This window comes from Centroberyx affinis, unplaced genomic scaffold, assembly GCF_046629955.1.
Source record: "Centroberyx affinis isolate AG114_WGS23_722 - 3 ecotype Tasmania unplaced genomic scaffold, CSIRO-AGI_Caff_v1 ptg006358l_1, whole genome shotgun sequence".
Classification (NCBI taxonomy): domain Eukaryota; kingdom Metazoa; phylum Chordata; class Actinopteri; order Beryciformes; family Berycidae; genus Centroberyx; species Centroberyx affinis.
In genome coordinates, this window is record NW_027283229.1 from 24,336 (window position 1) to 96,424 (window position 72,089).

Here is a 72,089-nt window from a genome sequence, read left to right on the forward strand (position 1 = left end):
CAGCCATTGCGAATTGCCCAAGTTCCAAGTCCAAAAAGGATGTGAGAACACTGAGTGAAAGCAGTGTCAGCTTGCTTTTGAGAGAGTAAAACAAGCCTTTTGGGTCGGTCTCTCCTGCACTCCCCTAACTCTTTTGTCCTCCAGATTGAAGCATCAAACTTTTAATGGGCTTGAGAGGCTTTTGCCTGAGGTAAGGGGAAATGGACCATCCACTGCTGTACATTAGCCACAGCCTCTCAGCACCAAGTGTATTGGAATCAAGTGGTTATCACCTTCTGCTAATACCTCCTGGGGTGCTAGTTCACCCTCTGTTCCTCTGTCAGTTGGACAGCACCCTGGCCTAAAGGTGTGGTTACACCAATTTCCTCCAATTCACTTCCATTCTACACAGGCGAAGGGCAAATAAAACATTTGCTTCCACTGGCATGCAAGATTGCATTTTTCTCTTGCCCTAGAGTTCATGTTTGGTGAACTTTGACCGGTGAAATCTTTGTCTCAACCAATAGCAAAGAAGTGGGTGTGGCTGACCTCACTGTAGTTTTCGAACATTAAGCTAGCATTAGCTACTTGTCACGGAGGAAATCTTGATTTTAGCCGTGTCTACCCAGCCAGTCTTATACAGCACAATCTCCTCCTGCCCACTGTAACCCTTCTCCTCCTCCTCCCTCTCCTTCACCAAAGTAACCTCTATCTTTATATCTGTGTTTCAGTAGACGCTGGGAGAGAAGCCTGCGGACCAAATGCAGACAAGTCCATGCACCAGCAAGCCTCGAAAGGCTACCAGAATAAAGACTTTTTCTTCTATCCCTAAAAGAGGATATTCTCTAACCTAGTGTTTCCTAATCCAATCGTCAAGCACCCCCTGAGTAGTAGAAACAGATCTACCTGAACACAGATAGCATGACAGTGTGTAGCTCTTGATTGGATCAGGTGTACAAGAGTCTGTGGATAGACTCACCATTGTCACAGCCAAATTTCAGAATGAAGTTAAACAGAGGGACTGGGGTGAGCCATTCATTTGTTGTGGCAGCTTGAGTAAGTTAACACTCATAGCTAAAGTATTTTATAGCAAGATCCTATGGCGCAGTCCACACAGTGACTAACTCTCCGATCATGCATGTAGCCTACTGTACAAATTCCCACCATACGTATGGCAATTCAATTGTGCGATGTGATCCCTCTATGACTGCAACCCTTTCTCTGCATCCTCATAAAACAAGGAGAGATACTGTCCCATCTGCTTTGCAAAATGAAAAGGAATTTAATAATCTAAAAACTATGCTGAAGTAAAAAAAAAAAAAAAAAAAAAAGCATCAGAATCTGTAATTGAGTTATGCATCCTGAGAGGAACAGAAGACGGGGGCATCCCCAGAATCAGACCACTTACCGTCATAAACAAAATAACAACAAACGAAATACCTCAACAGAATACACAAAGCATTCGGAGAACGACAAAACACCACAGCAGTCTCAATGAGTTCACCTCTGTGTATCATTTTCCCTAATGGCACAAGTGTTAAAGGGATTCTCCAGCTTTGTCCAACATCCCAGTGGTGCGTTGGTGGATCTGGAACTCTGTTAAAGGAGTTCAGAGTTGGCCTTCACATCAAGGCCTAGGAACTGGGAGAGTACACCTGGGCCTGCTCACTCATTAACGTGTAAGTGTGTGTGTGTGTGTGTGTGTGTGTGTGTGTGTGTGTGTGTGTTTGTGTGTTTGTGTTTGTGTGTGTCTGTGCGTTTGTGTGCTTGTTTACATGTCAGCCAGTGAGTGCATGCATTTTGTGATTCTGATTTGACCTGAGTTTATTCTCAATGATTTACAGTATGTGATCTGTGTACTTAAAGGCCAAATATAAAAAGGGAACCAGTGGTTAGCATCAGCTGCGGCTGTCTCTCCAATGACCTTCTTCCCTGTCTGCTTCTCTCATCCTGTTATTGCTATTTTTATCTGCTTCAGAACATTCATTTTCATATGAATGAAACTGAAAAGTATGATAAATGCACTAATGCATTTCATCAATATAATAACATAGGTGTTAGGTTTCACTGAGGAAGTAATTTTGAGGCTTAGCCACTCAGAGTTGTTTATCCTTTATTTAATGGGAGTGAGGACGACCTCACCCTGCGACAGAAGCGCCGGCGTGTTGTGGAAGGCGACAGACTCTAAGTCCCCAGGGACCTTTGGGACGCACAGACTCCACTCTGGGTGGTCAGAAGGTTTCATAATTAAAGTGGATCCACTCCGAGAATGGCTCCTGACTCATTCTCCAACTGTGGAAACCTCACAGTAATCGCCTCTTCATTAACTTCTAATTACAAGTGGGCCAGATGTACTCAGTACCTGTTCTGCTGTCAAGGTACCCTACAAGGCTAATATTGCTGTCGTCTGGGAATTTATGAATGAGGGGAAAGAGGTTGATGAATAGGCTATTATCCGTTGAGAAAGGTGGACATTTGAAAATGAGAAAGTTCTAGAGGTTTGGTTATTTTCAGTGGGGTTATTATCCTTTGAAAATTGGCACTAATTCAAACTGCAACACTATTCTTTCCATGCATATGTGGACTGTAAGTGTGTCTACGTGAGTGTGTGTGTGTGTGTGTGTGTGTGTGTGTGTGTGTGTGGTGTGTGTGTGTGTGTGTGTGTGTGTGTGTGTATATATATATATGAAACAGAGATTGACTCTTGGATTTGGTTTATTTATAAGATTGATTCCTTTCCTGGGATCTGGTACAATCTCCCCTTGTCTTGGGCTGACATCTCCATAAAGCAGAGGAAAGGGAAAAGGTAGGAGTCAAAGTAGCAGCACAATCCTCCTCGAAGCCACGTCTCCGTATTTATCACCGTTTATCACCGGTCAGGGAGGGTGAGAGGGAGAGAGAGAGAGAGAGAGAGAGAGAGAGAGAGAGGCCTCCGTGAGTCAGCTGAGGAGAGAGCTAGGCTTCCTTCACTGGGATGCCGTTTGCCCCCTGCTCCCTACAGCGCACACCTGTCCACCTGTCTGTCGCATGCACACACACACACACACACATATACAGAGAGAGAGGCTTGAATACACACACCTGACCTACCTGTAAACTCGCACACTTTGCTGATTGTGAGAATTGCCATACAGGGAGCGATACAGAATAAATTATGTTGCTGCTAAAGCTATAATAACCTAGCAGACACAAAGTAATTCTTATTATGGGATTTGGCTTTCTGGTTTTGCCAGAGTTTTATAGTGTGTTTGGATCATTTCACTCTTTCCTCTGGTCTCCCTTTCATCTCCCTCTCCTCTCTCGGCAGCAGACTGCAGGCTTCAGTGTTAGTAGCTACTGTTGCTAATAAATACAGAGGGCCTTCCGCCGTTATCCAGACGAAGACTCTCAGGAGGACTGCACAGAACAAATGGCTTGTCTCAATGATGACAACTCACATGATGAAAAACTACAGTATACAGCCTCATACACTGATCTATTCTCCGCTGAGTGCAAATAAATTGTGTTAGGAGCCTACACAGTGTGCGCACTGGCTTTACTTTACACACTCTCAGTTGAAAGTCAGGCGGTAGAGATATGTATTGGGAGCCGCTCTTTGACAGCCTGTGAGTCCCCGTCCCGTCCTCCTCCTCTCGGGAGGATGTTGAGAGGTTGAACAGAATCACATCCAATCTGTCCAAGGACGACCTGCTGGGAAGGTCCCCGCTTAATTTGTCTTCCCGTTGTGCTGCGACTGGCCCTTTGCCATACTTTAAAGTGAATCTGAACTTTCAAAATCCCCCCCCCCCCCCATCTCTCTCTCTCTTTCTCTCTCTCTCTCTCTCTCTCCCCCCTCCCTTTCTTTCACTCTGACTCTCTTCTCTCCTTCTCTCCTCCATCTTTTTCTGCTGGTCGTTGGGGAAGGGGAAAGGTACAAAGGACCTAGTTGGTTGTCTTCAAATTTGGCAACAAGGAGATTGGCAATGACAGAGCAACCCATCATCGCATGATAGCAAAGGAAACTGAGAAAAGCTCAGAAAACGAGTTCAAAAAACATGCAGCTGCGTGTGCTTCCAATTTTATGTTAAAATATTTACTTTTGCTCAGCAATGGGAGGTCTTATAGTTTCCCGTTCTGCTCAGTTTATGTGTTCCACTGGTGAATTATATCCTCGTTTGGTGCAGCAATCTGTATTCCACGATGAGTTAAAATGACCTGCTAACTGCTTTCAGGCTCTTTAAAACACGGGTGGCAATGCATAACATATCAGACAGTGAGTACTTTAAATGTGTTATAATGAGATAATACACTCATTGGGCTTTGTAGAGAGCATGGGCTTTGCATGTTGGGTTAACAATTTGTGAATATTCACTCATTAGAAACAGGTATTCAGTACTGATGCATGAAAATCAGGCTAAACAGATAAAGGTTTAGGTCTGATACCAGGAAAAAACATATAGGCTATTATATAATGCCTTCCGGACTCAGTATTACCCTTGATGAAGATGAGCCAAATAGGCTGTAGAAAATATATTAAACTAGTGAACTACAGTCCGTTCAGAAAATCTGTAGGTTGTTTGCTATTGTTAACAGGCAACTATTTAGAAACCTAGCATATTTTAAGTGTGTATAACCTTTATTCTAAAACAGACAGTTGTCACTTAATAGTATTTTTTATATAAAAACATAAAGCCTTTACAATTAAAGCTCTTCATTGAAATACACTGTATAGGTTTAATTCCAAAATGAGATGTCCACCATTTGAAAAAATGACACCGGTGCTTACAAAACAAATGATGGCATGAAAGTAAAGCACATTACAAGTTACCATTAAAGTCATGAATTGCCTTAAGACCTTTAAATACAAGTTAGTTGTGTTTTGGGGTATATGACCAAGTGTGTTGGAATGAAACACTTCATATTGAGCTCTACACACTGGTAGTGGATGAGTCATCAGCCTCCCATGCAGTTAGTAAGCAGATCAGGCACTCAGACACCGCTAAGCGAAGCATCTAATAATAAAGTGAAGGATTATGACACCACTAAGTGCGGTTTTGTAAGTGCGCCATCATTAAGAATGTGTCATTTGCTAAAAATAATAAAAAATAAATAAATAAAAAATAAAAAAAGGTCATGGGCAGCCACAGGCTAAGGGATCAGTCTAAGGAGTGTGCTGCCATCTGCTGTTGATGTTTTTCAGCACATATAAAATATGTGTTTATCACACATTATTAGATCTCAAATTCATTAACATGAATGGAAAAGGTGATATTCTATTCTGTACTTCTGTGTAGATTGTCTGTTTCATGTGTGTCTACATGCAAAGCAAAATGTTTCGTTTGCCAAGCAGAATAGGTTTTATAACCTGCATGCCCAGACAAATGTGTTCCTCTTTACCTTAAGAACCAAGTGGGACAAACACAGCATCTATGTTATATTACTGACAAAGATGGAACGACGCTACAATTCAGCAAGGGAATGTACACCATAAAGACATATTTCATTTCAGGAGTAGACTTCTAATTTAACAAAGCTAGGAAGTTAGATTTCAGGGGAAAATATCAAAAGTACTAAACAGTTTTTTTTTCAGGTAGACAGCATTGGTAAAAAAAAAAAAAGAAAAGAAAAGAAAAAGCACATATATCAGACGGGTTGTTAATTTGTCTCATACAGAGGGAAGAAAGTTTCCCGCTCCAGGAAATGGATAAATCTTTTGAAACCTTCTGTAACGCTGCGTCTGCTGAACATAGCCCTGTAGGCAACGACGTGTTGACGTAAGACGTATGGACAACAAACAGTTGTTGGACTTCCAGCAAGCTAGCGAATGGTAACGCTAGACAAAAACAGATCAAATCTACTTCTCCTCGGACAGTGTGATATATGCGAGACCTAAGCGTCGGGATATATTTTCTCTATCTCAAAATAATAAGTACTGTTATCGGCCGGTAATTGTAGCTTCGGCACAAAACCCTAGCGCTAACGTTTAGCCACCGAAACATGCTCATTGCTCGGAGTATGACGCCTGTTTTTTTCCTCCTTGCCCCTGGTCGAGGGTTGTGATGCGAGCCGAGTTGCTGCACGACAGAGAGTGAGACGAGAGCGACAATCGGAAAATCTTTTTCTTGACACAGGAGAATGGACTTTGTTGGGGGAAAGCAGCTGGGCTTACATAAAGAAGCAGACATGCAACCACACATGGGCCTAGATGTCATTGTTGGGCAACAACTTTAGCAAGCTAGCTAGCTCGTTCAAGTTCATGCAAATGAAATGGTTTAGTCTTGGGCTAGCTCACTTTTGCTAGCGTAATGGAGGCACCCTGAGTGACTTGTTCATTTTAACTGGCTGTCCTGGTCCTCTTAAATGCTGCTGGCAATGTGCTGATGACCAGAGAGCCTTTCATCGCTTCCCATTTCCAGCGGTAGGTTTGCACACGGTTGACAAAAATATCATTAAAAGAGCTAGCTGTAGCTACCTGGCTGGGTGATAGTTGAGCAAAGTTACATAGTTTGGCAAACAAAGAATTGCTGAAACAACATCCAATTATCCCGGGTATCAAATGAATCTTGTAAAGTTTTCAATCTGACATTTGTGCAAAATTGTCCTTTAATTACGTTGCGTTTGTAAAGGATGGAACGAAGTCAGTTGTGAAATGTGTCACGTGAATACGATATTTTAGAACGCTTTGCCAAAACAAACAAATCGATCATGATATTGGTATATTGTTTCTGAATACACTTGTATATAACATTGTGGTAATCCTTGTCAATAAAGGGTCAGGACAGGTGCACAAGAAAGTGTGTTGTAGTCAGACAGAAGTTGCAGTTAGCAAGCCAGAGACTGTCTTCTCCTTGTCAGTTGATTTGTTGTTGCTGTTTATCTAATATCCAGCCTGTCTGGCACAGTTGAAGACTCAGTTGCACTGGAAATGAAAACATGAATATCGAGGAGCAACCTCTAGATTTGTGCAATGTCAAGACAAAGAGTAATGTGGACGATGATCGCAACACTACCAACAACACGGATGGGGTCATTCCCCGGATCACTGAACTGATGATGGACGGCAACACAGGTAAACAAAGCATTGTTACCACTGAGGCCTCTGAAACGTACCTGCTGCCCCAGCTCACTGACAACCTTCGGGGGGCTGAGGAGGATAACCACCAGGCACAAGAGACACTGGAAATTGACGAGGTCAATGGAAATAAAAAGAGCAGTGTACAGGACACTCCCGCAGTGGCGAGTCCCACTGACTTGATCGTTTCTAATGAGGAACAGAACAAGGGGGATATTGGGGTGGAGAATATCAAGGAAGATGCGGACACTGGACCTGCAAAGTTTGTTATGGGAGAAGGGGATGATGGCGGGGACATGGACATAGGCGTGGATCTGAGTCTCGATGAGAGTGGGGTGTTGGAAGCCGAACCGACAAATGTCAGACCTTCTTTGTCAGATAAGACATCAGACTCTGTCTGTACCAAGCCAGAGCCCACGTCCCAGGATATCATAACGGACAAAACGGCAGAGAGTCCTTCACATACAGGCCAGAAGAGCACCACAGCAGCTCCTGTCCCAGACCAGGCCCTGCTGTCCCCCGCCTTGGAGGAGGGGGACGATAAACACAAACCGGGTGGCAAGAGGGTGACGTTTCCCTCAGATGAGGATATTGTCTCTGGAGCAGTGGAGCCCAAGGACCCCTGGAGACATGGTAATACTGTGTGTGTTGTGTGTGTGTGTGTCAGCATCTCTATGTGTGAATGAGTTTCCATGCATTGTCCTTGTTTGTATATTGTGCCTGAACATGAACATGTCAATTCAACACGGTCATGCTATGTTTTATTCTCAGAGGCCTACTAACTGTTCAAATATTGTTCCCCAGCTCCAAATGAAAGGAGTCAGTCTCTCCATTCAGAATTGGATAGTTAAAATGTGCCCTGTGTTTTGTACTCCATGTGTATTCAATGAGAACCTGTGATTGGTGGACGTTGGTCGACTCTGATACATGAGAGGTGTGTTGATGTGCCAGTCTTGCAGTGGAATGTTCTTTTGTGTCACGTCTCTCCTCAAAGCCCCTCAGGCTCATCCCTGCCTGCCAAGATCTCACTACAATCTGTTTTGTCCTCAGGCAGCGCCTTTGCCCCCACCCCTTTCTCAAACAGATGTTCATTTCTTGCTTGATGTAGTTTAATCACATAATAGCTTGGTGTGTTTTTTTTAACAGCTCAAAGTCAGCCTATGTATGAACAGAGAGAAAAAAAACAGGCAACAGATTTCCTGTAGTTTCTCCTTCTATATATAGGCCCAGGCCTGTGTTGTATGCTGTACTGTGAGTAGATCCCGCCACTCCTTGAGGTGTGCCATTTTAGTACAGTAGGGTCCTGTTTGTTCAGTGTAAATGCTCCTAAAGGAAGCTTATGCAGGATATGGCACTGCCTTTGCTATATTGATGTAGGGTACCTACCTTTAACATTCATCCAATAGGTTATAACAGCTTGGTCTTGGCCGTGTATTGTGCACTGTCTGTGTTTCTGGATTATCAAAGTGAAATGCATTAGAGCTGAACAATTAATTGAAAAAAAAAATCGGAATCGCAGCATGTACTTCTGCAATTTCCAAATTGCAGAGGCAGCAATTACTTGCTGTTTTAGAGCTCCAGGTAATCTTTGGTCCATGAATCAAAATCTATTGTTTCTTAACAAAATCACCTTTCTTTAAACAATTTGAAAGTTCTAAAAAATGTAGGACAACAAAAACGAAATGCATCATATGAAGTAGACGTGGCTTGTCACTGTTTTTGCAACACCTCAAAACTGAGAGGTCAAAAAGTTGTCTTTAGGATAGCCATGGTGAAATCTCTAGCTCATAGCTTGCTTTTTGTCAGTAATGTTTTTGTTTGCGCTCTTTTGTTTTGCATATAATCTAACAGTCTCGTCTATGTGTAACCTGTGTTGTTTTAAGGGTAAGGCTAGTACTGTCCTGTTGTTTCCCGGTCTACAAAACCACAAATGTAGGCCAGTCCAAGGCAAGGGGTCACTGATGCTAGATGTTCAAGTGGGGGAGGGGTGACGGCAAGAAGCACACAAAAACAACATGGTTAATATGCATGCACAATACTGCCTCATGTTCAGTTGAATATTGTTTGGCTAACATCCCTGTAAATTTGTCACGCTGCCTCTCAGATAGAGGACACTGTTGTTTCCACCATTCAGACTATCACATTCAATCAGACTTAAGTGTAAATTATTATTTTACCCATTTCATATGATTTACATTAGGCTTTTTCTTTTGCATTTATTCCCCTGACAACATGTCTCTATCTCTGTTGCCTTTCCAAATTGTGTGATTCTGTATCAGCTCAAAACCAGAATCTTGTTAGTTTGTGTTACCTTATACAAGACATCCATGTTAAATCAATTAAGATCTTCAAATGATCATCTGATGACTCAGATAATAAATAAAAAATTTAACATCTTTCGCCAGACTGCACAGGAGCAACGTCCTTCCTAGTTAGCCAACACTGCAGGGACCTTATGGAAAAAATGGAAGTAGAGTCTGGATTATTTAAGTATGGTCCCAGAGTAGTTATCTTGTAGTTTATTTAAGTTCCAAAGGTCCAACTGATTGTGCCATGGATAAAGAGGGAGAGACAGAGGCTGTGTCTGGGAAGTCAATCACATGATGCACTGTAATGCTCTGTTTTATTTAGGCTAAGATATGACTCCCTGATATCTAGATCAGTACATTTTTTACAGTCTGGTGGGTTAGAAGAATACAATCAACCATTTAGGCTGCAAAAACATCAGACCTATTTCATTAAGAATTCATAGTACTGGTTTACTCAATTCCATAAGTATTTTGTCTGTTGGCTGTAATTGGATCAGGTTTAAGTTATGTTGTTGTTTCTTTCACATGTTTTTTTTTAATTGCACTGAATACCTACCTACCCTTTTCATTCATATCACATGATCTGACAAGGTAAAGCAGTATTCGTTGGGAGAGCTGTAAAAGTCCAGAAATGGTGCCCTACTGTTCATATTATCCTGGAAAATTAAAGGCTACACATTTTTCTTTAGCTGTCGGTGTACCCATATTTCAATACAATTACATCCAAACAATAGACAAAACTGTTGCGCTTGCGTTCAATCCTTCAATTCAATTGGCATCAGGTCTATAGGTTCCAATAAGCAGGGACTGAAGAGAGAAAGGACGAAAACTACACACCGTTAAGCCAAAAAAGGCAAAAGACATTAAGTCTTTTCATACATTTATTAATCCATGCTACTACTAACCCTAACCCTACTTATAAGAATCTTGTCAAAGATGATGCTTTTTAAAGCCGTTATTATCCTTTGAGCTGTTGCTGTGATTCTCTGTATCTGTGTCGTGCCGAGTCCACTCATTTTCGTGTTTGAACAGGTAGGCCTAAGCTACCTGGTGAAAGTTTGAGTTTGACGAGCATACCATGGTTTCAGGTGAGAGTTTGAGTTCGTTTTATGTAATAGGTACGATTTGTTTTATTGCAAATGTTACATTCAAAATACCTCACTTGTTCACAGTTGGTTTTCCTTCAGTGGTTCATGAGTGGAGACAAGGAGGGAGGTTGATAAAAGTAAAGTAGCTGCAGAATAGAAGACCAATGGCTCTCTTATAGTTTCAACTCCAGTGATTTTTAAGTATGAGCGTGCTGAAGACTCCATCTGCCACCCTTCAATCCAGCTCCAGTCTAATTGTCTAAATATGTCAAAAAATATTGATCAAACTAATCTGCAGGACTTATAGGAATATAGTGTGAGATAGACAGCTACACAGCTTGTAAATGGAGACTGGAAATAGTCATTGAGAGTTGAGAAAAGTAATGCGTGACAAATTGATGAGTGGTACTGATCACAGTTTGTGTGTAGGCTACTGTGGCAATAATATTATCTCCTCAAGGCTATTCTATAAATATCAATGCCTTGCTGGTTGAAATGCTGCACGGAAAAATCAGTCATAGACAAGTAAAATGCAAGCAGACAAACAGGCAAAAATATTAGTGATCCAGTTTGAATCATTTGATAATATTACTGTCTTTTATTATTGCAAATAATGAAGCATTTGAGTAGAAGAGTATGTTGCTCCTTTTGAGCCTATGTCAGAGTAGATTCCATTTCCAAGTTTGTCATGTTGTGATCTCTCTTATCTACTGGCTTAATGTACACACCTTTTGACAGGATGACAAGAAATTTGGGAAGACAAGAAATTTGGGAATCACATACAGCGTGACTCAGTCTCCTTTTCCAAAATTTGCTAAAATGTTCATGGTCTTCTAGTGTGTCCCTGGTGTATAGCATAAACCTCTGAGATTCACCTGGCTATCTGTTTCTCTGTCTGGCTTCAGCTGGGTAACCTGGGGATATGCTCACACATGGGACAGTCTGTCTGAGTGTGTATGTGTGTGTGTGTGTGTGTGTGTACAGTGGCTGAGACAAAATCCAGGAAATGAAATGTATCTGAATTCCCGCCCCCAAGGCTTTTCATGCTTCATTAGGAGTGAGCGCTATGCCACAATAGATCCATGCTCAGTAGACCCTTTATCTGCTGATCTAGTATCAGGTTCTCCAAGCCCCTTCCTAGTCTTGTCCGTCAGGAACAAAACAGTGAAGCGGACCTGAGACCAGGACCCGAGGCCTAGGGCTTCTGCACCTGGTTGTCCATGCACAGCATGAGTCACTGGAGAGCACACAGTGGAGAATTTGCTAGATGATATTTTCAGTGTTGGTAAAAAAAAACATATATTATCGGTTTAATGGCTGTCATGCAAAAAGCTTTTGAACAAGAGTTTACATACTCTAGACAGCTGCCACTCAAAAGGAATATACATCTAGGGGAAAGGAGGGAATAGACTGACTGGAACCGTAGTAGCCGTCTGGGGTATCTATTCAGGATTCCTAGTCCAGTAGAGACTCAGTGGCTATCAGCTAGGATAAAATGTGTAAGGCTACAAATTGCACAAAGGATGTAGGCCAGCAGCAGTTGTGTAACTACCTTTATAGCATCATACCCTAGAGTGGGCATAATGTTGTAGATTTACTCTAAATGACAAAGTGCAATTGCAAAATAAGTCAATGTAATTTTGCTCTGGGTTACATTAGGTAGAACTGTCAGTCCTACATCTCTTTTTTTTGCACTCTGTCTCTCTCTTCTCTCTCTCTCTTTCTGTTGAGACTTTAGGGGCACTTATTCTTTCCCTCCGTGCCTGGGCAAATACTACATCATATCCTGAGATTCCTGAGCTTCTCAACATGCTGCCTTGCTTCCTCTCCTCCCTCCTCTTTTCCTCCTCCTCCCTGCCTCCGGGGCTGGGCAGTTCAGTCTAGGTGTTGCGCAGGCACACATGAGCTAAGCATGTCTTTACACCATCATTGGATTATACTACAAGGCATGAGCTAGGTCATCTGCTGTCGTAGACTTATCGGTGCGCGTTAGCCTGCCAGTCAATGCAAGCACTCTGAAATGGCTCATGTTTGTTAGGTTATGATGCAAGTTAGTTGTTAGTCGGTGGTGAGTGATAGTAAGCTATACTGCAGTAAGGATAAGTACTAGACTGAGATACTACAGTTGTAGACTCTAGGGCTATACATGTGAATTCATACAAATTCCTTTTAATACAGCTTTGTGTACAAATAACTTGTAGCCTACTAGTAATGTAGAAGATATTAGATTCCTTCACGTTAATGGCTGTTTGTCCTGCAAGCAGCCAAGCTGTTTGGCCTACGTGTAGCACAGTCTCATGTCAACAGACCCAAGGCCCACTTGGCAGCAGGTCTTTAGTGGCTCAGTGACCCATGAGATGTTATGTGTTGTGGCTGTGGACCAAGTTACAAACTGATAGGCAAAGCTCTCAACGTAGAGCCTGGACAAGGGCTTTGATAGCCTACTGTATGTTCATCCACGATTCCACATATGCGTTTGTGCCTGTTTGTGCTACACATGAGCCTGCATTTTTCTCTTCTAATGTGGGAGGTGTGTGTGTGTGTGTGTGTGTGGACATGAACCCTGCCCTTTTAACTGTGTGTCTGCCTGAACTGTACAGTCATGCGACCCTAGACCTTTGCTGGCGCTCCCACCGAACAATGAGACATTTTGACCAACAGACTGGGGCGTTCATCCTGAAGATACTAAGATACTATCCTCAGGTGAAATAGATTCCTACTCATTTGATAGCTGATATGCAAGCAGAGTTTTGCATTAGAGAATGACAGCTGGCTCATTCCATTCAAAACGGTCTCCAGCATTTAGCCTTGGTCAAACTTGTCTAGCTTGTATTTGCACACCATTAAGAGTGGATGGACAACTTGAATTGCTATTTCATTTGCCTGAAGCAAGAAGTAGCCCCCAGAAATAACTTGTCTGCTGCATACAGTTGCTAGTAAATCCCCCGATTCATCAGACACTTTTTTTGCTTTATAAACCAACTTGATTTTTAAATAGAATAGGACCTCTAAATAATGGCTTGTTACTTGCTAAAATGACTGGTAGATTAGACAAACATACCAGTCTCAAAAAATTACCAGCATTTGTCTGGTGGCTGGTGATGACTTCTCATCCTGTCCCCAGTGTCTCTCTGCCTAGGACCATGTCTGTCCTTGTCAAACAGGAATTCCTTGCCCGCCCCACCCATACCCGCTCTTATCAGTTCTGAGGAGGCTGGCAGTGACGAACATTACACTCTGCACAAAATGCCCCCTCATTTATAAATAGAACATACAACTGTCGTTCGCCCATAATGTCACTCTCTCCATCTGTTTCGGAGGCATTGTCTCTCAGTCACAGGCCTGACATCATGAAGCATCCAGTTGGAAACGCCTGCTCTTATGGGTTTTTTTTTTAATCATTATCTCTGTTCATCATACCCAGACAGGCTACTATTGAGGCAAGGCCTTAATGTCTTATACCCCTGCAGTGTTGGGCTGTGGGTGCTTGTCGTCATTGGGACATATTGTGACTTGACTTTCTGTCAAGCTATATTTGCTGTGACAGGGGTAATGCTGACCATCCTAAAATATGTCTCCATTTGATGAATAGAGAAAATCAAAAATGAGCTTCTTTGTTTACAGATACACATCATTTTAATGACGGAACACTTTGTCAAAAGATTTTAAAAAAATGTGGTGCATCTTCAGAGGATAGAACAAACTTATGTATGCAGGAAAAATGCATGCAGTGTTTTTCAATCAAACAGGTCTTTGCTCAGCCATTGCAAAAGGACTGAATACTCCACACCTGTACATAAAAGAACAGGTCACCTTCTCAGATTTTGCCTCAGTCTGCCTTGAGTGCTGTCTGTTAATTATTGACTGGCACACTGCTACTTCCAAATGATCCCTGGGTTTTTGCATAATCACTTTCCACTCTTGGTCTGGATTTAAGAGTTACAAAACCCTGCCGCCTCTTGAGCCACATCATCAGAAGCCATCAAATTCACTTTGTCTAGTTTTGACCCTCTGCACCCGTTCAAACCTCTGTTTGAACAGTATGATTAAGGTTATGTAATGAGGCTTAGGTGGTAGTTTAAACCTTTTGGGACATGATCTCTTCGGAGCAGAAGGGAGCTCCCCTCTTAATATCTGGGCCTGTACTTCTTTCTGTCTACTTACCCCCTGTCTCTGTCAAGTCATCCAGGCCTTGTGGAAGAAGCAGCAGGACAGGGAGGTGCCACAGACCCTCCATTCTGCCCCACCTGCGACCAGCCATGCAGCCAGCTGTCATGTGTGAATGACGCTGCTGTCACCATCCGCAGCACAGTGGTGTGAAATGGCAGGGATGGGGACTGGAGACTAGGAGAGGGGGGCTATTTTGGACACTAACACTTAGATGCTAAGTAGGAGCCGGCCACAGTTCCTCTTGTGTTCCCTCCACACCGCCCGTACCCCCATCTCTGGAGGTTTGCCCGAAGGTCTCCCCATCCCATGTTATTTCAGATGTGCTGCTTGTAAGATTGCTAGCTGACTGATGGTGCAACCACCACCACTCTGAACTGGATGGTTTAAATCATCACGGCAACAAATCAGCTCTACGAAGGCTGCTGGAGACATAGGCCATACATCTGAAATGCACTGAATTAAACTCTCACAGCACTGCTAGTTTGACACCTGGCCTCCATGTGTTGCTAAGGACTCTGCGTCCGATCTGCTCTGTTGTTCGAGCACCTCGATGCTTTCCCATTTCCTCCTGAAGCCTGTATCCTGTCAACACTCGTTTCTTGGTTGTTACCTTTCAGTACAGTCATTTTAGCTTGATGGATGATGCATAAACAATCAATTCAAGGTGGCTTTCACGTTCACGAGACCTCAGACTTTCCATCATTGAAGCGTTTAGCTTTTCCTCCTATCAGCTAGATAATCCTTTAGGAGAGATTGGTTGTTGAAACTGCATAACAGTTTGTCCTAAGTATAAGCTAGGTCAATGCCTTTTAAGTCAGTCAACAAGTGGGTTACCTCTCTCGCTGCACTTTGCCTATCAGAGCCCTCTCTCTCTCTTAGTGTCTTGTTATGTAACTAAACCTCATTCTCTGCTGAAGCCCCAGCCATCCACGCAGTTCCCAGATGTGTGCAGACTGCGGCTACTGCAGGTCAGGTGTTTTCTGTAGCAGCTTGACTGAGACTGGTACACATCTCACCACATTCCCAGTCCCAGCAAAAGTTCTCCCTTAGAGTGAGCTCTCAAGATACTGAGTTTGCAAGAGCACACTGAAATTAACCAGTGAAATTAGTCTGCGTCGGCTGGACAAACAGAAGAATTTCAAGAGATTATGTGAGCTGTAAGCGTAATAGGTTCAATGGAATCCTCTCCTTCTGCCAGGTCTCTCCGTCTCTGTTTCTCTTTGTTTTTCTTTCTGTCTGTCTGTCTGTGCCTGTCTCTCCGTCATTCTCTGCCAAGTGTGTCGCCTCTCCCTCTCCACACATGCAAACACTCGTCCTTGCTCGTTTCCTGCTTGTTGGATTGAGGTGAGAAAGCGCAGTGTTTGCACTTTGTTCCCTGTCATCTAGACAAAGAAAGGGCATGAGAGGTGAAGATACGAAGATAGGGAGGCTGAGGAGGAGGAACAGAGACGTTGACGTTTACAGATATCGGGTCTGCACTGGGACGCGTTTTAAAGAATACAGCTAGCTTTACTTAATACTTTTATTATTTTGGCTGTGTGCAGTAAACAGCCTCTCTGAAATGATCATCTGTTGTACAAATCTGGAGCTAGGAGTTGGCATAGGATGATCATTTTGTTCCTTCTAAATGAAATATTTCTACATTCTCTCAGCACCTTCATATGACACCATCTTACAGATAGGTGAGGTGCTATTTCAGCACCTTGGAAGATGAGAATTGTGTGTGTTTAGAGGCCATACAGGTTTGGCATCAATGCCAGCGTTCTTTTTAAGAGCTTCGTAAGAAAACGGTTCCTGAGAGCAAACATGTAGACTGGAGCAACCAATCAAAATTCCTGACTTTATAGGTCATATAGGGCCTGTCGTAATGATGATAGCAGTTTAGGAAGCATGCATATACCAGCTTGTTCCTCTGTCCCACCCCACCCAGACCAGCACCAGCAAACTGAGTGTGGTACTAAAGCCCACGCACACACTGTGGGCAACGTGGTTGATGGGTCGCTCTATTCTGACCTTTTGTGGGCGGTGGTAGAGGCTCTGACTTCATCTTTGTTTTGATGTTGTGCAGCTTCAAAGTTTTGAACAGGCAAATCCTCTATTCTTTGCTGCTTTGGTATTGCCTTTCATAACGTTACATTGTTTTGATGCGTTGATGTAGCTAGGCAAGAGCTCATTAGGTAGCATTAATTGAAAATAAACATAAAGAAATCATAATTACTACAGAGTTTACTATCAATCCCAAAGATGGACGCAACAGTTCTCCAAGCATCATTTTCAAGTAAAAGCTAAATTCAATTTGGAAGCTTTGATTGGCTGTAATCAACCTCTCATCCATTTTGCACTTGCCAGGCAGAACTATTGTTCATGAAACAAAATCACAATGGTAGGGAAGCAAGGAAGCACAGAAATCCGATTGGCTGTTGATAGACCATGTCCGCAAAATGTTCAGCCATGACCAACTGTTCTCAGCCGACAAGCTTGTTGAGTTTCCCTCGTCGCTCAGCTCTAAAGGAAATGCATGGACTTCCAGTTTCTTGTTGGTCGTGTTGCTTGCGGTGTGAATCCGGGGCAAGGCCTCTGGACTCAGCAGGTTCGGCCTGTTCCACCAGGGCTCACTGTAATAGCCTCTGATTGTCCAAGTGCTCTTCACAAATGTACAAGATTAACCTAACGTAAAGCTGGGCTTCCATGTCAGTCTTCCTGTATTTGTCACTTTGTCACTTTTGTTTGTGTGTGTGATTTTGTCTTTACACGCTGTCATTTCGTTGTGCGTTAGTAGAGCGCTGACTCACAGCTCATGCCGACTGTTATACTTACATCTGACTATCGAGGCTACATTTCATGCTGCCTCTCCATTCAGTTGTTGGCACAGACACACCACAGCTCAAAAGGAGCACAGATGTTGCTGCCTCATAGGTGCAATGAATTATGGTCACTGAAGTTCAACACACTTTTGGCGCTTGGCAGCATTAGGCTAAATCTTGATTGTTTGTTTGAAAACTACATCAGCGAGAATCGCCAGTTTCATGTATTACAGCACCTGAAATAAATCCCCAAAATTACTTGGCGGGCTGCTAATTTACCTGGGCGGGCCGCCCAAATATCAACATTGTAAGGGACACGCTGCACAGGGCAGCATAGGGGGGTTCAGGAGTGGGAGGTGAAGGAGGTGTTCGAAGTCTGTGGTTGCTGGTTTGTGTAGCAACTGAGGCTTTACTGCATACACAAACACACACACACACACAGGAGCAGTCCCTCTGCAATATCAGGCCTGCCTGAGTCACAAAGTATACCCTACCACTGAAATTAACTCTAAACTCAGGTGTGTGGTTTGAATTTCCTACTGTAATATCTGCCTGCATTTGTAAAAGTAAGATGATGTGTTAATTTTTCACTGGGAACCTTGACCTCCTCATTGTGCTTTATCACTCTGCTACAGTTGCTGTGGGAGCTGTGGGATTGAAGTGGTAGCGGTTCAGGCTTTACTGAATATCTGCTTGCACTTGTTGCATAAGTTGAAACATTGTGGTTTCTTTGGAAAGCTCTACCTTAACTGTGCCTTTCTCGTAATCTTTCTCAAATGTGCCTGTACTTGTTAGACGCCTGCCAGTTGTTCATCTTAATTCATTGATTCTTTTCATGATACCAATCCAACTGGCTATGTAGCACAGATGCAACAGGGCCATTTTTTGTTACCTGTGGCTGTATGCCACACCTGGGTGTGTTGCCCCATTTTTCCCCTCCCATCTTTATTTCCTCCTTTACTAATCCACACTTGTTGTAACAGTGTGTCTGTGTGTGTCCATGTGCGTAATTTTGCATTGCTTGAGCTAGAAGCAGTTTGCACCCATGCCAATTTTCTCTGGCCTTGTAGCCCAGTGGGAAGGAGACATAAGTAGGTTAATCAATGCAGGGTAGAGTTGACACAGACAAGACCCAATGAAGAAATCAATGAAGACCTAGGCTAAATCCCATTCTAGACAGGCTTCCTCCTACATTCTAATCATGCATGCTATAGCAGAATGAGCGTTAGAGAGGTATACCCCAACAAGCTAGATAACTGCAAATTGATTGATTTTCCAGATCTTCTGTCATGCCAGTATCACCTAGATATTATTGCATGTATTTCTCTATTGAATGCGTTCACTTTTATCTAAATCGTGAAGTATAGATGGGTAAGAAATTAGGGGGGTTGTTGTGTGATTATGATCAGTTTAATTTACTTGGCAGCACGTAAACAACATGTTTTAATGATTTCAATATAAACTCATCCCTTGCTAATCAGTTAGCATGAGCAGCGGTCGACTTAGGTGCTGGTTGTTTTGACCAGTGAGTTAAGCTAAGGCCAGACTAACGCTGATTCAAAATACATAAATGTAAATGTAAACTGTGGCTCCATTGAGTAAGAAACAATAGAACTGTTATTTTGTTGTTATAATTGCAGTGAACTCTTCTGGACGAATGGATAAATGTTTTCGAATGACAGAATCAGGTAGTGTGTGATCTCGTGTCTTCATCCCATCTTTTCTCCCGTCAGGTAGTCTGAACAGTTTTTCTGACCAGACGGCAGACTTTTAGTCCGGAACAATCTTCTAGTCTGTCCAAGCCTGACGATACCTTGCTGAGCTCCAGCCTGCTGTTGGCCACATCCTTCCAAATGTTTGCTCCACTAAAGCCTGAATCTGTATACTTCTCTACCAGCAGGATACTAGTCTAACAGCTCTTCATCATCCATAGCCATTAAAGGCCGCAACACTTAATTTACCTCTATTGATCTGAGTCAGCAAGCTAGGTTCTGTTGTAGCAATCGCCCCTTTTATTGAGCTCGCAAGCTCAGCTATGGCAGCGGCACTTGATTTAACGTGTGTGTGTGTGTGTTACTGTGTTGTTGCTCAGTGGAGGCTGGCCAACAACAATAACAAGGAGAAAAGGGGCGTGCTGCTGGTGTGTCATTTAGCAGATTCACTGAGTCAGAGCAGCGATGAACAAGTTCACTCCGCTCTTTTGTTCTCTCCTCTCCTCTCCTTTCCTCTCCTCTCCTCTCCTCTCCTATCCTCTCCTCTCCTCTCCTCTCCTCTCCTCTCCTCTCCTCTCTATACCTGAAATCTTAAACCAGGGTGTGTTAGAGCCATCTGTCATGCTCTGTTTCCTCTCCTCAATATATTATGAAGGCCTGTCATACAGGTTCTGTGTATCGATGAGACGGTCATGCAGTTTTAGGATGGTGCAGTGCAGCACATGCTTTGTGTGCAACATTGCAAATTTGGTGTCCGACTGCTTGACCTGGATTGATGAAATAATATTTGACAAGTTGTTGCGTTAGGAATCGCCGCTGAATTCTGACTTTGCTGGACTGTCTTCTCAATTCGTGGGTGTGCGTTTGGGTGTGTGTAACTGGAGCCAGAGCCTCCTAAACAGGTTGGCAGTGATAATCTCATTGATCAGTGGTTTGTCACAGGAGCTAATTGTCTCATATTTAAGGAGGAAGGGGTAAAATTCCTAAAATGCTTTGCTAAAAATGCGTCTTTGCACAGTTGGCGTGATCTGCCCATTTGGCACTGAATATCATGTCCTCTCTACTTCTCTTAACTCTGTTTTAGAGGTGTTGTTTGCGACAGTCATACCCCCTCCCATCTTTTTCCCCTCCCTCTCCATCCTGCTGCCTGCCTCCTCATCTCCGCTCCCTTCATACATGCATGCAGCAGTACTGGATGGAGTGCAATAAAACTCAGACAGAGCAAGCAGAAAAGCAGGCAGCAGCTGTAGCTCAGCTCTTTATGGTCCTGCAGGGCTGCAGCGCGCGTCTCTGACTTCTATTTAACACCTAGCTTAACCAGGGGAGTGCAGGGTACACTGTGTGCTTCTGGCTACTGAGTAGCACTCTGTTTCTTGTTTTCTCCCTCTCTCTCTTTTTTCTCTCTCTCTCCCTCTCTCTTTTTTCTCTCTCTCTTCTCTCTCTCTCTCTCTCTCTCCTCTCTCTCTCTCTCTCTCTCTCTCTCTCTCTCTCTCTCTCTCTCTCTCTCTCTCTCTCTCTCTTCTCTCTCTCTCTCTCTCTCTCTCTCTCTCTCTCTCTCTCACTCACTCACTCACTCACTCACTCACTCACTCACTCACTCACACACACACGCACATAAATGCATACATACACACACACACACTAGTTTATTATTGCTGAGGTGTGCAACCCAAGCTCTCTTACACAGCTCTTTGTTGCTGAGCACATTGGTGATAAATTATTATTCATTAAATCAAATAGACCCATGTTTCTCCCTCACTCTTTGTTTGTCAGTCCCCCCCCCCCCCCCCACACACACACACACACATACACACACACACAGTGATTAATATACTGTGTGTGTTAATACTGTGTAGTAGGCAAGGGACTTTCTCCTCAGAACAGACTGTGGGAATGTGCTTCTGGCCTTTCCGGGCGTCCCCTCCACCCCCCCACCCCACCCCAACCCTCGGGAAGTGTGTACACACACACTCGCTCCACAGCAGAGTAACGCTTTTCCAAGGACATAGTGTACAGTGGAACACACACACTACCCAAATGTACATGCATGCACACGTACGCTCTGGTCACAGAGGCACACACTGGGGCACTAAACACACATGGTTGCTAAACACTGGTTCACTAGGGCACTTGTAGGTTAAGAAGCACAGGTATGTTGTTGACAGGAACAGACACGTACCTGGTGCTGTCCCCCCTCCAGAAAACAGCACGGCTTCAATTGAAATATTAGTTTCACAGTTTACACATGTCAAATTCTGGGCTTCTTCACCCTTTTGGGGGGAATTTTATGTCAGCTAGGGTAATTTTTGAAGAATTTTGGAATCTCTGTGAATTTTTACTAGGGATAGGCACAAATATTTCAGTATTTGAGTCAGTCCCTGAAATGGAGATGGAATCTAGATTTTTACATCCATATATCCTCTCTGGTTAACATACAATAATGACTATTTATTAACTTCGGTCAAATAAAAAGTCCTGCCTACAATACACTGGGTAACGGCCCCTTTTTGAAATAATTATGGCTGACAATTTTGATCAGTGGAGTGGGTGGTGGTCAGGGGTGTAAAAACTGATTATCAAACCATGATGAAATACTGAAATACAGTATTTGATGAAATACTGGAAGCTGGCATGAATGATGGGGAGCCTTACCTTGAAGGCACGACAGCGATTTATTAACGCTCTTTTTGGGGGCGCTACTGCACTATGGATTCGGAGCAAAATGAGACAGAACTTTACATAAACAAGTCATGTATCCCATCCAACCAAAATCTGTTCCAATCGTGAAAAAGCAGACTTTGATTTGTGAAAAAAATTCATCCATTTATAGTTTATACTGTTTACACAATACGAGTGGGGAAAAATATATTTTTTTACCACAGTATACAGTAAAAGCGAGTTTTACGATTGGCGTTAATGCGAAGTCTCCTCACGTAATGCCTTCCCCATTCTTTCCGGTCACATCCTTCCCCTATGCAAGTGGCTTTATACTGAACCTGTACTTTTTTGTTTGTTTTTTTGTTGAAATGCTTTATAGAAGAATCTCAAAAAAAACTTTTAATTTTGTTGCAAAGTAGTTTGCCAGCTTATTTTTTTCTTTTTCAACAATTGCCACTAGTATCACACATTTTTAAATAAGGATTTCTCAGACAAAGCAGCCCAGCTTTCCTCCCACCCTACACTCAGAAAAGGTCAATAGGATAAATAACATTAAAATACTGTTGACAAAACTGTCTGCATTAGTAAACATGTTGGCCGATTCTTTCTAGTAACCATCCTCTTAGCTTTGCAAGCTCTGATTCTCTGTCGGGGTCAGGCGTCATGGCTGCTGTATCTGCAGGCATTTGTAACAACTTGCTGATTTCACTAATTACTTCTCATGGTTGAACATGCAAGATAACTGGAGAAATCAGGCATAGGTGAGTTTCATTTTTGCAAACCTACCAAGGTTTCTGGTAAGAGTTTGGACATTTTATTTTATTCAATTTAGTCAAGTCCTTTTTTGTTTTCCCAAATTCCCGAAATAGCCCTGAAGCCTGTTATCAAATCAAGTTTGGGTAGCTAAGACTTAAGACTGTGATGATAGCATCACTGAGTTGCAGCTGCAATTCAGTCACAGACATTTACAAGAAGAATGTAACAAATTGTCTTCTGGACTCAGTCTCCATTCACTCCCTTCAGAAATACCCTGTTTTGACGGCTGCTGCTTCCTCTTCATGTCTGAGCCAGCCTGTCCACATCTGACCTACTGTGGTCCTTACTGTGTGTGTGTGTGTGTGTGTGTGTGTGTGACAGACCCAGGGCCTGCTGCTGGATCAAAGACCCAGACTGTTTTCCGTTTCGGTTGATGTTTGGTCTAGATCTAAAACAAGTGAAAGATGTGTCGTAGCCATTCTCATTGTATTCATGTCACGCTCCTAATCACCACTCTTTCTCTCCCTTTTCTTTCTCTCCCATACACACACACAAACACACTCTCCATTAACCTCAGACACACAACAATATTGTTCTCTAGCAGTGGCTTATAGCCGTGATCTGAAGTTACGTTTTATTTAGACTGTGAACAGCACAGTTGGTCAGACATACGCGCCTGCTTGACACGGTTAACCTTTGTCCTGAATATAGCCTCTGTGCTTCTCTGTCCCACCAGCGGGTCATTCATTCTGACATGCGCGAACACACACACACACACACACACACACACACACACACACACACACACACACACACAGACAGATAGATTCAGCCTTCAAAATTGACATGCTGACATCTGCTACAGGCCAACAACATCCAGTGGTTCATGTTATTTGCTTATCACTTGACTGACTATATAAGAATAACTGGGAAACATCTTGCATTTAGTTTTCTTAGAGGCTGTGCTGAGCATGAAGTCACAAGTTTACTTTGCATGGTAATGCTGAAGCTTGTCTGGCTCCACCAAGTGTACAAAAGGATGGTGGTTGTTTTATATGTTGCTGAAATGTGAGTGTGTTTTTTTAAACAATTTAATGATATTGATTCTCCTCAATCCAATCTGTTCAGTCACTACACTACACTGCACAGATGGGGGGGTGTTGGGAGAGGTAAGGGGGGGAGGGGACACACTGAGGGAGATGAAGGGGAAAGGAGACAAAGAGGAATGAAAAGTGAAGCGGACACACACTCACCTTGGCAAGAGCGATCAAAATGCTGACAGCAGCACAAAGTCAGATTCCCGTCTGGTGGGCATGCAGTACACACACACATATACACACACACACTCACATACACACCAGCCCCATCTTATTACCTAGGAATCTATTCTACAGTGGATGCCTAGTTTGCTCCGTCTCTATCTGTCGGTCTAGCTCTCTTTCTCTCTACATGTATCTCTCTCCATACACAGACCAAAATTAACACAAACCAAGCAGCAAATGCCGGTAAAATTTGTCTTGGTGTCACCCGCCACACTGGCCGGTAACTTATTGAATCAATGGCATTTGAGTGCCTCAGGTTAAATACAATCTTTGGCCTTTGATTGTTCCTAAACTTTGTCCTTGCCCAAGCAACGTACACTGTCTCTGACCGTGAGCAAATCAAATGAAATCAAACCGATGGCTCTGTGTCAGACAGGCTCCTGATTGGCTACCTGTTGTGCTGCTCGATACAAAGCAGTAATGTCTAAGCTTCTGCAAACTTTTCCTCCTGTTTCCCTGCTACCTGGATGGTTAACTAGCTAAAAGTTAACTAGAGGACTAATATCAAAGTGGGAAATATTCTGTGCACACTAAGGATGTAACACTACATTCAGATAACAGTTCGATTCGAGACACAATACTAGTTTGACATTATAGTGATGTTTTGAGCAAAATCTGAATGAAGACAATTTTGACTGGCAAAAATCTATTTATAGTTCTGAGGGAAAACAAAAACAAAACTGCAAGGCTCCCTTACAACACTTGCAAACAGCTTTGTCTTGTCAGCTGTCTTGTTGCAGTTTTCTTCCTTAATTGGAAACCCAAAACGCTGCCAGACAGCAGACTTAAAACTTGACTGACCATCCTCAGTTTCAGTTTCGCCTGAGTTCATCTTCTCTCCTGCTGCATCTAAACAGCAGTGACTTCAGCAGGGCTCACCGGAAGTGTGATGACCGAAGCTAAAACTTGCGGGCCTTGCTCTCTCTAGTGTTCAAACAATCAAACGGAGAAAAACCATTCTGAAATTCATGAGAATTTTATTAGGTCTTGGATATTAGACTGCAGCTCCATGATGCATATCGTCAGATATCTGTGTCGCTAAATTTTGTGTCACAGACTTTCGTTACATCCCTAGTGCACACAAATACACAAGTGCCACTCCTCAACTCTCTGCATGCCTGCATACATATTCTCTCTCTCCCTCTCTCTGTCTCTGTCTCTGTCTCTCTCTCCCTCCCTCCCTCTCTCTCTCTCCCTCTGTCTCTATCTATTCTAGTGCCACTCCAACTCTCAGCAGAGTCTCTCAGATCTAGAACAATGGGTCTGAATGTAGCTCAGTCATCTGACTGGAGTTAGCCCGACCACGGTCTGGGGCGGCTGACCCACACACAGACTGAGAACAATACTTTCTTTTTTTCAAACTTAAGTAGGTGGCGACTTTTTAGGGGTTAAAATCTCTGATCCTGTCTGTTGTGACAAGAGAGCGCTCCTCCAAGGCAGACACACCACAACACAAACAAGCCATTTAAAAAGAAACCATTCCCTAACCTGACATCATTATGCTAATAGATTACAAGTGTCATGTCGCTGATTCCACTGTGTGTGTGTGTGTGTGGGTGCACGTGTCCTCTTAAAGAGAGACAGAGATACACTGAGATTTTGCAAAAAAAAGCAGTCCTAACCTTGTTCTCTGTGTTTTGCAGCCCAGAATGTGACAGTGGAGGAGATTCTCTCTGCCTATCGACAGGCCTGTCAGAAGCTCAACTGCAAACCCATCCCCAAAGTGCTCAAACAGATACAGGTGAGGCTCGACTAAACACAAACACAAACTAACAACTACAGAAGAGCCAGATCAAAAAACACATTCACACACACAGTTGTACACACACACACATACAGCATTGTAGTCAGCCTGACACTGACCCACTCACAACTAGCCTTGACACCTAGTCTCTCTTGATTGATATTGTTTGTTTTGTTATGGTTTTTAAAGGTTTTTATTTCACCCAATGGAAGATGCCATTGGGTGTAACATTTCTAGTTGTGATTTGTCCATTTTTGTATAGCCCACAGGTTTATTTCTATACCTTTTTTTTATCCTTTTTTTTTTTTGGAGCCTGTGCCGCTGCGATAAGGACTTGGCCTGAATGGTACAACATGCTCTACTGGTTGAGCCACCGAAGCGCCCGATTCTTGATATTGGATGCAGTGTATAGATTTATGGATGTTGCTAATCTTTTTTGAGTGTCGATTAACCTTTTGACTGTCATACCCTGTCACCTGGATGGTCTTTTTACCTCACAAGGTACTGATTTACCTTCGACCTATGATTGGACCATCTTATTTCCTGTTCCCCTATATACACAGGCCCCATTATAATGTTTATTCAGATACCTGAGGAACGTCACTTGACTGAAACATTGTGTCTTGAAATAGTGAAGACAGTGTGTGGGAGTCTACAGATTTTGATTTCACCCAGTGGGAAATGCAGATTTTTAAAAACAATGTCAGTTAAATGTTGATGAATGAGGGCAGTTGAATTTGAAATTATACTATTGGCTGCCTCTAGGGGAACCTTCATAATCCCTTGTCAAATCCCCTGGCAGAGTTGCAAGCCATCACAGCCCTAACTTGCTGAACTGCTGTGGATCAGTCCAGTAGCACCCAGTAGAGAGGCGGTTCTTTTCCCAGCAAGGGTGGTTGTTACTCCAGCAGGCAGAAGGGCGTTTCATGTTATTCATTTTCTGGCCTTTTTTGTGGCTGTTCTGGGTTAGTCAGCACGGTCATGTGTGCCGTAATCCCTCTGTATAAGCAGTTCTTAAAATCCAGTAGGGAAAGCCTTAGGGCTGTTTGTTTTTATATTGGTGCCTACCTCGTGTCTGTGTACGTGCGTTTGTGCAAACGCATGCAAGCACACTTGATGTGTGCGGGGATTGTGGACACGTTCAAGTGTTTCCTCCTATGTGGCCATTGTTTCTGCTAAAATCCCACTGCATTTGAGACTTTGCTTTGTTTTGGTCACAGAGAACAGAGAGGAGGCGAAACAATGAATGAATGGGCAAAGAAACCCACAAGGCTTTTTTTGACCTCAAATGACTCCCCCTGTGGCTAACATGGAAAAGAGGGAGGATTGACTGTACTGGCGATTGGCCTGTTGCTCTAATGCTATCAAATGCTCCAGTGATTACCAAGTCTTAATGATGCTCAAAGCATGATATTAGATAATGGTTTTTGAGCCAGGAGAGAGGCACAGAAACATGGAGAAAAAGTAAAGAATGTTTGGGTTAACGAAGGTCTAGGTGATGTGAGTACTGGGAGAACAGATCAAAGAATATAGATGATGAGATTACATGGCATCTAGGCTAGTATTTACTCAAGTGCTAAACCCTCAAGACGGCCCACCCCTCACCAAACAGACACACACCTTAAGCACATGCAGACAGCACACTGACTTACAAACCTCCATTCTTACCTTCGCAAACAGTCAAACAAAATACTAAATTTACCTTCCCTATTGTTTAAATGTATGACAGTTACAGGGAGTAACCCTACAGAGTAATGAGGCCTTCCTGCAGAGTGTCCATGAAAGGATGGAAGCAGGTTTCAGGTTTCTTGGTCCTTTGTGACCTGAGGAGGCAAGTGGTCTTGGTCCTGCATCTAGACGATGAATCCAACCACAGCATTTTCTGTTATCAGTCTAGACGGAGATAAAGATGGTACTTTCAAGTATGTGTAGGTGAAACACAGGTATTAACCATAAAACTTCCAATAAAGACCAAGTGTCAAATAGTGGCCGGATCTAACAATAGCCGGGGAGTGTTGTATGTGTGCATAGATAAAGGGTTAAATATAAAATAATAAAAAAATATAGCAGAATTTCCAGAGATGAGTCTATATTCATACAATATTTATAGCCTAAAATATCTTTAAAATTACTCAAATAACTCAAAATATGTTACAAAAATTATGTTGAATGTAGTGGAACACGCTGACATGTTTATCTCACTGCCATAGATGCAGGCAGCGTTGCGAAAGCCTTAAAATTAATTACGCAAACATAACTCTGCTGCTTGGATCGTCATTCAGCATTGCTCCTTTGTTTGCTCCTACGTTTGTTAGTCAAAAATACGTGACAGAGAACTTTTTTGTATTTACTCTTGTGGCTTTGGCAGTTTTTGTTTGATTGCCCTTTGATTGATGCTTTATTTGCAAGACTGATGACCGGTATGTTCTGGTAGCCAACTGGTATGTTACCATGAATAAATCACATTTTTTGATGAAGTAGTAAATTGTTTTTCTTAAATATATCAACCACATATTCAGCAGTAGTAGAAGCAGTTGTAGTAGTAGTATCTGGTATCAGTTGCCTATAGCAGTATTATTTTTAGGCCTAAAAAGGCAATGGTATCAATTTGAGCAGCAATTCTTTACAGAATACCAGTAAATGCAGTCACTTATAGGCATACCGGGTACTGTGGACCTGCCAAAAGAAATAATGGGCTGTTTCTAATAATAGCCTGTCTATAATAAAGGCTTGGTGCTCTCTTTTGTCGAGGTAAATAAAGGCCCCAGCCATTATTGGAAGTTTTACGGTAGATCAGATAACATTGCCTTTTGAACTGGGGGTATGCAAGCGTATGTGTATCTGCTTGTGTCTTAGTGTGTGTGTGTGTGTGTGTGTCTGTGAGAATGTCTTGTCACCAGACTGAGTCTCCCCTAGTGAGAGTGGCAGGACAGAGGCGTTGGCAGAGCTTGCCTTCGCAGCAGGGACACATTAGCACTGTCTCCTGTTTGTTCTGTTGCACACTACTGCACCCAACACACACTCCATGACCCTTCACTGGGCCCCTCCGGCGGAGCTTCGCACACACACACGCACACACACGCACCTGCATGTGTGTGTCTGTTTGAGAGCGATGATGTTGATACAAGGCAAACCTCAAATGGCATCACATCTGTGATGTGAGAGACTCGGCAAAGAAATCCCTCCCGACCTTCTCCCCGCACGCTAGATCAGCTGAGAGAGAGAAGTTGGTCTGACATCACGGCTACTTGTGGAAAGACACACCAATGTGCTAAGCTGCTGCTCTGCTCTGTGCTGCTGTGGGCCTCGTTTAGACCTATGATCTGGGTAAATTTCCACTGGGAGTCGACTGGCTGGGGAGTCATCATCATCACTGGCGTCTCTCTCCCTCTCTCTCCCCCCTTCCCTCCATCACCCTCTGCTTTCCCTCTTCATGACTCTACATCGTTTCTTTTCTACATCTTTTTATCTTGTCTTTTTTCATATGTGCACTGTCTGGCCTCTCCCCCTCTCCCTTCCTCCCTCCCTTCCTCCCTTCCCTGTAGTCTGTGGTCCACTACAGCCCCCTCTCGTTTCTGCTTAGTCATCCTTGGAATAACCCAGCCATATAAACAGGCCAGTCAAACCAAATGACTGGCCAGAAAGAGGGGGGGGGGGGGGGTCAGTAAGAAGAGTTCAGCCATTTACTGTTTTTTCCTTGTCGCTGTAAATGCTTTCTTTATTAAGTCCAACTGGACTGTACACGTGGCAGCTTTCCAGGGGCCCTACAGGTTCTGTACATTTAAGGGCAGTTGTGTCTATGTGTTTGTACGAGCGAGTGTTTGGCTGCTATGTGTTGAATGCCTGCTCCTCAGTAACCCCTGCCAGAGTCTTAAGACCTGGACACTTGGCAGCCTTGTGTCACATTTCTGCCGCTGCAATTCCCTAAGAGACAAGTGGTTTCCCTATTACACAATCCCTCACACGCAGGCAAAAGGTGCACACTTGCTTTCTCAAAATACACAGAAACACACGACTTTCCTTAAATGGTAGCGCAGTATCTGTGGAGTAAGACTTTTGCTGCACATGCCACATACTCACACATCAACGCTTTCAGACTTGGCGACATCCACATACTGTGCTGACACACACTCCTTTTGTGCCATGAAAGCCTGTGTGCAGAGCACAGACATATCGGGTTGCTTATTCATAGTCCTTCCCCCCCAGACAAAGACATAGTAGGGAGGGAAGTGGAGGGCCAAACGGTCGAAAAAGGCCATTCAGGGCCACATAGAGTCCACTAACAACAGGCCACAAAACCTTCTCACATGCACATGTACTTGTGCTCGATGGCCTCCTAACTCTTCTGTCACACCCAGACGTCATATTGTTTTCTTGATTTCAATTCCAATGTTATTACGTAAGGGAAATTGGGTTTGCAGAAAGAGTTTACAGTAAAACCACATAATAAAAACAATAAAAATGTATAACGAATAACAAGTCACCACAGCATAACACGCAAGACCAGACAGGGAATCAATAGCTTGGTATAGTGTAATACAGGGTCCCCAGCCCCCAACATATACACACACACACACACCAATGCAAATGCACACTGTGCACTGTACACTATTTTTGCCTCTAGCAGCTCTGTCAGAGTCGTATTTGTACTGATAAAGACATTCTCGCTGACAGGTGCCTAACTCAACTGGAGGCGAAGATTGACTTGCTGTTAAATTGCCCAAAATGTGCGTGTCTGCTTGTGTTCAGATAGTCAACACCACCTGAAGGCTAAAGGGCAACCAGGCTTTTTGCAGTAGACCATATTTCAAAACAAACATCGTGGAAAATACTGTCGAAAGGGCATTGTTCTTTTTTGCTGTTTTCCATACTTTCGCATATTATTCAGTTCAGCAGACCACTTCAGACAGTTTCAAAGACCACAGCCTTTGTTAACTGAATTATCTTTGAAATGACTAACCCACTTGATGCAATGTTTAGTCTCACTGTGTTTCTTAAACTTCTTACCAATACGACAACACAGCTCATTAAATGCGGCATTTGATTACCAACAGATCTTTTCACAACAGGCGCCCATAGTGTGATACATTACAACAAAATTGAATGCTATTGACTTGAACAAATTGGAAGCCGTTAAGTCACGCAGGAGGCCATGAACTCTGATGTACTACCAAGCTTCAGTATGTTAGGCTTGCACACAGATAACTGATGGCAGTGTGGCACGAGCGTGGAGGTTATAGAGTTCATGCTGAATGGGCTGGGCAGTGCAGTGCAGTGGAGAGGGATTTGCTGGTACATAGTTTCGAGGACAGCTCTGTGTGTGTGTGTGTGTGTGTGTGTGTGTGTGTGTGTGTGTGGGAGTGTGTTTTCACCAGGTCAAGGGGTTACATATCTCTGCACCTTTTCCATGTGTTGATGGTCTGGTGTCAGGCTGTGTCACAAGATAGAAAAGAGGGCCATCAGGGCACACACATACACACAAAAATACACACACACACACACACACACACACACACACACACACACACACACACACACACACACACTGAGCAGTATAGGCACAGGTTAATGAAGCCACTGGCAAGCAGGATGGGTTCACAGTTGAGTGAATGGTCATGGCACATTTACGAATTGGCACAGCCCCTCTTATCTAGTATGCTGTTCATATCTAAACTGCCATCCCCGGGACTCGCTGTTCACACTGTTGCAAAATGGTTGCTGCTGCAGTACTTCCCTAGCAGACCTCACCAGCGGTACCAGAACTCACCAGCACACAGGGACAGAGACGCACACACACCCTGAGTGTGTCCTGCAGATGCTTTTCTTTGCAGCAGAGGTTTATCTTAGTTTACACAGGATCTGTATTTTATCCCCCATGCTGATTGATTCCATGCACTCCTGCGTGATGTGAAAGATTCACCATTTAAAAAGCAATGTTTGTTTCCATGGTGAAATACACAAACTCAACTGTGTGCAGCTTACGTTGCTTCTTTTTGTTTCTGTAGGAACTGAAAGACCTGACCCAGCGAAATGAATGCTTAGACCTAAAAGGTAAGCACAAAAACACACTCACACACAATACTTAACATTTTTAGGCTTTTTTGCCTTTGGAATCAACAGGCATTGGAAAGAGACATTTTCATATTGGGAGATTGATTACTATTTTGATGAACTTCATTTGACACAAGAACTTATTGTGTGTTATTGTTAAATGGTGAATTGACTTGTGTGTCCAGGTGAGAAGCTGGACTACAAGGCATGTGAATCTCTGGAAGAGGTTTTGAAGAGGGTCCAGTTTAAAGTGGTGGACCTGGAGCAAACCAACCTGGATGAAGATGTAAGAGGATCCCATCTTTCACATCCTTCATTCCTCCCAGTCCATCCTGCACACCTATATCTTTCATCCTTCTGTCACCTCTCCTTCTCTCTCATCTCTCACCCTCTTCCACTGTTACTTTAGTCCCCTTTCCGATCCTCTCTCCCACTCTTACTGCACTGGCAGGATGTGGAGTGTTTGTCATGGTTTTTCTGATTACTGCAGATGTCAGTGTGTGTAAACACCATTAGGGAGGTTTGGGTTCTAGACACGCACAGACAGAGACAGTGCAGCACTGTAGAGCAGAGGCACACCGGCCCTGACCACTTCCCATCACACACAGCTCCGAATATATGTTGCAACGGCCTTGAGGCTGTGTATCACACACAGATGCAAGCCTTGGCTTCAGCCCCATCCAGATAGGATTAGTTTCTCCACAGTAAGTAGGGTAATTTTAATTATTACGTGAGCTACTTGTTAATTTCAATCCTGTCCGGAGCCCCCCCCTCGACCCCAGTATTAATATAGTCCCCATTCGCCTACTGTTTTTTCAGCACACTTGTAGGTGGTCTGATAATTCTAGTCTTGTCTGGAGAGACATGTGTTTCAACCCATTTGCAGATGATTTGAGTGGCAGTCGTGTTACTGCCTGATTGTCAATGAACGCACAATTTTATTTTTGTCTGTGAAAGTGAAGACGGGCTGACATGGAAGCGCTTGAGGAGGCTTTTGCTAATTTAATTGCTACAAACCCACATACAAATGCACTCCTTGGGAGCCAATAAAAGATAGGCTTAAGTTAAAGTCCATCAGGAGAGCTATATCCTACAAGCTGCTATGATGGGTTGTTGTAATGAGAGCTACAGGTCAAGTCTATCTGTAGCCTCACCAGGGCTACATTTTTTGGAACCACTGTGGAGGTGACATCCATACCCTTTATCATACTAATCAAATGCCTATCTATTAAAGGCACATTGTATAATTCATTAGGCAGAAAATATGCCTAGCCTAACTTGGCCTGTAGGTAAGACTATCCAGTAATGTTTTAACAAACCCTGGACCCATAATTCATAACAGCTTTCTTTTATATAATAATATATTACCAGGGTGGCATGGTGGCTCAGTTGATATCACTATCGCCTCACAGCAAGAGGGACCTGGATCTGACTCCCAGCCCCGGCCCTTCCTGCAACAATGAATAGATGAAAATGATATGACCACTCACACTGGCTGGACTGGGTCCATGATATTCCTGGCTGAATCAGTCCCCAAGTTGAACACATTTGACCCAGTTGCATCCTGGAATAGCATCCTGTAATTTGCCACTGGCTAAAAACCATCCGGAGTGATGAGTAAAATAAGTAAGTAAAAAATCTAGAGCAAATCACCGACTGTTTTTTGCCAAACTGAAAGGTCACCTGGTAACGGAAATCCACTTCAACTGTCTCTGTAATATAGTAATGTGTTACGTTTTTGGCGGCCAACACACATAAGCGGAAGCGAAGATCATGATGCTTTATATCCAGTAATTTAAGGGAATTTGCAGGGACCCTTTATCCCGTATGAATGGTCCCCTGGAAAAACACAAGACCTCCCCTAGTACAACAGATCCAGTTGATTAGGGCTAAAGTCATAGTCTTTACACATAAAAACACACACTATTGGTATTCGTGATTATAAAGTCACCATGCAGGTTTTCTTATTGATACACAAAGCAAAACGCAAGCAGTTATTTATCCATTCAAGTACAATACAGTACACGTAACCAGCTACCTTTTGAAACACATATTTGTATCGGATAATGCACATGCAGCCCAGACACTCACACACCCAAGCATAGCATAATACAAACCGAGGGAACGCACGGTCACATACACACTGTTGTCCCCACATGGAACACTGCCCTGGAAATGTCAGTGAAGTGGTTGAGTGAGTCAGTCACTGAGTCACCGCAGCGCAGCATCCTGGTCTGAGACGAGCGTCTCGCCGCAGGCTGGATCAAAATGAGAAGCGGTGATGGAGGAGAAGAAAACACTGAGAAAGTGGGGCTAGTCGAGCTGAGAGTGGCGCAAGCTGGGATACAAGATAAATGGAATCTGGGGTCAGAAGATGGGTAGGTGGTTGTAATAGGTGTGGGAAATATGGATGGGTTGATTTGGCTGAGTTCTGTGTCTGCAGCAGTGGTGCTGTGTTAGGAATGATGTGGGGAGACAAAAGGAGAGGAAACGCTCTATGAATGGTAGTTTAAGGGGCATGGGGAGGAGCAGGCGTTGGGGAGTGCTAACAGACTGGCTTTTATTGGTCTGGATGTGACTCATCTCCCCCACCCTGTAGATAAACACACACTTGCGTATACACACTAATGTCACCCAATATACACACACACACACACACACACACACACACACACACACACACACACACACAGAGGGGAAGAGGTTGTGAGACTGTGTGGCAGAGCCGTGCAGCAGCCTGCCCGATTTTGTCTCCCTGTCGTCACTCCTCATCAGCCTCAGAGGAAGATGCACTCAGATGCTCTCATACTCCATTTTAATCTGCTAGTCACATACTGCAACTGGCTGCGCAGGGGCAATCCATCATTGGCTGATTATTTTGTTGTTGTTTGCCCTTGCTTTTAGATAATGCTGATTCACAGGTAGGGAGGGACACAGAATCCACATGAGCGCTAATGAGCCAGTAGCTCATTTTGGCTATTATAATATGCAAATTTTTGTTCATGAGCGATAGGCATATTGTGATGAAATATGGGAGGCTAATGGAAAAATACAGAGAGAAGCTAAATCAGCAGCCATCATTTTTGATGCGGCGTCATCAACAGCTTTTAATTTCATTACATAACCAGCATGTCAATGATTGATTAGAGGAAGGAAGACTCCCCCCATTGAGATGTAATCAGTCTATTCAGTCAGGCCCTACCATTTAGGAACCCTCATTACCATAACTTTACTTAGACCGCATGTTTCAAAAAAGATTTTTCATCTTGTAATGAATGGAGTTCATCAGAGACTCCTGTGTCTAGAAGCGAAGAACTCTTAAAACTATTCATTTGTACATGTGCACTATTTCATATCTTGCTGAATATTTGCAACCATTGACAGTAGTCTAGACAAGAGAACTTCTCCTTGCAGCTCTAGTCTCTGCATCCCCACCCCTAGGCCCTCATGGAAACGTCCCAGCAGGTCTCACCTAACCCTGAGGGGCCGTTACCAGGGCAACCGCAGCTGCTCTCAACACTGCCAAGGCTGTATCTCTTAACATCCTTCTATCTTCAGGTTTCATAACAGTTTGCAGAACACCAATGTACTTTGTCATAAACAGCAGGATTTTTTTTCTTCCAACTGTTACATTTGAACCTGAAATTACATCATGTTCAATACGTCTCTCCTCTTCTTCTCTTTTGCTTCTGTCTCTCTCTCTCTCTGCCTCTCAGGGTGCATCAGCTCTGTTTGACATGATCGAATACTACGAGTCGGCCACACACCTCAACATCTCCTTCAATAAGCACATCGGCACCCGAGGATGGCAGGCCGCAGCTCACATGATGAGGAAGGTGGGAGATCATGCCCCCCCCCCCCCAAAGGCATAATAGTTTCTGCAGAGAAATGCAGGTGGGATAGGAATGGGACGGGGTGAATGAAGTGGGTGGAACGAGATAGGATGAGAAGGATGATGGCTGTTCACCCAAATGTAAAATGGAAGAAGGGGCCATGGACCACACTGGACTGTGTGTGTTTGTTCTCCTCCCTCAGAGAGAAAGATGGAGAAAATATGAAATAGCTCTTCATCCTCAAGCCCAAACTGTGCAGTATCACACATTCTGTCTTTAGGCTTTTAGTCGTTTTATGATATCAAAATGCTTTGGTATGCATGTGTGCGGGCCAAAGAAATGGCATTAGGTATTAAAGTCATCGGTCTCAAAGGCTTTTGACTTGAGGCCCTGTCAAGTCCTCTCCTCCTAAAACCTACTTCTTAATGTCAGCTTTGTGCCCAGGGGGAAGGCAGAGGCGCTCCCGATTTTCTGTGGGTGCTGTCTGATACTGGCTGAGCCCGGGTCGGTGCACCCACACCGTTCTGTCAGCACTCTGACATAAGGGTCTGTCCTGCCTCGCTTGTTATTCCGAAGTCAAGCTTTTGCCCTTTTACCGTGTTCTTTGAAGTCAGTCCTCACCATTCAGAATTCAAAATGGGGGGCGTCCTGCTGGATCAGTGGTCTAAGGCGCAATAACCACAACAACCTGAATCTGGAGCAGGACCTTAGTCGCATGCCGCCCCCCTCTCTCCCCCAACCTTTTTTGTCTGTCTTCACTATTATCTGTCTGATAAAGGCAAAATGCCCAAAAATATAATCTTAAAAAAAACAAAAGAATTCAAAATTGGTTGTCAGATAAATGTATTCAAATATCACCCAAAGACTATAATCTCGGGCTGCTGCAATAATTGAATACTCCAATAATCACGATTATAGGAGCCAACTGCAATTATTTTGTATGACCATTGACGTCAACTTTCAAATAAAAGCAAATGTGTTTGCACATTGGTCAAAGTTTATATCCCGTCGCCCCCTAGGTCATTACTTTGATTTGGATCTTGCTGCCTGTGAAATAGCCCAAATCTTCGTGCAGGCAGGTGTGGAGAGGTTAACTGGATGTGGAGATAAACTCCATGGAAACTAATTTCACACATATGATTACTTCAAAGTAATAGTGTGATGAGGCGCACAGAGTTCCTGGACACAAAACATGGGATGTCTGTGGATGAACTGAAAGCGTTCATTGTGCTTCTGTATTTCTGTGAAATATATGCTGTAAAAACACGGATATCAACAGCTTCCGGTCAGAAAACTTTAAACAGACTTCTTCCAGACAAACCATGCCAAGGAACCGCTTCAGAGAAATCCTGCGAGATTGAATCTTTCTTTCCACGAAGGATTTAATTGACTGAGCTTATTATATACATATCCATGTTTGACATTAAGCAAATCTCATCCATCTTGGATATTTCCTATAATTTAATACTGTATAATACTGCAAGGTATAGGAGGAAATGCGAGATGAGTGCGCACGTAAAAACACATTCCAAGAATTAAATTCTATATTCTATTCTATTCTATATTATAGAAGAAATATGTAATGTTTTTATATACCTTACACTTTGTTGCTGTTTATCATTTAACTGCTTAGTTCTTTTTGGTGTTTTGTTAATTCAAGTGCTTTTGGCGATGTGCCTGTAATGTTATACAATCAAATAATGGCTACGCCTCCATTTTCCCCCAGTATATATATTGTCATATTTTAGGAATAGAAATGTAGACAGTAATTTGGTTGTTATTTTTATGATTTTTATTTTACAGCATGATGTTGTATTTCCTTTGTACATTATGTTATTAGATTGCTGTGGATGCTGACATCAGCTGTAGCGCTGTGCAGCCTGTTGGTGTCTTCGCTTGACTGAAGGCGATTCAAAGTCCGCTCATTCTAGCGTGCGCACAAACGCTCTGAAGTTTACAGACACTCTCTTCCCTTGGTCTGACATGTAGCACAGTGAGCAACATGGATCACACTGCAAAGCCACATACGACTTCGCAGATCAGCACATTGTTTATTTTTAATATTGTGACCTATTTATTTGTTATTTCATGTGCTCATTTCATTACTCACTCTCCTTGGGGGGGGACAATTAAATCATTAATCGCAATTATTTGTGAGACGATAATCATCATTAAAAAATTTCAGGATCACCACAGCCCCACTGTAATCTCACCTGTGACTGTGTGATATCTGGCTGATTTGTCGTCGGATCAGTGTTATGCCCAAAAGGCATTTCCCCTGGTTATACGCGTTGATGAGTGTCTGATGAGTGATGAGGTATATTTCAGAAGAACCGCCTGGAGACACCACTCACACCCTCCAGCTTGCAGACTGTTTGTGTCTGAGCTTGTCAATAAAAGACTGGAGCTCATTTCAGCAAAGCCCAATAGATATTTTATGCACAAATGCTTTGGCAACCGCCTATCCTTGAATCCCTGAGGTGAAGCCTTGGATTAAGCAGACAAAGGCCCATATTTCACTGCCTCTGGCCGGTCTGCATGGAGGCTGTGCACAAACACGTCATCATCTTCATCATTCACATCTGCGCATTTGAGGATAATGGTGTATGTTTTATGTATCAGGTCTGATAATGCTCTTAGCTGGCATTGTGAAGCGAGTCCTCAGTTTACCACAGCAGATCAGATTACAGGTAATGGGAGGTCCTGGATTAGGATGGAGAGCAGAGGCATCCAGCTAGAGGATAGAGGGTGCAGAGGTGGAACAGGGGTGGGTGGGTGTGTGTATGTGTGTGTTAGCCAGATGTTTTGAGAATATTACTGCAAGACGTGTTTTCAGTCAGTGTGTGCTTGCGTCATTACTCCACCTGTATTTTCTGATTGTGGTTATGAGGACATAATTTCACACACTATACAGTTTTATAGATGGTGATGTATGCCACCTTTCTCTGTGACATTTTAATTTCTAATTTCTGTGTGTGCTTGTGTGTATGCATACAAAATTGTTTGTGTCTCTGAGGTTGTTTCTAATCATTTGCGTATCTGTGTCTCCCCTCAGACAAGCTCTCTGCAGTATCTTGATGCCCGTAACACCCCTCTGCTGGACCACTCGGCCCCATTTGTGGCGCGAGCCCTCCGGATCAGCGGCAGTCTGGCAGTCCTCCACCTGGAGAACGCTGGCCTGTCTGGCCGACCTCTCATGTTACTGGGTAAGACGGGCAGAGTGCCAGGGGGTTGATGGGATGATGGGAGGCAAGACATGTACAAGGGGAAAGAGGAGGGTTCTCCAGGCTTCAATGAAGTGTTTTATCTGACTGAATATACATTTTTAATCCCTGACTCTGTTTCTCTATCCCTGACTTTCTTTATGTTTTTCCCTAACCTCTTCTCCTCATTCCCACTCCTGCTCCTCCCTCATCTTCCTCTCTTCCCTCATCTTCCTTATCTTTTTTTTTTTCTCTGTCCAGCCACGGCTCTGAAGATGAATATGAACCTGCGGGAATTGTACCTGGCAGACAACAAGCTGAATGGCCTGCAGGACTCGGCCCAACTTGGCAACTTGCTCAAGTTCAACTACAACATCCAGATCTTGGACCTGCGCAACAACCACATCCTAGACTCTGGTAAGCAGGATTGATGGAACGCGAGTACGCGGCACTAAATCTTTTTATAATGTTGTATGCTTCTTCAAGGGAGTTCTATAAAGAAGATTTGTTAACCCTGCGTGCACCTCATTGTCTTCTCACAAACTCAGATGTGATGACACTTTATTGATCCCTGAGGTCATTGCAACAGCAAAAGTAATAGAAGTCAATAGAGAAAAAACTCAAGTGGAGTATAAGCAGTACATACATATAAAGCAATATAACAAATAAACAATAAAAACAGTAAAAGAATAATAAAACAATAAAGCAATGAAACAGAATGTGAACAATGCACATCATGTGCAAATGTGTATTGAATTACCACTGAGAGGGCCGTGTATGTGTACATAAAGTGTTGTGGCAGACTAGCGCAATAAAGGAAACTACTTACAACATATATTACAGAATGTGCCTCCGGATACGTGCATTACCAACCATCCTATGTAACAAAGCTCCTGGACGGAGGAACCATGTGTACAGAGGAACGCAGAGAAAAAGGCGGTGTGCAAAATACATGCCTCATCTGTTCAGAGTATCACTATTATTAGAACAGGACAAGCTAGTTATTGTGAAAGAGTTAGGTATTAATCTCTGTTCCTCTTTTGCTATGTTTGATAACTTGGCTTCATTTTAAGTTTAAATCTCTATTACTATATCAGATTAGAAACTATACTGATCAAACTGGATAACAGTATTACATCAAGGCATGTTTTTCTTTGTTTTTGACTTATTGATATAATTGTGACTATTGAAAATACTGCCCTTCGTTTGAGTTTTACATTTTTACGTTGCCAAATACTCAAATATCCTTATCAATAAGTCTGTAAAGATAATGATCTAAAATCTGTCAACTTGCTCATAATAATTCAATGCATGGAAAAAAATCCTTTGCTATGCTTTCCACTGCTACATATTTTTTAATCTACACTTGACTGACAGCTGCAAGATGCACACACAACAAGAAGCTCTTTCTGGCTACCAAACCTTAATTTAGCTGCCCACAGACACCATGACATGATCAACGCGCTGTATTTTGGTTAACTGTTAGTTAATTACTCACAGTTCGATGATCCACAATGGTTCGGGTGGTCCAGGGGTTTGAACTGAGAATTGTTGGGTTAAGCTATAAACTGCTTTGGCTGACTGTCGTGTCATAAACGAAACCAAAACCCCAAACAAACATTCCCCAAAATAAACGGGCCTTTTTTAAAAGAATCAAAACCAGTGGGGAATAAACAAATTCACCAAACAAAACTAAGATTAAACCAAACAAAATAACCAAAAACGCGGCGGTTGAAGACTGTATCTCTGTGGCGTCTTCCACAGTCCCCCAATTTCAGCACACCTGCCTTAATTAAGGGGCTCCTGAGATGTGAGGTCAGGTGATGTCGTACGCTTGGTTTAGCACCAAAAACTACCACTAGGTGCTGGCAAACTATTTACATTGAAATAATTGAAAACAATAGGAAATTATAAGAGCTTTCTAGAAATGGCTTGAAACAAATGCCTTGCAAGTACCACTGTAGGCCATACATTTTGCACTGGTTCCAGTTCCGTTTTGTATCCCATAGCACACAAGAGTGAGGTGTATTTGTTGAAATGCCTGGTGCACAGGTAGAAAGGTGTAGCTTCAAAATTTTGACACTTGAAGTTAATTGCGTATGCTCTCTCTCTCTTTCTCTCCCCCTCTCTGTCGATGTGTGTCTCTCTCTCTGTGCAGGTCTAGCCTACGTGTGTGAGGGACTGAAAGAACAGAGGAAAGGCCTGGTCACCTTGGTGCTGTGGAACAACCAGCTCACACACAACGGCATGGGCTACCTCGCTGCTGCACTGGTACAGACACACACTGTGGGACAAGACTACCACTGTGCACACAGTTAGAGATACTTTTGTTGTTATCGGAGGTTGAAGAGGAAACCGTGTGTGTGTGTGTGTGTGTGTGTGTGTGTGTGTGTGTGTGTGAGAGAGAGAGAGAGAGAGAGAGAGAGACTGCCCAAGCAGCAAGAATTCAATTTTCTCCTCATTACTGTTTCACAGAAGTAATCAGAATAGAACAACACACTCTGCTGTTCTCTATATGTCCCTTGGCGTTCTCATATCTGCTAATGTTTGGCAGTTTGGCTTGCTTATACACATTATACTGTAGCTCTGTGTCTCTTACACATCACATGTCTCTTTATGGATGGAAAAATGTAGGTTTAAATGCACCTAAAATGCATTAAAGACAGATAGTAATCCAGGTGCACAAGCGATCTCCGATACACAAGTAGTTGCTGGTTTGCTTACAAGTAAAAGCATTGCGATACTGAGGACTAGCTGTTGTCTATGATGATGCTAATAGGGGAAGACAAGCTTTGAAATAACATAAGCACATGCAGCGTTTCAACCTCCTTACTGCCTGGGATATCCTGTTTGGACAAATGAGATTAAATATTTTGCATTAACTACGAAGTTGTTATATGGGTGATTCATATTTGCATATCTGATTCTCTGTGAATAGTTTAGATGTAAATTCAATTTGGATAATCCATAACTGAAGGAGATGCATATTAATGTATGGTGTGAAGGGCACCTATGATGTCTGAATTGATTGGATTTTCCCATGTAGCACCTCACTAATACACCTGACATTTTGTTCAGTCACATCTTGCTCTGTGAATAGATGTGAGCTCAGGCCCAGTTAATGTCTTAGTGCCTCTGTCCGTCTTGGCTTGACTTCACTCTATCAACCACAGCAGAGGAGCCCACTACAGATAATGCGTAGCTGCATTCACTGGTCTTATTCCTGCTGTGGAGTGATGGGCATTATCATCACACTGCCTGCTGTCGTCGGTGGAGCTGAGTTCACGGTTTTTCTTCCTCAGTATCTACAATTAGACAATGACACTGCTGAGTCATAACAGTCCTAGTCAGAGGAAGACATACTGAGAGATATAACTGACTACAGGGCTTCACTTGAATAATACTCCTGTCCATTTTAATATTCAAATGGTTCTTTGGCCTGTGAATAGTATAACAAACAAGTTCTGTGGTGATTGCCTTTTTATAAACATTAGCAAAACATAGCAGTAACAGAAATGAACGAGAGTCACGGGGCGACTGCAGCATGTTTGTAACTCTGGATAAAATTATCTCAATTCATCAAAACTGTTTTAGAAGATAAGATTATAAAGATCACCATGGGGAAATTGGGTAAATAGAAAATGAGTAGGATTTTTCCTGATTGCTGATGTTTGAAAAGCTATTTAGCAGAATTTACCCACACGTTTCATTTTAATCTTGTTCTTAGAAAACTCTATCACAAACAAAATAATTATCATTTAATGGGGGGCAGTGGATGTTAAGATTGGATTTTCTAATTGTGAATATTAAAGGGTCATACAGCTGTAATTTGATTTGTCTTTTTCCTAATATGATTTACTGCTTCAGTCCATCCACATGTCTGTATTGATTCCAGTAGAATTCCAAAGTTCCTCTAATGTGTCTCTGATGCAGGAAACTGTATCCAAGCAAATGTTATTTGTGCCAGCAACAAATCATTGTCGCATTGATAGATAATTCAGGCAGGTGAAAATAAGTTTCTAGTACGTTGAGCTGCAAGGTAAGCTAATTAAATTTCTTAGGAGGAAACAGATGTAGCATAAAGTGTCAGGTGTAAGAGCGAAGTGATAAGAGATTAGGAAGATTGAGTAACAACACTGAAAATATTAAATCTGAGAATAACCTCAGAATAATAGAATAACCTCAACCTCACGTACTGTAACTTGTGGCAATCCACTTGTTTTCAGAAACGCATGATTGTTTTCCGTTAAATTATTTTTGGAATTAAAAAAAATACTGCTTTAGGCGTTTTGTGAATCTTGACACTGAGGTCTTCCAAGAAATATGTCTGATAGTGTTCCCATCACTGGAGCTTGGGTGCAGAACACACAAAAATGACCTGAAGACTCCCTTCACACTGATGTGGCATATCCCATGATTGTCCCGCCTGCTGTTTCATAACCCTGGAGATCTCCACAGTGGGTACTTATATAGCCGGATAACAGTGCAATAACATTGTAATGTGGGACCTTTGTACAATTACCATCAATGTATTTTCAGCTGAACACTCCATTACCCAAGCTTACAAATACCAGCTGTAAAAAGTCACCCTAGCTAATTCTATCTGATTCTAAAACAGTGTGATATTATGACTATTATCAGCTTTTACACTCCCCCACTGCTAATAAAAACACTCGATTTTCAAACAGATATTAAACACACAAATAAATAATCTATTCACCTTCTCACAGCTTTTCATTCTCTGTCGTTTCTCCCTCAGCCATGCACCCAGAGTCTGGAGACTCTGAACTTGGGCCATAACTCAGTGGGGAATGAAGGGGTTCACAAGCTGAAGGATGGCCTGATTGCCAACCGCTCTGTACTCAGGCTGGGCCTGGCCTCCACCAAGCTGTCCTGTGAAGGTGGGACCAACTGTCTGTGTGTGTCTGCTTTAGTGTTTGTGTAGGATTTTTGTTTGCAAAACCTTGACTCCTGCTTCTCTCTCCCATCTGTGCTTCAGGAGCTGTGGCTGTGGCTGAATTCATCGCTGAGAGCCCCAGGCTGCTGCGTCTTGATCTCAGAGAGAATGAGATCAAGACAGGCGGGCTGATGGCTCTGTCCCTCGCCCTAAAAGTCAACACCTCTCTGCTGCGTCTCGACCTGGACCGGGAACCCAAGAAAGAAACTGTGAGAGCGGGGACAAGGGCTGGGGAAGGGGATAGAGGAGAGGGGGTAAAGAAAATTGTCTGTGTAGAGAAAGGTGAAACTGTAGGAAAAAAACAGCAGACTGGAGAAAGGTACTGACTGAAAAGAGATTATAGGAATTGCTTTGATTTAGTTGTGTTTCCTCGGATAGTCTTGTGGTTCAGGTCACTTGTTTTAGACTTATTCTCTTGTCTCTCAGGTGAAGAGCTTCATTGAGACCCAGCGTGCCCTGCTGGCTGAGATCCAGAATGGCTGCAAGAGGAACTTCATCCTGGCTAAAGAGAAGGAGGAAACGGAGCAGAAGATGAGGCAGTCGGCTTCCATGGCCGAAATTGCCACAGAGGACGGAACGAGGGAGGAGGAGGAAGCAGCAGCATCAGAGGAGAAGGGGGAGACAAAGGGGAAAGACGGTGAGGAACAAGGAGGAACAAGAGGCAGTGAAGAACAGACGAGCAGCCAATCAGGAGCGAGTCCTGAGACGGGGGTTCCTCCACTGATCCTGGAGTCCGACTCAGACACTGAGGATGAGGAGGAAGAGGTGGTGCTGTCTAAAGCCCCTTCCGCAGCTAACCTCTCCCCGTGTTCAAACCAGACTGCTCCCCTAGCCCAGACAGGGGTCGCACAGCCCCCCCTCAGTGCCTCACAGACGCCCCCATCCCCATCCGCCTCACCTGCTAGCGGGCCAAGTGTCATTTCAGGAATCACTGTCACTGAATCCCCTGTCCCACCCGGCACCCCTCCTTCCCCAGGACGCTGTATATCTGTCTCCAGTCCGGGGAGGGGCCATAAGATCTTCATGGTAACTCGGGTGGAGAGCCCCCCCGACCAGCAGCAGCTACAGCTCCAGCTCCAGAAGGACAAGGGGCAGACAGGTGCACCTGCGGCAGCACCCAACCAGGACTTGGCCAAGGAGGCCACAAAGAAGCCTGTAGAGGCAAGCACACCCAAAACACAGCAAGCCCAGTTGCTGCCCAGATCCCAGTCTGGCAATGAGGGGACCCAGAGCCTAGCAGACCCCCCCCAACCTCAGACGCCTGCACAAACACAAGTGATAAAGGAGGAAGTGAATGAGAGTTTATCTGTTCTGTCAACAAACTGTAAACCAGCAGAGCAGAGTCCTGTAGCGCCCTCACAGCCCTCGCACACAACTTTGCCCCATACAGAGCCTGCACTAGATAGTACACAGATCCACACACTAGAACCACAGTCTACTGAACCATTTCAACCCACAGAGGACATAACAGCTAGCACCCTACAACCAGAAGAGTCAGACCCGAGTCTACTAGCACCAGCCCTGCCTTCCCATTCCTTACCGGTGCAGGTGGTAACAGCCAGCGATCCACTACAAACACCCCAGCTCACTGAGGAAGTACCAGAGAGTACTAAAGGCATCCAACTAGAGCCTACTGCGGTAGAACAGCAATTTGCCACAGGAAAGAAGGAAGGAAAGCAGGAGGAGAATCAGGGTCTAAAAGAGGAGACACAGGTGATCTCTCCTCTGTCAGATAGCACAGAAGACGAGTGTAAAGAGTCAGAGGAGAAGGAGCTGAGTCAGACCCAGACTAGTATCCCAGCAGTACAAACGCCACAGATAAACACAACGCAGCAGCAGCCGTTGGCATCTGTACTTGCACAGCTACAGAATGAGCTCGCTTCTGCATCGGAGGAGCCCCAGACCGAGTCACTGAACCAAACAAAGGAGCAGACAGAGGCACTTACACAACAAGAGCTGCAGGGGGAACCGGCAAGCCTGTCAGAGAATCAAAGACCCACAGTGAGCGTAACGGAGAACGGGGACGGCCAGCAAAGCCAAGAAGAACCAACACCAAAGTTAGCCAGAGAACCGCAACAAACGGAGCCAGATCAACAGGAATTAGCCCAGCCTGTCCTCACTGTCCAGATCGATCAACAGGCACTTCCTCTGACCCACGGAGAAGCACAGGACCCAAGTCCTCTAGCAGGGGAAGCCTCGAAGAGTCCCGACCCTGAGACCTCCGCCCCCGCCTCGGAAGTGAGTCCTACCTCCCCCTTCCAGGCAGAGGAATCGCCCGACGAGAGCTCTGCGGACGAGGGCGAGTGTTTAGCCGAGGGTCCCGGCAGCGTGGAGGGGGAGGTGGTGGGTTCGGCTCTGCCCAACGGCCTAAAGCCCGAGTTCTCCCTCCATCTTCTGGACGCCGAGAGTCCCAAACCCGGCAGCTGTGTGATGGAACACGGTGAGTCGGGGGGAGGGCTCGCACATCTTTACCGCTTTTAGAGGAGGATTCAAACATACAAAAAATCACATGTGCAGTTGGTTTTGAACATGAGAAGCTTATTTGCCATTGTGTGTGTGTGTGTGTGTGTGTGTGTGTAACTTGTGTAGTGAGTGTGAGCTGCGGACAAGACCTGGAGGAGCTGCTGCTAGACGCCAGTTTGGAGACTGGGAGAGATGCGCCGTGAAGTCTGAAGGTAAACGCAATCCCTCCGTCTGCACATACAGTAGAATATCAAGCAGACATAATTCGTCGTAGACATTAAACAACTAGTTTATGCACAATGGCATTGCACAAACGTAAACTTATCGCTGCTGTTGTGTGAAAACCTGGTATTTCCAAAATGTCAGTGTTTCAAGAACAAAGAAAACAGCCTTGTTTTTAGCATTTTTCAGTTAATCCAAAGAGTTTTTAAAGGGTTTCGTGATCCCAAGAGGTCGGAGAATTTTCTGAACCCGTAGAGAAGCATGTAATCCTTTTAATTAAAGTTAAAACATGAAAATCACCCAAAATTGGATTTGTTCTCTACTGTATTTATAACTAATTCATGTCCTCTCTTCCTTTTCAACAGGGACTGCGAGGACAGGAGAATCGGAGCGCTCAGATAGTCCGTCTGGCTCTTCTACATGACTGGTTGCCCTACAATGTTTTCATCGTTCCTATGAATCTACCGCCAACTCAACCTTCCTATCGAGGACTGAAGACCCGGTGTTTCCCATCTAAGCTTCTATACATAAATAAATACAAGCAAATCTATGAAAAAAAAAAAGACAAAAAAACAGAAAAGGACAATAAACTACTCAAGCTTGGTCACGACGTATAAGGAATTCACTACACCCACACTACATCCACACTACATCCACGCTACATCAACTACTGAAAACCACACTCAAAACACACGCACATCCAGTAAGAGAAAGAGAAAAAAAGAGAAATATAATCGCCCTACTATCACTACATTCTGTCAGTCAGGAAACTTTACAACTCAAAGCAGGTACCTGCGAGGCGGAAAGAAGACAGATTGGGGGGGGAGGGGATATAACACTAACCAAAGACACAGAAAACACAAACCTTTCTCACACCCCCGCTTGCTCTACAGTACGTGTTTGTGTAGATTGTTGACATTTACACTGTAGTTGAAGGGGGAGGGGATTAGTAGGAACTAAGGGTTTTTTTTGCCATTACACACACATATACACACACATACACACACACACACACACACACACACACACACAGACACACACACACACACACACACACAGACATACAACTTAACTGTCACTCTCCTGAGAGAAAAGTGGAGTCGACGGCACACTCAAAGACACAAGTGACAGTCACGGACCCTGCTGAGCGGACCGACTGGCTTTGAATGTGCGGGACGCTTCCTTTTTCAGAGGTTCAAGTAGGTCACCGACAAAGGCTTTTATATCCAAGGAAGCTGAAGGTGTTTGTTAATGTGACTGTATAAGTGTTCATGTTTTATGTCTGTGCCCCCCCCCCCCACACACACACACACACACCCCTTCACACCCCCCAAAACAAAAACTCTGTAAGGGACCTTTGCCAAAGTGACCTCCCCTCTTCTCTGTTCTCTCCACCTCCTCCTTCGTTCACTTTGGCCCCTCAGGAATCAGCAATCCCCTCCAGTCAGTCTCCTCAGATCTGATGCGGAGAAGCCGGAAACTTTCTTCTCTCTCTCTCTCTCTCTCTGTCTCTCTCTCTCTTTCTCTCACCTGCCAAACTGCTCTGTCTCTGTACCGAAACATCTCTGGGTTTGCTTTGAGAGTCACGGTGTCGGTAATTTACTCCCAACTGAACCTTTCTGTAGGGGGGGAACAAAAAAACTACTTCTGTGAATGTTGAGGGGGGGGGGAACAAGATGTCTGCCTTGGTTGAGTTTATGCCGCTCATTACAGCAAGAGTCCTCTTTGTTTTCTCTCTCTCTCTCTCTCTCTCTTCTCCGATTCCCGACACTTTTATCGTAGGCTTACTTTTACAGTTGTTTTGTCCAACCGGTCATTGTTGTGTGAAACTCTTCCAAGAGTATAAAGAAAAGCAGTTCTGTCTCTTTTGTCTTTTCCCCCTCTCTCTCGCTCTTTCCCTCCTCCCATCCCTCGTTTTTTTTTTTTTTCAGTCTTCCACTGGTACTATGTGCCATCTCACTTCACCGCTCCAACTCATGATTAATGTTGCCTTCAATTCAACAGTTTTAGGTTCAATCTCATCTTTGTTTCCATTTTGCTGCTTTGAGAAATCAGTTATTTTGTATTTATTTTATAGCTATATGAGCCTTCTCTTTGTGTGATTTATTTTTCTCCCTTCATCCCCCCCTTCGTTTTATCTTTTCTTTTCCATCGGGGTTTGCTTTTAAAGATTTACCCCCTTTTTGATGTATATTTCAGATTCAAACTAGAGCAAATATTTAGTTGAGAGTTTTTTTTTTTTTTTTGGGGAGAGGGATTTGGAAATAAGATAACAGTGTTGGGCCGGAGGGGTAAATACATGATTGAATGGATGACTATGGCAATAGTGGGGGGTTGCAGTTATGAAAACAAACACAATGAACGTTTTGTTCAGGTAGGGCAGCATATGTTATGGTTCGCATCAAAACCCCTGTTGTGATTTTTAACACTATTCTGCAAGGTTACGCTGCGACCACAAGAGGGCGCAGGGGGTGTTTGGTGTTTTCCTGCAGTAGATGTGAACAGCCAATGGAGAATCTACTCAATGGAGAGCAATATCTCATCTGGAGGACAACACGGTCTGTACAGCAGCATCCCCAGCAACACCGTCAAGGCCCGTCGCCCCGCTGTTACACCACGACGCAGACAGGGGGCGCCGTTCAAATCAAACTGCTATCCAGGATGTTTCTGTAGCAAGGCATTAAAACTCCAAATGAAAAGTCATTTCATTTATGTATGTGAAGAATGCTGGTCTGCCTTGCTCAGAAATGTTCATGAAGCAGATTTTTTTTTTTTTTTTTTTGAATGGGACCCTCCTGCTCTGCGTTCTCATATCCGCCAACAGTTTGTTTTGAGCTGAAATCAACATTGCTGTGCTGCCCCCACTGTTTGTAATGCTTTAATTTTTAGAAATTTTTAATAATTTGTTAACTTAATCGAAATGTGCTGGTAATCACAAAGATATGTATGGCAAAAATTTGTTCCTCTCAAATAAATGCATGTAATGACTAATGATGTGACTGAATGTTTCACTGAAATTACTCGGAATTTGGGAATTCCGCCTTTGAAATGTCTGATCGTTGCACATTTTGCATGGGAAAATGGAAACGATGTCCTGTGTTCAAATCAAGTTTGGTTGGGAGTTTTATCTCGGATATAGCTGGCAACTAATTTTCAGGCTTTATTATCCTACTGTAATTTCTGCAACCACTATGAGAATATTTAATTTGATAACAGAGCAATGTTCTAGACAATGGAGTCACTGCTCCACTGGTGCGATAGAAGTACTGATGAAGGATGAAGAAGTCGCTGTCGGTGCAAAATGACAATCATGTTTTGCTGTAGTTAGATCTTAGGTATAGGGGATGTGGCCAGGTTGCAGTTTTTGAAATTGAGGAGCGGCTTCACACTTCTCACAGGGACCCAAAGCCAAAGCCTGCCACTGAGCGCTGTGTGGAGAGAGGGAGCTTTAATGTCCAGGCATATTTTTATTTTGTTTGCATTGTACTGTGTTAGAAGTTAAACTTGACCTGCCAGTTTTTTTTATTCCCCATCACATCTATGTAATGTCAAGCAGAGATAAATTGTTCAGGCCGATCGGTCTCTATAGGCAGGCAGAGGCTTGACCCCCTCTCTCTCATGAGCCGGACTGAAAACCGATCCGTTGACCAAATGATATGATATGTGCTGGGGAAAGGTGAGGAGGTTCAGCTCTCCTGAAGCGAGGGATGGAGGCAGGGGGTAGAGTACAGGGCGGGAGCTTTATTCTGTATGTATTACTGTAATTCTCCTCTGAAGGAATTCCAGACCGCGCTAATCCACTCCTCCCCTGCTCCAACAATACAAGGGGGGGAGGCTGGGGTGGGCTGGGGTGGGGGACTGCGAGGGTGTGGGGAGAGTCAAAAGATATCATGGTGTGATTTTAATAAGAATCCAACACTTAAAAGAAGGGCCTGACCTACCAGATGCCCCTAATATATCTTGGGGTCTTTTTTCTTTTTGTAAACTAGAGCAGCCGTCTGTCATCTTCTCTCTTTTTTTTCCAGTAGATGCATGCAGTCTTCTTGCTGAATTGATGAGACCAATAAGAGGGGTGGGATTTCCCGAAACACTGTCTAAAGACTCTTTCCTTGTATCCATAAAGTTTGAAAAAATGATGAAATTGTGGGCCGGTGTTGTGTGGCCAGTTCACTTCTGACAGTCAGTGAAAGTCTGTGTGAGCTTGTGATCGAACCGCTGATCATTAGGTTCCTGTTCAAATTCCTTGAAATTGCACAAATACCCCCCCCCCCCCCCCCCCCCCCCCCAACCCGTCCCGCTCCTTCCCCTATCTATGCAAGTGTTTCATTTTCACCCCCATGCATCCAAACCTCCACCCGAGGCTCAGTCCCGGGATATAAGCACCACTGAAAATCTAATTAAAAGTGACCTTCATTCCTCCGTCAGCTTTTCCCAGCTTCTCTCTCTCTCTCTATAGCTTGATTTCAGTTTTTGAAGTTTTTTTTTTTCGTGTGTGTGTGGTTCCGCCTGAAATAACTGGCAGTGCGTCTAGAGCAAAGTTTAATGCGAGTCACCGAAATCATTGGTTAACAAGGACATTGTGCAATATTGCAATCAGTGTTTTTGTAAACAATAGCTTACACAAAACATTCATACTGCAGAGGTAAACTGTGTCTGTTATTCCAAGGTTATGAAGCCCTGTCTGTTGCCAAATGCCTGTTCACTCATACAAACCTGCCATACAGTGAGTGTAGTTTGTTTGTTCGGTGTAGTTTGTGCAGACTTTTCTGTTCAGTCTGCCCTCTGGAGGCTCTCTCTGTGTTTCGATGTGTCCAACAGGGGGAGTCTGTTTTTAAGGCGGTGGGGACATTGTTGAATGATAAAAGCACTGGTGTTGTTTCTTGAAATTTTAGAGCGATTCAAGTGAAACGGCACAGGATTTTGGTTTTATTGCATTTATGGGTTTCTTGTAAAAAAAAGTTTTGGTTGAAATAAAAAGGTTTCCTAATGTCCTACTATTCTGTTTTGTCTGCCTTCTGTTTCGTCTCTTTTAAGATGTCGACCATGGTGTGTGTAATTTATGATACAGCCAGAGAAGTTCCTGAAGCTCTTTCTTTCTTTCTCCAAACGTCGTCCATGTGACCACGAACATAGGCTACACCTCAGGGTGTTTACTTGAAGAAACAGTCAAGCAATGTGAGGTTGCCTTGTCTTAACGTTCCTCAGAGGACAAACGGAGTTGCAAAGCGAGCGAGTCCCAATTTTTCTCACACATCCACAGTTGAAGGTGAAGGAGAAACAGTTAGGACTTTCAGGATACATCTCTTTGATACCCGGTGGATTCCTGTCATCCTGAGAGTGAAACTGGAACTGGAGCAAGTGTAAGTACACTGTAACGTAAACATTAACATGGTCATTGATAAGACCAGGTGGTGAACTGTCTGACAGCTGAGGAGAGGCAAGCATCAGCAGTTTAGGTTTAGGCTATTAAATGTTTTGGGCGTTCACTGGAAATGCGTTTCACAGATTCACTCATATCCGTTCTGGTTAATTATTCACTTTTGCAGCCAGTCAGCATCCCCGGACATTATCATCAAGGGCGTCACTTTGTGTTGAAAAGTGGTGGGGACATAAGGGCTCAGATGAAAAAACATTTTCGGTCTTCAGCATGTGCGATTTTAGGCAATGTAATGGGGGGATCGGTATGAGGTCAGAGTAGACGGCGAGAAAAAAGTTGCATAACGGCGCAGCAAAAGGGCAAAGCCTAGGCTACTACAAAGTCGACAATATGAAAATACTCAGCATAAAACGCACAACAACGTCGACTGCACAAGTACAGTCATCCATATGCATCACATCCACAGCTGCAACACATTTCAAGAATTTGTTAAAGTTACTGATTGGCACATGCACGTTTTTGGGTCATTTTAGAATCAGTAGGCTAGGGGTGATTTTTTTTTTCAGCTTATGTTACTTTTTTTGGACAATGCGCATTTGTTTCTTCTATATTTACATTGCAATGTTTTCTTATTGTGCAAATAAACCTTTCTCAAAGCGTTCTCATTTGTTAGTTAACATTTCTTGGTGCAAGCTATTTTTCAGATCATTTTTAACAAATTATGCTTTTAAAAAGTGATGGGGACAAAATCGGCCATTTCAAAAAGTGGTGGGGACATGTCCCCAGCGTCCCCAGTGTAAATGACACCTATGATTATCATTAAGACTGGACTATGTCTTAACTCTGGCCATGGTGTGATGAATTTGATACTGTGGCTTTTTTTGGGTCTTGATTCCTTTGCCATGACTGTGATGAGAAAGTACAGTTCCGTAAAGGCTACACTGTCATGTTATACACACCTATTTTTAGAAAATGCTATTCTGCTGATCTTTTAATTCCTTTAATCTTTAATCTTTTAGTTTCTTTGTACTTTGTCTTGTCTACGTGTCCAAATGTGCTCTTTACTGGATTCAGTGTTTCTGTGTAAAATTCTGAATTCGTAAAGTCAAAGGAATTTGAGCAGAGATTAGAAACACATTTTATCCAACACACTTGAGCTGACAGATCTTGTCAGATGTGATTGAAATTTTCCCAAACAGCACCAGCACATTGCACTGAGTTTAAGAGTATCGACTGAACGTTCAGGTCTCTTCGGGTTATAGAAATCCTCTTAAGGAATGTGTACATACTGTAATTCAGCCAGGCGATGCTGCTAGAAATCCACGTTAAAGCTTTAGCCAAACTCCAGTGTAAACTGTAAGGCCGTAGTTTTCACCTCAGCCAACTATGTGACTATGTGACTTTGAGGACAGTGGCAAGTGATCAAATGCTTCCTCGCTGGGCCTTTCCTTGGGCTTAGCCTCGCCTCAGGAATGTGCTGGCATGCTGGTATAACAGTAGGGACTTATCCATGGTGTCAGCCCCTATCTGGCCTGTTGATTCGAGGTCCACTGGACTGCACCAAACCCTGCATGTTGGCACAGAGGAGCAGGGAGGGGGGCAGCAGCGTCACTCGTAGGATTCATAGGATCAGAGACAGAGAGGGTGAGCCGCAGCTTATTGACACCAGACAAGACCTGCAACATGTGCTGCAAAATGTGTCACTTCTGCAAAGCTTCAAAGAGCCAGTAATTACAATAGTTTACCTACTAATAGTTTACCTGTGTGCGTTCCCAAACCTATAATGTTCATGTTTATCACTGTGAACTTTGCACACCAGCATCCAACAAACTGTACATAATGAAACTAACTAACTGAAAGTAATTATCAAGACACCAAGATTTATGATGGGTGATGCATCAAGTGCCTCCTCTTTCCTCTTTCCAGCTGAGCAGATTCTTCGCCTGGAGATTCACAGCCTCGCCATATTTCTGTAAGGTATGAATATTAATATAGATTTAAGAATGATATATTCACCCAGTAAACTTGTATTAGCTGGGGGCTTAAAGTCACACTGAAATGTCTTTTTAGCTCATTCCAACTATTGTACCATATGCCTATTTGACAATTTATGTGACAAAAAATGACAACAATTTTATTTATTGTATATCAAAACTCTACTTTTACTTCATGGAAAATGAAAAATCTTTAGTGGTGATGTCATCGTGTACCAGGAGGTGACAGAAAAATTCCAACCAATTAAAACCATCACAGATTTTTGGATAATCCCGCACCTCCAAAACTGCCTTTCTCCTTTTAGCTTTTTTAGTAATTTTTGACTAGTAATTACTACACCACCAGAGTACTTGCTTCCTTAATGTGATGAATTTCCTGAAAAAGCGGAGCGGGGTCATTTAAAAGTTTAAACCGATGGGATATCAGTTAGGGACTCATAGTGTGTCTATGGTGCTTAATAGTGAGATTATAATGGCAGTCTTTTAACCTCCCTATAATATGGTATCATGGTATCACTATAATTAGTGTGCCTGCTTTGCAAGGCAAAGGAGCACACTCTTATTATTGCTCATACTTATTAGTGTGCCTGCTTTGCAATGCAAAGGAGCACACTCTTAATATTGCTCATACTTATTATTATTAGTGTGCCTGCTTTGCAAGGCAAAGGAGCACACTCTTATTATTGCTCATACTTATTAGTGTGCCTTGAACGGGAATCAAGTGCTATGACTTTTCTTAGAGATTGTACGTAAAGTTTTCGCACGAAGTGCGAAAACGTGCGATTTTCGGCCCATTGAAATGCATGGAGAATCGGAAAAAAAATCACAGAAATTCATCAAACCGGCCCCTCTTTGGAGCCACGCCACTTGGTCATACTTTGTCGCAGAAACATGATTAAAAGTTTACACGGGTCACAAGACTTTGAACTCTGTTGGTCTAAAGACACTTTTCAGTAGCTACTACGGTTTTTACGCAATTGCAGTTTACGTTTTATAAGACTTTTGGACAGTTTCAGATTTTATAATGGGTGTGTATTGCGCGGAATGTTCAGACCTAGAGCACGTGATGTCGTCACACACTCTAGCTCCACGCCTTCAAGTTTGATCAGAAATCTTCTAAACATTATCATCTTAGTCCCACAGCTTCCACTCTACAAGCAAGATTTATACACCAAATTGTAGGCATTTTTGTCCTCTCTCACCCAATGTTACTTCCATTGAAATAGGACCCACGGTTTTTGAATAAATCGCCCAAAAGGGCAGGGAGTGCTGTCCGACACTCCCATCCGCTTCCATGTAATTTGACGACTCAAACCCAGAGTGAGAAGAAGAAAAGGAGGTGATTTATATTTTATCACAGCTCCTTTAGTTTAAATCATACAGACACATGTCATACATCAGTGTCGCCAGTGAAGTCTTGGGACGCTCAAAGTGAAAAAACATTTTCGATGCGAGCTTTACTTTTCGAGATACAGGGATTTGTTGAGCGACCGGTTTTGTCTTATTGTGAGTGCTAATGAAACATTAGTTCAAAGTTTCCCGCCACAGGGGGGCCTGTATCCATAGCAACTAGTGACTCAGTCTCTGGGCAGAAATTGTCACACCTGCCCGTGATTGGCTAGGTCGACAGTTAATTAGTGTGCCTGCTTTGCAATGCAAAGGAGCACACTCTTATTAGTGTGCCTGCTTTGCAAGGCAAAGGAGCACACTCTTATTAGTGTGCCTGCTTTGCAAGGTAAAGGAGCACACTCTTAATATTGCTCATACTTATTAGTGTCCCTGCTTTGCAAGGCAAAGGAGCACATTCTTATTATTGCTCATACTTATTATTATTTTTATTTTTATTAGTGTGCCTGCTTTGCAAGGCAAAGGAGCACACTCTTAATATTGCTCATACTTATTTTTATTAGTGTGCCTGCTTTGCAAAGCAAAGGAGCACATTCTTATTATTGCTCATACTTATTATTATTTATATTTTTAGTGTGCCTGCTTTGCAATGCAAAGGAGCACACTCTTAATATTGCTCATACTTATTATTATTATTATTTTTTTTTTATTATTCTTCCTTGCAAAACTTCGGTGCGTAACTAGTCTCGGGGCGTAGTTGCGACACTCCTCAAAATACATCAAAACGTGCGCCTTGATCGGGAATCAAGTGCTGTGACTTTTCTTAGAGATTGCATGTAAAGTTTTCGCACGAAGTGCGAAAACGTGCGATTTTCGGCCCATTGAAATGAATGGAGAATCGGAAAAAAAATCGCAGAAATTCATCAAACCGGCCCCTCTTTGGAGCCACGCCACTTGGTCATACTTTGTTGCAGAAACATGATTAAAAGTTTACACAGGTCACAAGACTTTGAACTCTGTTGGTCTAAAGACACTTTTCAATAGCTACTACGGTTTTTACGCAATCGCAGTTTACGTTTTATAAGACTTTTGGACAGTTTCAGATTTTATAATGGGTGTGTATTGCGCGGAATGTTCAGACCTAGAGCACGCGACGTCGTCACACACTCTAGCTCCACGCCTTCAAGTTTTATCAGAAATCTTCCAAACATTATCATCTTAGTCCCACAGCTTCCACTCTACAAGCAAGATTTATACACCAAATTGTAGGCATTTTTGTCCTCTCTCACCCAATGTTACTTCCATTGAAATAGGACCCACGGTTTTTGAATAAATCGCCCAAAAGGGCAGGGAGTGCCGTCCGACACTCCCATCCGCTTCCATGTAATTTGACCGCTCAAACACAGAGTGAGAAGAAGAAAAGGAGGTGATTTATATTTTATCACAGCTCCTTTTTTTAAAATCATACAGACACATGTCATACATCAGTGTCGCCAGTGAAGTCTTGGGACGCTCAAAGTGAAAAAACATTTTCGATGCGAGCTTTACTTTTCGAGATACAGGGATTTGTTCGGGGACAGTCTTGGCTTATTGTGAATGCTAATGAAACATTAGTTCAAAGTTTCCCGCCACAGGGGGGCGCTGTATCCATAGCAACTAGTGACTCAGTCTCTGGGCAGAAATTCTCACACCTGCCCGTGATTGGCTAGGTCAACAGTTAATACTGTTTAATACTGTCATACTGTTTGTGTTTGTGTGTGTGCGAGGGATGGAGATGCGCACCAAGCAGCAGGCACACTCAAAATTTCCTGAAATTTTCTAGTATTTGTCTATTCTTGTATTATATTCATAAGATGCAGAATAATAGTTTTGCTGTGACATTTGAATAGTGTGTCAAGTAGCCTAATATAGATGTTTCCATTCAAAATATTCAGCTAATAAAGAATCTAATCTATAATATTCATAATCTGCTTGATGAGTTAATACATATGTCCCTTATGCTTTGAAAGCTAATACTCCCAGCAGGACATCACCTTCTGATGTGATCTGGTTATATAATCTTGACAACACAATGGGATTTAATTAGTCCGAATTAGCTTCAGTCGCTCCGGTCGGTGGACAGGCGATGGAGGGTAAAGGCTGGGTGGGCTGCGACGGGCCGCCGGAGGTCTTTCTGTTCCTCGTCCTCCCGGAGGGAGCTGGGAATGCAAACAGGGATAAGTGAGGACGATACGAATCCCCCCTCACATGACTGCGATTAGAGAACAAGGGGAGTCTGGTGGGCGTGGGAGAGAGAGAGAGAGAGAGAGAGGGAGAGAGAGAGAGATAGATGGTGGTGGGCTTATTGAGTGGCATTTTATTGATTCGGCGCGCAGACGCTATCTCCAAGAAGTCAAGTTGCCTTTGATTACTGGCCGAGATCGATTGCTTCTCTGGGGTAATGTAAAAACTTTATACATAAAAACTCATATGTAGCTCGTAGAAAACAGTTGTGAATGTCGAGTGCCAGATGTTACTTTTTTCAAAGTTTGTTGTGGGGCTAACTTTGCTTCAAACTGCATGTGCACGCTCATTCAGGCTCTGTGCGCGCGATTCGTGTAGCCTTCTTGCTGCGGCATATACTTGCCGTTACATTTTTAAATGCGTAATAAAAACACAGATGCAGCGCCGTCCAGTGATAGGATGGGTGCTGAAATTAGTAACATATGGCGTGGCGTGTGTATGTATGTGTGTGTGTGTGTGGTGTAGGAATTTCAGTATTTCAAGGTGTATGTCTCTGCTCTCTCAGTTGCAGGTATGGGGGTGTTACACAGGTGCATGCTGGTCCTGACCGTCCTGCTGCTGTTGTGTGAGGTGGCCGTCAGCCACTTCTGCAAGTCCCTCATCAACATGGTGGATGGATTCCACCTGCTCTTCATCCTCATGCACATGGCTCTTCCTCTACCGCGAGCAGAAGGAGCATCGCCTCAAACCCGGCTCTCCTCTTTCGTCTCTCCTCCACCTGCCTCCTCCTCCTCCTCTTCTTCATCCCCTCCTCTTTCCAGCCCTCCCTCCCCTCCCGTCCCTTCCACCCCCACAGAATCATCTATTGAGCCTCTGCCTACCACCTGTGGACCATCAGTCGCCTCTTCTAGCCCGACTCCTGTCCATGCAGCTCCCTCACAAGCTGATTCAAATCAACTCCCCCCCTCAGTCGCCCTCAGCGTCGCCCCAAAACACTGTTCTCCTCCTCCTCTTCCTCCCCCTCCTCCAGCTCTCTCCTGCGGTCTGTCTTACACCCACATGAGGATTCAGACTGTGGGGGCTTTGATCTCAGCTCTCCTCCTGGCCTCTCTGTGTGTCTCTTACTGCATAGAGATCCTCAGCCACACCTTGCAGCCCCACCCAATACAGCGCCCCCTCTTGGCCATGGTGGTCGCAGCGGTCAGTCTCCTGCATAAGCTGCTGCTGCTGGGGCTGAGCTGGGGTCGACTGCCGGGCAGAGGGGCTGAAGCGGTCTGGATGTGGGAGGCCGGATCCGCCCTTGGACTGAACCGGAAAGGTGACATTGCTTTTATGTCTGCCAACTTAAAGTCACAATTAAAGGAAAAATTACTTTTTCACAGAGGTAACACTTGGTGCTGTTGTGGATTAAGAAAAAAATGGTGAAGTCCTTAGGTTTATTGGTGCTCACTGGGAACAGGAATCAAATCTATAGAAAACTGAGATACTAGCTCTACGATTGAAAACATCCAGTGAGAAAAAAGTAAACTCTTGAGCTGTATACACAAAGTCCTTGGCTCTCTAAATCCAGTAATGAGGAAAGAGACTAAAAGCTTGAAATTTTAAAAGACACATTTCAACCATAAGGTCTTCATCAGGGCAAGAAAATGACTTATCATGCCGTACATCTATTTAACAATAAATACCAAAGACGTTACAACATTTTTATTTTCCCGTATTTTTATATCAAAATCCCATTACTTTTAGTTCCTGGAAAACACTGCATCTTCAGTGGTTACTTCATGGCGTTCCAGTAGGCTTAAATACAAATTCAAACCCATAATACCATCATAGATGTTTGAACAACTTCCCCCTCCGCCCCTCCCATCATATAAAACCTGCAACTTTACGACTTTCAAACTAAAGTGATATTACGGAATCAAGGCACCATCAAAATGTCTTTTACTTGTTATTATCAAGGTGAAAGGGAAGCAAACTACAGCCAGGACTTATCTTGACATTATGTAATAGTATGTTTTTCTACAGAAACAATATAGTGTGCTTGTCCAGCTCATCATATTGCTCTGACAGACTTTGACACATGACCTTTTTTACTTTGAAGTAGCTGTTAAGTGTATATTCAGCTGTGAGTCATACCAAACAGCGCCCATGTTTGTTGTTCATTCCTCTGTTCAACTCCTACAGTCGAGGCCGAGGAGGATCGTGCTGAGCAGGGGTGTGTCGCCATGGGTGACGTCAGCCGAGTCCCATCTGCTGCGGACGGCTCGCTCCACAACGGGACGCTTGTCCTCTGCAACCCGGGAACCTCCAGCGTCCCGGACGGTGACTCTCCAGTCCAGACCCAGAAACCTCCATCAGGGGCCCACTCGCATACGGCGGCCCCGCAGGGCGTCTCTTCAGGCCCCGGGTACCGAGCACAGACAGTCTGCAGCCGGGACTGTGAGGTGCAGGGCAGCGTCGTAGATTTGAAGGCCTTTAAGTGTGACGCTTATTCAAATAATTACTTCACTGAGATGTCCAAAGGTAGCGGCTGCATGGGACGTTTAGGTAAGGGAGTAAAGCTTAGTGTGCTTGGACTGTTGTTTCTTTTCCACCTTGTGTTATAAGAATCTTCCTTACTAAAAATATTACATGCAGAAACCCACATGTGAATTCAAAGAACATGGCTGGTTTTCATATGTGAACGTGTGAAATTTCCCATGTGAAAATGACATTTTCACCTGTTGAAGTGTCTCTTTGCATATAAAATTAAGTTTTCACATGTGAAACAAATACTGTCATACTGTCAGGTGAAAACGTGAAACAATTTTCACATGTGGGAAAAAAAATACACTTCCCAACTATGAACTGAAATTTTTGCACCTGAAGTAAAAACTGTCACATTTGAATGTTAGAGTACAAAGTGAAAAAGACTATTGACATATGAAAACCAAAAAGGGCATATGCTTTGAATTCTCAAGTGTGTGTGACTTTTTTGTAAGGGCTCTGATTATAAAATGTAATATTCTTGGGGTTGATGACAGGCAGAGCATAAAGAAAAAAAAATGTGATGTGTATGAAACCGTCTTTTCATTTCCTCTCTGTTCTTTTTATGGCCTAACTGTTTTTACTATTATTTGATGATAGCAGACCATGTAATTCCAAGCTCACTCAAGATCACATGTGAAAAATAATAATAACAGTCATGTTTAACTGCTTCTCTTCCTCTCAGACAACCAACATGCACCAGAAACATCCCCCATCTTCAGGTCAGATCAGTACCTGCAGGGCTCTGTGGGTCCAGGGGCCCAGTGGCCAGGCTGCGTCCCGTCCCTCCTCCCTCTCACCCAGACCCTCCTCACCTCCACCCTGGCTCTCCTCACCGGCCTGGTGCTGCTGCTGATCAGCCCAGACTGCCTGCACAGCTCTCGGCCCTGCAGCCTCCTGGTTTACCTGGATCCTGCCCTCTCCCTGGTGGCTGTGGCGGTGCTTCTGGCCACAGCGCTGCCGCAGGTGAGGCGTTGTGTTCAGTGTCTGACTTTATATTAAAGGATAAGGGAGCAGTTCTGGATTTCAAATGTAAACAGAATGCGATTGGTGATTTTTTCTACTCATATTGGGGCCAACCGTATCAAAACCTGTCATGATCATTGCCATCTTTTTTTACCCATTTTTATCCCCCCCCCCAGGTGTACAGGTACGGCCTGCTGCTGCTCCAGGCCATCCCTCCACAGATCTGCGTGTCTGATCTGGGACGGAGGATAGCCAGTGTGCCTGGGGTGCAGGCGGTGCACGACCTGCACATCTGGCAGCTGACAGACTCGTGCACGGTGGCCTCAGTGCACGTACACTGCCATGCTGGGTTTCAGACACACAGGTGGTTTGGCAAACTGGAACTTTCATGCTTGTTGTTATAATTACCTTACCTAATTAGTTGGAGTGCAGAGTAGACACCCTTTATATTATTATAAATGTAGAATGTCTGCTTTATACCTCTTCATGGGAAAAAAAATCCTCACCTGAAGTTCAGTATCCAATATCACTGAAAGCTACACATTGGCGGCTCCAAATGGCAGCGAGAGGTAACTGTTTGAAAATTTCGAACTTCACTACCCAGAAATCATGTAATCGAAGTCAGTAAACTACACAAAGGATACCAAAGGGACGAGGGAGGGAAAAGATATAATGTTGGTGATTCCAGCTTATTCTGAAGAGAGAACTCACTCGTTGCTGTTTAGGAGACATGTGTTTCACTTGGATCCGTCACTTGCTGTGGGTGAAGGGTCCATACTTGACACCAGAATTATTTGATGATTATTTGATGAATCTACAAGGTCTCAATTAGGGGTATGGGATGCTCTTCTCTGCTGCAGCCCCACTTTAGGATTTAGGCTGATAAGACAGGTGTATTTTTACATAAAAAATATTGCCAAGTGCAGCTTTAAGATAAGATAAGATATCACTTTATTAATCCCTGTGGGGAAATTCGGGAAATAATTAAAATATAGAGGATCCAGTTGGTGAAAATGATATCATTTTGTCAACTAAGGATGACCTGTAATCCTATAAAGCTATAAATACCCTATGCCCTATATCCCTATAAAGCTACCTATAAGAATATACTAATATACTATCAATTAAAGAACCATAATTTGTTTTATTTGTGTGCTGTCAGTCATTTTGTAATAGTTGGTGCCACTTTTTCAAATGCACAGCCCTTATTGGAAAGAAACTCTTCATGTCTTTACATTTGTTTATGGTTTCCACAGATATGCAATATTCTCCATCAGTCTCAACTGTGCAATGCTTGAAGAAATCTATGCCTTTATCACTCTATGTTTTATTAACACAAAGTCATTCTCTGTGCGCCCAGGTGTGTCGACGTGACCTCGGGCGTCACCAAGGTGTTACGGAGCGTCGGGGTGAGCTGCTGCACCGTGCAGCCGGAGTTCCCCCCCGCCTCCGGCCTGCACGTCGTCCACAGAGACCCGGCCCGCCTGCCTCCCCTGCTGGCCTGCAGCCTCGCCTGCGGGAGGGACTGCGCCGGGAAAATGTGTTGCTCTCCCTCGGCTTCAGCAGGAGAGGAGAGCAGGCAGCCGCCGGCGCCGTCAGCCGGGGAGGAGGAGGAGCCTCACACGCTGGTGATCGAGAACACCTTCCTCTGAGCCGAAGAGTCACGCTGCAGGAAAACAAACGAAACGAACACTCGGTCCATAACGGCCTCACACAGGATGAGCCTGAGGTGGGGGACTCGAGTCACGTGACTTGGACTCGAGTCAGACTCAAGTCACAGTTTTAATTACTAGAGACTTGACTTGATGCATGAAGAGAAGACTTGAGACTTGACTTCTGGTATCTCGGGACTCGACTGACTTGTACTTTGGTGACTTGAAAAGGTTCTTGTGTTTGTGTAAATTACTTCGTTTGAAAATGATGAGATTTGTTCCGCCAGACGACTGAATTTAAATTCTGTTTTCTGAATTTGGATGGAATGACTGAACATATTGAAGTTGAAACTGATTATAGAAATCAAACTCATGATGATCTTACCAATTTTTTATCCTATTAAAAACATATTGCATTGAAAAGTCTTTAAGATATTATATTGATATTGATACTGGACTCTTAATTTGTTCTGCCTTGACTTGGTGTTCTACATTTAGACTTGAGACTTGACATTAATGACATGGACTTGACTTGGACTTGACTTGGTGTTCTACATTTAGACTTGGGACTTGACTTGAGACTTGTGCCTCAAGACTTGAGACTGACTTGGGACTCGAGCAGAGTTGACTTGGTCACACCTCTGTCAATAAGTAATGATGTACTGATGTAATGTGGGTGAATGAGGGTGAATGGGTGAATAGATTATATGATGGAGAATGAAATCAGTGTACGTTTTCAGGAAAAATCACCCATATGTTTTTTTAAAGTTTAGTTTTATTGCATTAACAGGACGCTGCACTAAGGAAGATGTGAAGTGTTTGTCTCAAACTGACTAAAAAAGGGTTTGTTAAATTCATCACAAGTGGAGAGTGGAGGCATTTTCACTGCTGTGGATATGCCATGGAATAAATGTGGCTTCCTTTTTACCTGCAACATCTATGTATGTTCACTATAATATATTGGAATAAAAAACAAAACGACCCAAGTGTGTTGCTTTTCATTTTGTGCGCATAAATGAGCAAAGTACATCACTGTCACTGGAGATCTCACTTCCATCCTATTGCAGTATTGCAAGATTGACCTCTCACCTGTTGTGACGTCGTCAGGCTCCACCTTTTTGTTTTCAAACAGCCAATAGAAACGGGTCTGTCTCGCATAACTCAGTAAAGTCCCGTTTCCTCGATTCTATTCTGTGTTTATATGACAAATATATGCGTGAAGGCGGTTGTTTCCCTTTGATACTTCATGCACACGCGCTATTCTTGAGTAATACAAATAAATGCCAACATTTGTTATAAAACCATGACTGAGAGTTATACTAATGATACCGTCTATATATAGATTTCAATACGCTAGATTTAAGTGCCCGGATGATCCTCGGTGGTCCGGGGTGCAGGCTTCAAACCTGTAGCTGCTTAGCGGCAGAGTGGTTCAATTCCACCTTTCGGGCGGGATTTGTGCCCAGCGACAACAACACATGTGTGTCTATGATTTATGTGTCCCGTCCTTATAGAAAACTCACTCAGTCGTTAATGCTGTTGCTGATTCTGCGAAGCAGAGAATCGATATAAAGCAGATACAAGGCAATCAAACCGCGTAGAATCATCAGGGCTATTAGATCAAAGTCAACATTTCCATAAATGTGTAGCATGATTAGAGTTAGACATATAAGCATGATTTTTAAAAGGATTTTTAAACCAGGACTATTTGCTCACAAGCCTACTTCCGGTTAAACTTTGCTCTTGGACTTCACAATAAAATATATAATAATAATAAAAGTCCAAACGCCTGAACGGGCTAGTACTACATATACGCATAACAAACATAGTGAAATGTTTGTGAAATCTTGTCATTGTAGTCGTGTAAGTTATGTCACCCTACTCTGTATAGGCCTACATCTATTATAACAATACATACGTGTACTGTTTTTTATGTTCTTATTATATGCCTATTTTTTTCTAATGATAATTAAAAAAAACACTGAAATTAAAGTAGAGCTATGTTATTGTGGATTTTTTGTTTTTATTGGAAGAACCACAACATAACATTGTCATCAGTACTGTATTGTATTGCAGTCAAAACCACACTTTACTGTGAGCAGCTGCACGTATGGATCCGTTCCGAAAAATAGCTGATAGACAGCTTGTGTGGGCCAATCATCAACGAGAGCTTCCTGTCTGTCATCCAATCATTCTTCTCCGCAGCGCAGGCGTGTTCCATAATGCGGAAGTTGTGCTGTTTGGCAGTATGTGCAGAATGTCCTTGATTTTGGGTTAACGTGGGGCAAAACACAGCTTGTACTGTATCAAGCCCAATTTTTTGCTACTAATTGGTAAGATACGCTTTTCACAATATTCTTACAGGTACATTAGAATGACGAAGGCGCTATTTCATTAAGTAAACCGGCTTGTAACTAGGTTGTTAGCCAGTGTTAGCCGACTTGCTAATGGGATCTCATTAACGTTGTCAAAGTAATGTGCGAGTTTCCCTTGCGAGTTCTGGTAAATTGTCATTTATTTATTAAAAGTTTGAAAAGATAATCCTTAATTTTAATGCATTCCGTTATAAAAGTAGCGCTACAATCATGTCTTTACTTAGTAACAGTGTTGCTGGTGTTGTATGCTCTCACTCCTTTGGCTTTGCTCAGTGTAACTTTAATTTATTGTCCTAACTGGACTACCACCACCAGTTTACTAAGAACTTAACAATCCAACAATTTCTAGGAAACTGTTGGTATAAAAACATAAAGATTTGTGTCTTTATCTATTCAGGGAATCCATCAGGAATGTATGTCATCGTCCTGATCTAATGTGTATGAAAAGGCTGTACCTTTTTAATGAAATATGGCATATGGCAGGATGAGTGGTCACCTGTATGTCAATGCTTCTTCCTGACAGTCCTTACTCTTTCTTCCAGGTAGGCTTGCACCCGGCCAGAAACAATATCTGCTATGCCTCTTCATAAATACCCCCCCAAAATCTGGGAGGCCCTGAAACTGAAGCAGGGCATCTACACTCGTCTCCCCAAACACTACCTAAAGTCCCTGGAGCCGAAAGAGCCCGCCCCGGTCCACTGGAAGCCCCTGGGAGTCAAGTACAGAGCCAACCCCCAGTCGGGACACAAGGAGCGGGTGCAGGATGTCCCGATCCCCATCTACTACCCTCCAGAATCCCAGGATGGCCTGTGGGGAGGAGAGGGGTGGATCTCAGGGTTCAGATATGCCAACAATGACAAGGTGAGTAGCCAGGAAGATCATCTTTTTTTTAATTCGACCACACATTTGTAGTGATCTCCCTAAGATGTGTTTGATTTGAAGTTAGCCTGGGACCTTACTTAGTCATCTCTCTCTCTCTCTCTGTCTCTCTTGTTTTTGTTTTATAATTATTTTTTATTAGAGACCAACATGACAATGAACAGATATAGTTACAGATGTTTCGTCTCTCATTCCCCCCCCCCCCCCCCCCCCCCCTCACATCAGGTTTCCCACCCATAATCCAAGCTACATGTATAGGAAATTCAAATTAAAGTAGCTAAGAGCATAACAACATAGTGACATATACACTGAGTTTCAATAGAACTATTAGATAAAAATAAATACGCTCAATTACACAAAATTGAATGGAGTTGGGTATACGGGAGGAGAGAAAACAAAAACAAAGACAACAAAGAAATAAAAATAAAATAAAACAAAACAACAAGAACAGAAATTACAATTAAAAATAGGACAAAACTCTGGATTGCATACTGCTTGATTTTACCATGATTCTGTGTTCACGCCATGAGACCAGACCATGATCCTCACAACACTTAGCCTGGCAGAGGTGGCCAGTTTTATGGGAGGGGGGGGTTAAAAGAAGGTAATAGGGAAAGGTGTGCAACGGTCAGTTTAGAGTTTTTAATCTTTTAAAGTAGGATACTAAGGGATCCCAAATTGAGTGAAATTTTTTGGTTGATCCCCTAATAGAGTATTTGATCTTTTCCAGCTGTCTCTCTCTCTCTCTGTCTCTCTCTCTCTCTCTCTCTCTCTCTCACTCTCTCTCACTCTCTCTCTCTCTCTCCCTCTCTCTGTGTGTGTCTCTCTCTTTCTCTCTCTCTCTCTCTCTCTCTCTCTCTCTCTCTCTCTGTGTCTCTCTCTCATCTTCCATGTCTCTCTTCACTGTAAACTGTCAAATAAACCAGAAAAGCCATACAAATAATAGCAAAGGCATCTCCCCCTCTCTCTCTCTCTCTCTATCTATCTATCTCAATCTCTCTCTCTCTCTCTCTCTCTGTGTGTCTGTGTGTCTCTCTCATCTTCCATGTCTCTCTTCACTGTAAACTGTCAAATAAGAAAAGCCATACAAATAATAGCAAAGTAATAGTTATCTAGGAATGGTCGTCTGACACTGAAGCCCATAACAGACTTTAGTTTCCCAACACTTTCTGCTTCATAACCACGTACCAAGCTGCGACATCAACTATAAAGCTGACCAAGTTGAATAAACTGCCCAGTGTCTGTTTAACCTCTGAAGCGTCTCTTTCCTTAGCTGTCCACCCGTCTGAAGAAGACCTGGAAACCACAGTTGTTCAACAGAGAGCTCTACAGTGAGATCCTCGACCACAAGTTCACCATCGCAGTCACAGCCAGGACACTGGACCTCATCGACGCCGCTTACGGATTCGACTTCTACATCCTGAAAGTAAGGGAAAGCTTTCTCGTCTAAAACAACTTCCCATAATGAGCTTTCCATATGCCAGTGCTGACTCTTATATCAAACCCTCCATTAGACACCTAAGGAAGACATGAACTCCAAGCTGGGGATGGACCTGAAGCGGGCCATGTTACTTCGCCTGGCTCGCAGAGACACGGAGCTTTACCCCGATGACCAGTCCAAGAGAGAGAATGTCTACAAGAAATACAAGGTGAGAGAGTTGTGCTTTAGCTCAGTGACTCCAAATCTTTTGGTTTGCCTGGCATGGCAATTAGACTAAATATACTAAATACCTAATGACTGTTAAATAATATGTGACAGCTAGTGGGCATGTGAAGGAATTGAAGGAACAGGATGAAAACCGGTTGCTTATGACCTTCAAATCATGTTTTGACTCCTGTCCTTTTTTCCTCCCTGGTGCTGTTGATTGTCCTGAGCAGCAGTTTGAGATCCCAGAGGAGGAGGCGGAGTGGGTTGGTCTGAGTCTAGAGGAGGCTGTGGAGAAACAGAGGCTGTTGGAGCACAAGGTAACAAAGTCCTAATACACACATTACTCAAGTTGGTCCGTTAATTCAGTGCTTGGCAACCGTTTCATCTCGCAAAACACCCAAAAACAAAGCAATATGAGTTCCCTGATGCTTGCCGTTTTAGAGAATTATTAAAGGCGGACTAGAGGCTTCAAATATTTATTATTTCTCAAGAAAAAGACATCACAAATATTCAAATATGATCATAAATTTGTATATTAGAAATGGATGTATTTTAAGACTCCAAACATCATCTCTCTGTCCCCACAAATCATCATCATGGGAGGTCCCGGGCCTCATGTTGAGATCCACTGACCCTAATAATTAAATGCATGCAAAATACTTCAACTCCAATTAATTGCCTTAACATTCACATTTTCAATACTTTTGAAATACTTAGTATTTGTAATCTTACTGCCATGTACAGACTCTGATTAGTCTCTGCCGTGGTTTCTGACTCGGTTTTGTTGTGTCTCTTGTCTCTTAGGAGCCGGAGCCTTTGTTTAAGACCTATGTGGACAAACTGGTGACGGAGCTGACCATCCAAAAGCTCTCCGAGCCACAACTGGTAGAGAAGAAGTAACGACCAGAACCACGTGAGCAGGACACAGGCAACTGTCAAATTCAAATGAATTAGGTTGAACTGTCAAGCGGTGGTGTGAGAAACCGTCTCGGCTCCAGTCACCATAAGTTTAGTTCCTTGGTACTGAATTTACACACGGGACAATTTCCTGAAGGTTTTGGTTCACTTCCACTTGAGCGACACGGGGTGGAAGTGACACCAATAACAAGGTCACGTTGGACTAATGCTTATTTATTTTGCTTCTGTTTTTTCCTTGCATTCGTTTGTAAGACCTTTTTGTGACCCTGGAAAAGTCTCCACCAATGTAAATGTTCCCCGAACATCTGTGATGTAAGGCCCATGTGGAGGATATCTAACAAATAAAAGACTTCCTTTTTTCTTAGAACCTTTTTCTGCTCATCTGTTCCACAATTTCTATGCAGTTGTTTTTCAGCACAGTGATTCATTAATTCATTACGTGATTTTAGGTGGAATGACTTGTTTCCAAAAATAGCATAACCCTCTCAAGTATGAGCCCATAATGTCTGTTTGTTTGTTTTTTTACAGAATTTTATTAGTTTTCAACAGAAACAAGAGTTATACATTTTGCCATCATATCAATAACACACAGATAGAAATGAAAAAAATAGTGCCATTCATCCATTCTCAACAGAGAAATCTCCCAGCTGACCGCCCCCCCCCCCCCCCTTCACCTTGGCATTACACACAGAAGCTTTCCTCCATATTGTCCTGCATACAGACACATCACTGATTAGTGTAATAATGTCTGTTTTTAAAACAGTTTTATTATCTTTCAGGACATTATTCCAAAATCAGGTTATGTACATGTTTTCCCACTAGGTGGAGGTAGTTGCTTTAGAAGAGTGAAGATGACGCCATTAGAGAGAGTGAGAATGGTAGTGAGGGAGATGATGGCTTGTTTCTTGAATGAAATATAGAAGAAACAGTTTTTAAATGAGTAACATTATGTCACAGATTAGTGAAGGTAGCGTGAATTGTGCTGTAGCCAAGCCATGTTTTCAGACATTACAAGTAGAAGTGCAGTGTGTTCATCTCCTCAAGCTCTAAATATTTGCAGTGTGCCAAGTTATTATGCAACAGCTTATTGTTGTTGTTTCTCTCTTCTCAGTAAAGACACCTTTAAAGTCACTGAAATGTATTTTTAGCTCATTTTTTACTATTCCAAATATTCCAGCCAATAAAACCATCACAGATTTTTTAACAATCCCGCCCCTCTGCCCCTCTCATCAAATACAACTGGCTTAAGCAAAATTATTTGGTCTGATGAGATGAGAGCTACCTTGGATGGACCAGAGAGTTATTTCACAAAACAGGATTAGCGAATTAGCCAGATAACTTCTAAAAGTATTCTCTGAAATGTTGTTTATTATTAGCAATCATCCACATGCATGATTGAATCATATTCCTAAACCTAACATTCAAGTTTCAAATGGCAGTAGGGCGATGGAGGCGACATGATCTGGGCGGGAATCATAAAAGATTAAATTCTAGGCCCATTTCAGGTTGCTGATGGTGTCAACATGAACTCACAGGGGAATACTGTGATTTTCTGGAGAAAAACTGCATCAGGAAACAGGTGACATTCATGCAAGACATTGCACCATCACCTGCTTCCAGGTATTCTCAAGAGTGACAATCAAAAGGATTCACAGGCAAAAGGATTAAGGCACGGCCGATATCAACTTCTGGTTTGCTCTGAAACAGAAAAGCTACGCTTACAGAGAGCGGTCTGCCTACAAAGCAATGCTCTGGAAGAGTCTGCAAGATGCTGCACCAAGTTTCTCATGTTCTGAAACTGAAATTTTCACCAAAAATTTGGATGACAGTTTAGTGTCTGTGATTGAGAAGAAAGGCGGCAACACCTCCAAATACACTGTAAGACTTGTTAAAGCTGTTAGAAGCTGTTAAATTTATCAGCAGTAAGGACAGACTGAATGTTATAGGTATTTTGTCACAATTTTTGATTTTGCTTTCAACTAACATTAGTACTTTTTGGTTGAGTTTGTTTATTGCATAGTAAAGTGGCAAACTACAAATACTAACAAAAAATATTAACTCGGCATCTCAAATCAAATATGCCTGTTATTATTACACAATATCGTGGGGTCAACAGATTTCCAGTGCTTGCCTGATTATTGCAAGATATCTAAAAAAAAAACCACAATGTTGCATAACAACTTGACACACACTGTATTTCTCAGTATTTCCTTGTTCAAGATGACTAACAGTACTTGGGTCATGAAAACAAACGACGGCCTCTCATGCCTCACACCTGCTAAAAAAAAGGACAACCTTGACACTGAGGCCGCCGCAGACGTCCTTATATGGCGCTCAAGTTGACCAACGGAAAAGTTGACTACGAAAACATAAAACCAAGAAGTTTCTGTGTTACTTTCGCTTTCACCTCTTCTGCTCTGATCTCTGTCACTTGCATCGGCGCTGGGGCGGGGAGTCCCTACTGTGTTGGGGACTCCCGTGGGTGTCGTAACCTAGCAACTGAAAAAAATGCACTCCACCTGTAAACAGACTGATTCTGTCCTTATATAGATATGAGGTTAATTGATTTGGAATTACCCTTTCGTATTGCACAAGCTTGTAATGGAGAAAATCATAACCGCCCATCATGTTTGTTGGTGCCTGACTGCAATGTTAATTAAGCAGGCAATGAAACTGACACACATCAGCTCCCAAATTTGGTAATTTTTCTCTTTTGGCAAGCAGACCTCAAAAGGACATCTGGCTAGTTCACCTCCAGATGCACTCCACTTGGCTAAATGAGGCTAAAAGTTACTCAGTTTTTCATATATAAGCCTTACATCAATCAATACTTAATCAGATCTGTATATGTGAAAGACATTGGCTGCCAACCATGACCCTGTTTGGGGTCTCTGCCTCATGTTTTCCAGCTGATCTGTTGACCAGCAGCTTCATGTTTTGTCCGGCAGCGGTCCGGCTGTTGGAAAGGTGACACTGGACCTGGAAAACTCTGACCGGCCTCCTGAATTCGCTCTCTTGATAAATCTGAGTGCTTTTTTACTGAAACGGTTGGCAGATCGTTTGTCCTCCATCCCTGTCTGTCATCACATATGTAAATAATCGCTCTGGTAGACCTTTGGGACCAATGTTGTTGTTTTTTTTATTGGAAAGGAAATTGTAAGTCAGCTGGTATCTGGATTATTGTAACGTTTACCGTCAAGTTAAAGAAAAGTTGGCCCTTGAAATCTGACTTGAGCACATCTCTGTTGAATCCATCAACATCAGAAACTAGTATATGTGTATTTGGGTCACTTTAAATTCTAGACACCACACAGCATCATGGTCTGCAGGCTGTTAGACCACTATCCTATCTGCTGTCATGTGTGTAAATGTGATAAAGCATTAATTAGATGTATAGAGTTTTATTGTACTTCTACATAAGTTTTGTATCCAAAAAATAAAAATAACAATGAACAGAATAGAGATTTACCTTTTATGATACAGGATCCCATGGTACCAGTCATTGTTTGGATTCTGTGTTTTGTCAGTAAGAGGCTGATCAATAGGTTTCTTATCACTAGGTTTCTTATCAAGTGTTGCCACAACAACCTGACAAACAGTGAGTGGGGAGTTTGTGGTGAACGCTCGCACTGCTCATATGTGACCACATTTGGGTCACTGTAACTTATATTTTCCATTCCTGAGGTTTATATTGTTAAACTGTGTAATCTTCTGAATAAATCAGAGAGTGTGACTATATTTGATTGTTTCCACCACACATTACTCATCCTCTCAGCTCAGTATTCCCCAGAGTCTCCCCAGAGCAACAGGCACTTTTTTTTCTTTTCTTGAAAAACACAACATTTGATTATTCAAATCAGGC

General features: G+C 43.1%; 2 protein-coding genes and 1 non-coding gene across 4 annotated transcripts; all 3 read left to right on the forward strand.

Annotated features, from left to right (window-relative positions):
• The first annotated feature begins 5,805 nt into the window (after positions 1 to 5,805).
• On the forward strand, positions 5,806 to 50,103 carry ppp1r37 (protein phosphatase 1, regulatory subunit 37). Its single transcript, XM_071512581.1, has 13 exons — positions 5,806 to 7,663; positions 25,493 to 25,590; positions 31,599 to 31,644; positions 31,830 to 31,930; positions 35,361 to 35,480; positions 38,533 to 38,683; positions 38,942 to 39,097; positions 40,839 to 40,951; positions 43,440 to 43,581; positions 43,680 to 43,846; positions 44,064 to 46,077; positions 46,227 to 46,312; positions 46,688 to 50,103. Exons 1-12 carry the CDS (start codon positions 6,892 to 6,894, stop codon positions 46,301 to 46,303), a joined length of 3,957 nt encoding a protein of 1,318 aa, XP_071368682.1. The 5' UTR covers positions 5,806 to 6,891; the 3' UTR covers positions 46,304 to 46,312; positions 46,688 to 50,103.
• Positions 50,104 to 63,772: 13,669 nt separating this feature from the next.
• trnastop-uca (transfer RNA opal suppressor (anticodon UCA)) lies at positions 63,773 to 63,859 on the forward strand. The gene has a single exon. It is a non-coding gene; the product is annotated as a tRNA-Sec (tRNA).
• A 770-nt stretch (positions 63,860 to 64,629) lies between these two features.
• mrpl28 (mitochondrial ribosomal protein L28) lies at positions 64,630 to 68,575 on the forward strand. Of its 2 annotated transcripts, none has more exons than XM_071512585.1 (6): positions 64,630 to 64,740; positions 65,325 to 65,643; positions 66,935 to 67,087; positions 67,176 to 67,310; positions 67,540 to 67,626; positions 68,114 to 68,575. In XM_071512585.1, the coding sequence occupies exons 2-6, from the start codon at positions 65,359 to 65,361 to the stop codon at positions 68,207 to 68,209; spliced, it is 756 nt and encodes a 251-aa protein (XP_071368686.1). In that variant the 5' UTR covers positions 64,630 to 64,740; positions 65,325 to 65,358; the 3' UTR covers positions 68,210 to 68,575. The 2 variants fall into 2 exon arrangements, with proteins under 2 accessions (XP_071368686.1, XP_071368687.1); XM_071512586.1 differs by having other exon boundaries at positions 64,635 to 64,740; positions 65,329 to 65,643.
• Positions 68,576 to 72,089: the final 3,514 nt, after the last annotated feature.

Bases quoted from the DNA above. Each gene is read 5' to 3' on its own strand.
- ppp1r37 (XM_071512581.1), top strand. From the start codon at position 6,892: ATGAATATCGAGGAGCAACCTCTAGATTTGTGCAATGTCAAGACAAAG. The intron at 43,847-44,063 runs GTGAGAGCGGGG...CTTGTCTCTCAG, and splicing joins GGGAACCCAAGAAAGAAACT to GTGAAGAGCTTCATTGAGAC. The intron at 46,078-46,226 runs GTGAGTCGGGGG...TAACTTGTGTAG, and splicing joins CAGCTGTGTGATGGAACACG to TGAGTGTGAGCTGCGGACAA.
- mrpl28 (XM_071512585.1), top strand. From the start codon at position 65,359: ATGCCTCTTCATAAATACCCCCCCAAAATCTGGGAGGCCCTGAAACTG. The intron at 65,644-66,934 runs GTGAGTAGCCAG...CTCTTTCCTTAG, and splicing joins GATATGCCAACAATGACAAG to CTGTCCACCCGTCTGAAGAA. The intron at 67,311-67,539 runs GTGAGAGAGTTG...TGTCCTGAGCAG, and splicing joins ATGTCTACAAGAAATACAAG to CAGTTTGAGATCCCAGAGGA.